This window comes from Rutidosis leptorrhynchoides, chromosome 9, assembly GCF_046630445.1.
Source record: "Rutidosis leptorrhynchoides isolate AG116_Rl617_1_P2 chromosome 9, CSIRO_AGI_Rlap_v1, whole genome shotgun sequence".
NCBI classification, from domain to species: Eukaryota; Viridiplantae; Streptophyta; class Magnoliopsida; order Asterales; family Asteraceae; genus Rutidosis; species Rutidosis leptorrhynchoides.
This window is the reverse complement of record NC_092341.1, coordinates 173,908,514-173,980,602: the sequence shown is the minus strand read 5'-3', so window position 1 is coordinate 173,980,602 and position 72,089 is coordinate 173,908,514. Positions and strand designations below refer to the sequence as shown.

At 33.1% G+C, this 72,089-nt stretch overlaps 2 non-coding genes across 2 annotated transcripts; both read right to left on the bottom strand.

Annotated features, from left to right (window-relative positions):
- Window positions 1-7,895: 7,895 nt before the first annotated feature.
- On the bottom strand, window positions 7,896-8,002 carry LOC139869878 (small nucleolar RNA R71). The gene has a single exon (XR_011766455.1). It is a non-coding gene; the product is annotated as a small nucleolar RNA R71 (small nucleolar RNA).
- A 26,980-nt stretch (window positions 8,003-34,982) lies between these two features.
- LOC139869523 (small nucleolar RNA R71) lies at window positions 34,983-35,089 on the bottom strand. Its single transcript, XR_011766131.1, has one exon. It is a non-coding gene; the product is annotated as a small nucleolar RNA R71 (small nucleolar RNA).
- Window positions 35,090-72,089: the final 37,000 nt, after the last annotated feature.

The window sequence follows — 72,089 nt, the reverse complement described above, 5'->3', positions numbered from 1 at the left end:
GAATATCTGAACTTGTGTAAAATGACGACCCAAGGGGTCTATTTATAGTGTCAGATCTACCAGATTTGTTTGGGGACACGTGTCAAATGATGATACGTTCTGTTACATGTGCTCCGAAATTTATGCTAAATGCGGCGCTCTCCGGCCAGGGCTTATGCGCTAGGCGGCCTTCAGGGCTTACGCATGACGGAGCAGCCTGTACAGCAGAGAACGCTGGACGGACAATCTCCACAAAACTGTTATTTCCAGCCTTTCTGATGCTATTTTTATGCAACTATTATGCCTTTTATGTGTGTATACGATAGAATACACCATTAACACTAATTGTAAACATTATTTCTGTACAAACACTCACATAGCCCCGCGAATTCGCGGGTCCTCCACTAGTTAAATAATATTACAACTTGGAAAAAGAAGCTAGCTACAATGTTTACATGATGCATAACATCGTTGATGCACACTTCTAAAAAATTAGCATACGTTCTTTTAAGCTTATTAGCAGTAACATTGAGACATGGAGGAACAAGCTAGTCTCGAAAAAAGTTGAGATGTTTATTTGCAGGGGACGAAAAAAAAAATTTCGGTTAGAGTTGAATTGGATGAGATGTCGGCATCGACTCATTACGATACCCAGTTTGTGATAATGAAATCGAGTCCAAAGACCATCACTGACGGAACTTGAACCCGACCATAGATGGGGCGAGTACAAAAATTATTTAATTTTTCATCGAAGCTGGGGCGAACACTAAAAAAACCTTATTTTTTAGTATAAAATTTTTTTTGGTGTAAATTTAAAAAGAAAAAAATCCCGCCCTATCTCCACAATGCTCCGCCCCTGAAGACCATGCAGATCTTCGTGTTCTATTCTGTTAAAATTTAGTGATGAGTACAAGTCCACTTATAGGACGGTGGTCAGTGGCGAATCTAGGATGAAAACCCAATGGGGTCGTAATTTTTTTTTATCGAAACTAATTATATTTTAAGGGTACTTTATTGGTTGTTTACCTTTGAAAAACATAAAATTTTAAAATATATGAGGTCCTATAGTTAAATTTAGTGGTGCCCCGTACAATTTGAAGAGTAGATAGTATAAAAAAATTTTATTTAATGAGATCATGGGACCCCACTTCTCAGAGAGTGGAGTCGCCACTGACGGTGGTACTTTATCTGCATATAGTGATATATAGACCATGCTAGCTCGTGAGATGGTTGGTTTCATATACAATCCATATGCACCAACCCATGTTGTATACTTGTACAACTATAGCAATAAATAAAAAATTTTTTTTTAGAAAAATTAAAAGGTTATTATTATAGAGAGAAAATAAAATCCTTTTTATGTTAATGAGATTTGGATTTGACCGATTCTAGCTTACAGAAACTAACTGAGAAAGGTTACTATAATTTTCCAACAGTACCCCTTATATCTTAAAACTCCTCTACCAAATTAGAAGGACACGTGTCAAAAAAATATGGCTACTTACCTTAATAAGGCTCAATGTAGATGAACCAATGCCACATGATCAATGGGAAAGTAACCAATTGGAGGAAGCGGGGGGAAGCAAATTTTTTTTTTTCATTTTTTGAAAAAACTTTGTTCACGAACATTATAGATTGGATGAAAATAAAAACATTTAGAAAAGACACTTCGTGATGAATGTTATTATTTTGGCGAGAAAATGATCGACAAAAATAACATTCAAGATAATATTGTTCGTGAAGAATCTTCACGTTTTTTTTTCAAGTTTTGTGAAGTAAAATTTAGCCCGATTTAGAGTTTAGGGTTTAGAGTTTAGGGTTTAGGGTTTGGTGTTTTGGGTTTATGCCTAAACCCTAAACCCTAAACTCTAAACCGTTCGTATTAAAAACTCAATTCAAATCCTAAATCTAAACCCTAATATCTAAACCCTATAAACCCTAATATCTAAACCCTAATATCTAAACCCTAATGTCTAAAACCTCAACATACGCTCGATAAACACGATAATTGTTATATATTACTTCTTCGAGCGTTTTCCCGCCAAAATAATAACATTCATCACGAAGTGTCTTTTCTAAATGTTCTTATTTTCATCCAATCTATAATGTTCGTGAACAAAGTTTTTTCAAAAAACGGAAAAAAAAAAATTTGCCTCCCCCCGCTTCCCCCCAATTGGTTACTTCTCTCTTAATCCTACCACTATATATATATATATATATATATATATATATATATATATATATATATATATATATATATATATATATATATATATATATATATATATATATATATATATATATAGCCCGTGCGTTGCACGGGTGTGTAAAAATTCGTGCAAAAAATGTAATTTCCAGTTCATATTGGTATGTAAATAGCGATGTTGAAAGGAAAAGTATAAAAATTATTTAAGATCCCGTGGTGTTGTCAAATTTTAAATTTTGTGCGTTGCATGGTGGGTAAAATAATCGTGCAAAATTAATTGATTATTTTCATACAATTATTCTTTTGAGTTTAAGAGCCCGTGGTGTTGACATATTTTAAAAGTTCTTTTGAGTGTAAGAGCTCGTGGTGTTGACATATTTTAATAGGTTATTTTGTGTGTAAGAGACCGTGGTGTTGACAAATTTTAAAAGTGGTAACGTTAGTAAAGTGTAAGTTATATTATTTTAGAATTATTATATACAATTATTTTTTGAATAAAAGTGTATATATATATTTTATTGGCTAAAGGCCAAAGACAAAACTACGCGAATTATAAGGCAAAACTATGAAATGTTCGCTGAAAATAAGTACAGCGGTTATGTTTTCGCATTAATGCAAGACCGCGGTTTAATCCGCTGAGTTTCGCGGATAGTTAAGTAATTCGCAAACCGCGGATATCTCGAATGCTATAAATAGGGAGCTAGGCCTCTCATTTATAGGTTGTTGATTCTCTGCCATTTTGCCCAAGCCTTTGTAATTTCCACTTGTGATCTTGCCCAAGAGATTTTTACACCGCGCAAAGGTGAAATATGCTAATTAACGATCAAGACCGGGTCGGGGTGGTTGATCACTTGATAGTTAAAGAGAAAGACGAACATCGGGGCCCTAAATAATCATCAAATATTTCATCCTCCATTATAATCTTATTGCACTCAATCCGTAATTAAATAACATCGCTAATTAAGGATTGAACAATTGGCGCCATCCGTGGGACACGTTTACAAATTAAACCGAAATTTTTTTGTTTCGTTCTATCAAACTATTAATTCTCTGGTTTAATTCCAATCTTGTTTTTGTTGTGATGATTTACAGGTGCTTTTGTAATACGCAATCAGTCGATCTGCTCGATAATCATGATGACAAATGCAAAGCAAACTGGCATTTCTGCGAATGCTGATGCACTGCCTGGTGATTCGCAGAACGTTGTGATATTTCCATTGCAAACAAATGCTAGTATAATCGCGGGAAAATCGGTTCAAGAACCGATCGCTGAAACATCTGCTGAAAATAATGCTAGTGACTCGCAGCCAGAAGTTGCTGCTGAAAAAATGATTGCGCGAAGAACTTTGCTGCAAAATCGCAATGAAACAATCGCTGATGGGAAGCGACCAAAAGCTTTATCTAGAAAATCTAGTCTGCGAACTGACAAAATTGTTGGTACTGCAATCGAGCAAGCTAAGATAGATGCTAAGCGTAATTGCGAATCTCGCATACCGCGCACTTACTTATGGCCATTGAATGATTCAGGATCACAAGTTGATCGTCTAGTTCTTGAGCATAATGATAGCGATAGTGATAATGCAGAAGATCGCATTCATTTGAACTCTGCGTACAAATCAAAAATGGCAAAAACACCAAGAGAAGAGAGCAAATTGATAATGCTAAAAACGAACATATATTTCATAGCATTATTCCCCAAGAAAGACAAGCTTTTAGTTGCAAATGTTCTATTTACAAGTGATATTCGTTTAAATATTAAAAGGTGAAGACAAAAGACAGATTCGACGAATTGAAGACGCAAACGACCAAAAAGCTCAAAAGTACAAAATACAATCAAAGAGGTTCCAATTATTGATAAGAAACGTCTCGAAATTACAAGAGTACAAGATTCAAAACGCAAAGTACAAGATATAAAATAGTACGCAAGGACGTTCGAAAATCAGGAACCGGGACCAGAGTCAACTCTCAACGCTCGATGCAACGGACTAAAAATTACAAGTTAACTATGTATATAAATATAATATAATATATAATTAATTATATTAATTATATATATATATTATATTTATAAAATAAATCGTCGGCAAACAAAGAGCCAAATGTGGGTGAGCTGTAAAAACGATCTCCGCGACTCGCGGAGTTTGAAGAAGAAAAGGGCCGCGAGTCGCGGAGCCCCAAATGTTGAAACTGCCTATAAAGCTCGTGCATTCTGATCGTAAAAAAATATCCAATATATCAATCTCTCTATATCTATACGTAATATTTATATTTATAATTTATATTTTAATTTTAATTTTAATTTTAATTTTAATCCTAATAATAAGGGTATGTTAGCGAATGTTGTAAGGGTGTAAGTCGAAATTCTGTCCGTGTAACGCTACGCTATTTTTAATCATTGTAAGTTATGTTCAACCTTTTTAATTTAATGTCTCGTAGCTAAGTTATTATTATACTTATTTAATCCGAAGTAATCATGATGTTGGGCTAATTACTAAAATTGGGTAATTGGGCTTTGTACCATAATTGGAGTTTGGACAAAAGAACGACACTTGTGGAAATTAGACTATGGGTTATTAATGGGCTTTATATTTGTTTAACTAAATGATAGTTTGTTAATGTTAATATAAAGATTTATAATTGGACGTACCCATAAATTACCATATACACTCAATCGGACACGATGGGAGGGGTATTTATATGTACGAATAATCGTTCATTTAACCGGACACGGGAATGGATTAATAGCCACTAGAATTATTAAAACAGGGGTGAAATTATGTACAAGGACACTTGGCATAATTGATAACAGAGTATTAAAACCTTGGGTTACACGCAGTCGACATCCTGGTGTAATTATTAAACAAAGTATTAAAATCTTGTTACAGTTTAAGTCCCCAATTAGTTGGAATATTTGACTTCGGGTATAAGGATAATTTGACGAGGATACTCGCATTTTATATTTATGACTGATGGACTGTTATGGACAAAAACCAGACGGACATATTAAATAATCCAGGACAAGGGACAATTAACCCATGGGCATAAAACTAAAATTAACACGTCAAACATCATGATTACAGAAGTTTAAATAAGCATAATTCTTTTATTTCATATTTAATTTTCTTTATTTTATATTTAATTGCACTTCTAATTATAGCACTTTTATTTATTATTATTGTATTTAATTGCACTTTTAATTATCGTACTTTTTAATTATTGCAAGTTTATTTTATCGCACTTTTATTATTCGTAATTTCATTATAGTTATTTACTTTACGCTTTAAATTAAGTCTTTTATTTAATATTTTACATTTGATTTTAACTGCAACTAAAGTTTTAAAATCGACAAACCGGTCATTAAACGGTAAAAACCCCCCTTTATAATAATAATATTACTTATATATATATATATATTTGTTTTTATAAAAGTAAACTAATATAGCGTTAAGCTTTGTTTAAAGATTTTTCCAGTGGAACGAACCGGACTTACTAAAAACTACACTACTGTACGATTAGGTACACTGCCTATAAGTGTTGTAGCAAGGTTTAAGTATATCCATTCTATAAATAAATAAATATCTTGTGTAAAATTGTATCGTATTTAATAGTATTTCCTTGTAAAATTTAATAGTATTTTATACCCCTTAGCTTTGACATCAAATTATTTTTGGCGCCGCTGCCGGGGACAATCTAGCTTAAAAGCCGGAAGCGCAACGCTAATAATTATAAAAAAAAAGATTTTTATTTTTAGTTTACTTTTATAAAAATACGTTTTTGTAAAAATACGTTTTAAATATTCGAAAACATAGAAAAGAAAAACAAAAATATAAATATTTTTAAGAATTTGTTAAATATTTAAGTTTTGTAAAGTTTCTTTATTTTTATTTTATAAAAATATAAGTTTTATTTAAAAATTTTGTTTTTATTAAAAAAAACGTCGAATTAAAAAAAGTACCTGAGTTGAAAATTGGAACCCCGCGACTCGCGGAGTTTGCAGCTTCAAGTACCGCAACTCGCGGAGCCACCCTGACACCGACAGAAATCCTAATCAGCATTTATTACGGATAATTATTATTATTATTAATAAACCCTAATTACTTAATTATTATTATAATTAGTTTAAGTTTTTAAATTAAATTGTATTTTAAATTTTAATTAGTTTTATTATATATAAAAATTAATAGTTTAATAAAATAAATAATATAAAAATAATATTTTTATAAAAATTGTAATTTTTACAACTTTTAGTATATTTTTATATTTTGCCCCTTTTTAATTGTTTTAGCGTAATATTTGTATTTTTTGCTCGTATTTAGTTTTAAACTTAGTTTTTGCCATAGTTATTTTTTTAGATTTTTAGGCTTTGCAGTAAAATCCCTTAAGTGCTTTTTCTTTAGACTAAGATTTAGGTACTTTAGAATTTTGCGACGCCTTTTTAAGTTTTAGTTTCTTTTTAAGTTATTGCCATTTGAGATATAGTTTTTCTTGTAAGCTTTAATATTTTTAGACACCTTTTACCTATGTATCAATTATCATTCCAATTAGTAATCTCAATTTGCGATTATAATTTTAAGTTAGTGATAGTAATAAGGTTGGGTTAGTTTAGTGTTTTTAAGTTCTATAAGTCATTTTTTTTTTCTTTCTTATTTTTATTTTTCGATCTTTTTCCGACACGCTCTTTTTATTTCTTATTTCTCGCTATTCTAGTTTTTAGGACATAGATTTTTATTCTACTTCTTATCTAAATTTCTTAAAATTATGAAAATTTATTTTAAGTGGTTAAATTGATAGACATCAAAATTTTCTGGTTCGTAGTAATAGTTGGATTTTTACGTGGACCGGGTTATTGGAGCCAAACAGTCCTCAATTATATTGAGACCAAACGAATCCTGCCCCTCTGCTGCATCTTTTGGCTATTCGAAACGTGGGCAAAATCAGAAAAGTCTATTGATTGGATAACTTATATAATTTTTCGTTCCTTTTAAAAAACTAATAGGATATTCAGTGAATGCACCGAGCAAGACGTTCACCACCTTTTGTACGTTCACCACCTGTAACTAGATCAAGACATTTAGCAAATATTACCGCCGTTGATTTTTCTTTAGAATCGTCATCCAGTCGACCAAGTACTCCAGTTCAAATTTCCGATAATCCATTTTTTGAACCCGACCTCACAATTGAGAATCCGGAGAATATTCAGGGACGATTCATAGATCCTGAACCATTAAATTTTCCTCCGGAACCACCAATCATTCAAACAGAGATTGTTGACGAACGAACCATTAAATCAGAATCCTCTAGTGATTTCGATTCAACAAATTCAATTATGGAGAATCTGGAACCTTTAAGTATGGAGGACCGAATGAGAGCTAAACGCACTGGCCAAGGTCACGCAATTACTCATCCAGACATTAATGCGCCAGATTATGAAATTAAAGGACAAATTCTACACATGGTGACTAATCAATGCCAATTTAGTGGTGCGCCAAAGGAAGATCCAAATGAACATCTTCGTACCTTTAATAGGATCTGCACACTATTTAAAATCCGAGAAGTGGAGGATGAACAGATATATCTCATGTTATTTCCCTAGACTTTAAAGGGAGAAGCCAAAGATTGGTTGGAATCGTTACCTGAAGGGGCGATTGATACATGAGACGTTTTAGTTGAAAAATTTCTTAAACAATTCTTTCCGGCATCTAAAGCCGTAAGACTTCAAGGAGAAATTGTTACGTTTACACAGAAACCGAATGAAACTCTATATGAGGCGTGGACAAGATTTGGAGAGTTATTAATAGGATGTCCGCAACATGGTTTAGATACCTGTCAAATAGTACAAATATTCTACCAAGGATGCGACATCACTACAAGGAAAGACATAGATATAGCAGCTGGTGGTTCTATTATGAAGAAAACCGAAACTGATGCTTACAAAATTATTGATAACACTGCTTCCCACTCACATGAGTGGCACCAAGAAAAAGATATCGTTAGATCATCTAAAGCAGCTAGAGCCGATTCTAGCCATGACTTAGATTCCATTTCCGCAAAGATAGATGCTGTCGAGAGACGAATGGAAAAGTTGACTAAGGATATTCACTCAATACAAATTAGTTGTGAGCAGTGTGGAGGACCACATTTAACAAAAGATTGTCTCAGTATTGAATTAACAATGGAACAAAGAGAGAATATTTCATACATAAACCAAAGGCCTGGAAATAATTATCAGAATAATTATCAACCGCCAAGACCGATTTACAATCAAAACCAGAACTATAACTGAAATATTCCATACAACAACCAACAAGGTCCTAGCAATCAACAAGTATCCAACAATACTTACAATCAGCAAAGACCTAATTTTCAAAACAAACCACCACAACCCGATGATAAAAAGCCGAATTTAGAAGATATGATGACGAAGCTAGTTGAAACTCAAACGCAGTTTTTCACATCTCAAAAACAAACTAATGAACAAAATGCTCAAGCATTTAGAAATCAACAAGCTTCTATTCAAAATCTGGAACAAGAAGTAAGTAACCTAGCAAGATTAATAGGTGAAAGAAAACCGGGAAGTCTGCCTAGTGATACAAATGCTAACCCCCGGAATGAAACAGCTAAAGCTATTACCACAAGAAGTGGTACAACACTTAAACCACCTGAAATACATGTAACTTCTGATGAAGCTATTCCTACTCCACAAGAACCACAACCTGAACAAGATAAGGAAAAAGAACCGGTAGTTGAAAAGGTTAATGAAGATAACACAGTTAAGGCTAAACCTTATGTTAAACCATACCAACCACCACTTCCTTACCCGAGTAAAATGAAGAAAGAGAAACTTGAAGCCGAGCAATCCAAATTCTTGGATATGTTTAAACAGATAAATGTAAATTTTCCTTTCATCGATGTGATTTCAGGAATGCCTAGATATGCTAAATTCTTATAAGATCTGATCACGAATAGAAAGAAAATGGAAGAACTCTCGGCCGTTACTATGAATGCTAATTGTTCAGCAGTGCTGTTGAATAAGATACCAGAAAAACTATCTGATCCAGGAAGTTTCACAATTCCATGTTTTCTGGGTAGTCTTAGTTCAATAGAAGCATTGGCAGACTTAGGTGCTAGTATAAATCTAATGCCGTATTCACTATACGCTAAACTAGACCTTGGAGAATTGAAACCAACAAGAATAAGCATACAACTAGCCGATCGATCAATAAAATATCCTAGAGGGATAATGGAGAACATACTAGTTAAAGTTGGTACTTTAGTATTTCTAGTAGATTTTGTTGTTCTTGACATGGAAGAAGATTCTCAAGTTCCTCTCATATTAGGAAGACCATTCTTAAACACGGCTAAAGCAATGATAGACGTGTTCGGTAAGAAACTGACCCTAAGTATAGAGGACGAGAGTGTTACCTTTTCAGTTGATAGAGCAATGCAACAACCGCAATCTGCAGATGATACATGTTATTATATTCAAACTATAGACTCACATGCAGAATTGTTAGAAGAATTTCCAGAATTACAAGGAACAGGAGAGTGTTCTTTAAGAGAAGGTAATGAACCAATTGATGAAGCTGAAATGTTAGCTACACTAATAGCTAATGGATATGAACCAACAACAGAAGAAATTCAAATGCTAAAAGAAGAAGACAGATATCGATATAAATCATCGATAGAAGAACCACCGAAATTAGAGTTAAAGCCACTTCCAAACCATTTGGAATACGCTTATTTACATGGTGAATCTGAATTACCTGTAATAATATCGTCTTCTCTTACTGAAAATGAGAAATCACAACTCATTTCTGTGTAGAAAGCTCATAAACCAGCCATTGCATGGAAGATTCATGATATTAAAGGAATAAGTCCTTCGTATTGCACACATAAAATCCTTATGGAAGAAGGTCATAAAACGTATGTGCAACGCTAACGAAGACTAAATCCTAATATGCAAGATGTAGTTAAGAAAGAGATTATTAAACTGCTAGATGCAGGTTTAATTTATCCAATCTCTGATAGTCCATGGGTAAGCCCAGTTCAATGCGTGCCTAAGAAGGGTGGCATGACTGTCATTACAAATGAGAAAAATGAGCATATTCCTACTAGGACTGTAACAGGATGGCGTTTATGTATTGATTATAGAAAATTAAATGACGCCACCAGAAAAGATCACTTTCCCTTACCTTTCATTGATCAAATGTTGGAAAGATTAGCCGGAAATAGTTACTATTGCTTTCTTGATGGATTTTCCGGATATTTTCAAATTCCAATAGCACATGAGGACCAAGAGAAAACCACATTCACGTGCCCTTATGGTACTTTTGCTTACAAACGCATGCCATTTGGACTTTGCAACGCCCCTGCAACCTTTCAAAGGTGTAAGATGGCGATTTTTCACGACATGATAGAAGAATGCATGGAAGTTTTCATGGATGAATTTTCAGTCCTCGGTGATACATTTGAATCATGTCTAGTTAATCTGGAACGAATGCTTATTAGATGTGAACAATCAAATCTAGTACTTAATTGGGAGAAATGCCATTTCATGGTTAAAGAAGGCATCGTTCTTTTACATAAAATTTCAAAAGAAGGAATTGAAGTGGATAGAGCTAAAGTAGATGTAATTACTAAACTTCCACATCCCACCAATGTTAGAGGAGTTAGGAGTTTTCTAGGGCATGCCGGTTTTTACCGACGTTTAATAAAAGATTTTTCGAAAATTGCCACTTCTATGAATAAACTCCTAGAAAAGGATGCTCCATTCATCTTTTCAGATGAATGTATCAAATCTTTTAATATTCTTAAAGAGAAACTCACTAATGCGCCGATCATTACAACACCGAATTGGAATCTACCGTTTGAATTAATGTGCGATGCAAGTGATTTTGCAATGGGAGCCGTTTTAGGACAAAGGATTGAAAAACGATTTCAACCTATATATTATGCTAGTAAGACATTACAAGGAGCACAAACAAATTATACAAGTACTGAAAAAGAACTCCTTGCTATTATCTTTGCTTTTGACAAATTTCGTTCATATCTCGTTCTAGCTAAACGGTGGTCTATACCGACCATTCTGCTCTCTTAGATACCTATTTTCAAAACAAGATGCCAAGCCATGATTAATCCGTTGGATCTTACTCTTACAAGAGTTCGATATTGAAATCCGAGATAAAAAGGGAGTAGAAAATCTCGCAGCTGATCATCTTTCTCGTCTTGAAAATCCCGAATTAGAAGTTCTAAATGAATCGGCCATACAAGACAACTTTTCTGATGAATATCTATTGAAGATAGATTATAATGAAATTTCATGGTTTGCAGACTATGCAAACTACTTAGTATGTGGATTCCTTGAAAAAGGATTATCGTACTAAAAACGAAAGAAATTCTTTAGTGATATAAAACACTATTTCTGGGAAGATCAACATTTGTTTAAAAGTTGTCCCGATGGAATAATACGCCGATGTGTATTCGGAGACGAAGCTAGTCAAATCTTAAACCATTGTCACACAGGACCAATAGGAGGGAATTATGGGCATCAACTTACAGCAAGAAAAGTTTACGATGCTGGATTCTATTGGCCTACAATTTTCAAAGACGCACACCTTCTTTGCAAATCCTGTGATGCTTGTCAAAGGGCCGGAAAAATAAGTCAACATGATGAAATGCCACAAAATGTCATTCAAGTATGTGAAGTATTTGACATTTGGGGTATTGACTTTATGGGTCCATTTCCAAAATCTCATAAAAATCTCTACATTCTCGTTACCATTGATTATGTATCTAAATGGGCGGAAGCACAAGCTCTCCCAACTAATGATGCACGAGTTGTAGTCAACTTTTTAAAACGTCTTTTTGCAAGGTTCGGAACACTGAAAGCTTTAATAAGTGATCGGGGTACTCATTTTTGTAATAATCAACTTGAGAAAGTTCTCAAAAGATATGGAGTAACTCATAAAATCTCCACCGCATATCATCCACAAACAAGTGGACAAGTTGAAAATACCAACCGAGCTTTAAAACGTATTTTAGAGAAAACCGTAGGATCAAATCCGAAGGAATGGTCCATTAAATTGGAGGATGCACTCTGGGCTTTTAGAACAGCCTACAAAACTCCAATTGGAACCACACCTTTTAGACTTGTTTATGGAAAAGCATGTCATCTTCCAGTAGAAATTGAACACAAAGCATTTTGGGCTTTGAAGACATGTAATCTTGATATACATGAAGCTGGACGTCTACGATTAAGTCAACTAAACGAATTAGAAGAATTAAGACATGAAGCATACGAAAATTCGTTAATCTATAAAGAAAGAACGAAGAAATGGCATGATAAAAGAATCAGAAGTTTAAAAGAATTTAAAGAAGGAGACAGAGTTCTTCTTTTCAATTCACGATTCAAGCTATTTCCTGAAAAATTGAAATCAAGATGGTCTGGACCATTCATAGTCAAAAGAGTTTTCCCATACGGAACGATAGAATTAATAAATTCAAATGGAATTAAATTTAAAGTTAATGGTCACAGAGTTAAACATTACATAGATAGTCCGATGGAAGTCGACAATGAAGTTAATCACAATTTCAATACCACAGCTAACTAAGTGTGGGGAGAATCAAGTCTTTAAAGGATAATATGTATTTCTGTTATAGTTAGATTGTCTGTTTTCGTGTAGTTCTCGAAAATGGAACCCGAATGGTCTTTCCCTAGCAGACCCTAAAGAACTAGTCTTCTCCCCCCATTTTGAATTTTTATTTTTTTTAGGAAATGAAGACTGCCTGTGAACTAAACCATGGTCTAATGCTACATGCTTTGATCACTAAACGTAATAATGACACACTTCCGAGTGAAATAGTATCAGTAATCAGAGAAAGATTGGACGGAGTAAGAAAAGAATCCAGATGCGAAGATAATAAGTCACAATTTGGTAAAGGAAAATTAAAATCCGCAGCGAAAAGAAGAGCACAACACCTTGAAAGATGTCACAAATGCGGAAAATGGTCACATGGACGTAAATGTTCAAATAATCAAACCTATTCAAATACCGAATTTGTTACTTTATGCAGAGACGGACCGTTCATATGTTTAGAAGAAAAAACACTGAATGCTCGAGGTTACGCCTATGTAGCCATGGAAAATCAATTAAACCGACTATCTTATGAATGGGATAGATCGTATAACTAAGAATACTATCTCACAGGTAAGTCTGTAAAGTTTTTTGTTTTTATTTTTATTTTTAACCTTTTGATAATAAACGCTAATTTGTTCGCTATAAAGTATTAAATTGGTATTGAATAAAATTAGGTTTGGCGACCGAAATTATTGATATCATTCAAAAATTTATTACATCACTGCGAAATTTAACGTTATTCTTAAGGTATAAATATCTTTAATCAATCAACCCAAAATATTTCAAAAATTTGTCATGAGTTAAATTAGGTCTTGGAACCGAAATTACTTTACCGAAAAGAGGGGCGCATATTTTTGATAATATTTGATTGATTAAAGTAGGATAAAAAGCCAAAAAGATTTTTAATTTTATCTTTACCATGTTTTTTTTAAAATTAATATATAAATCTTAAATTGTAAACTTTGTAAAATCAATATATTTAAAATTGTAAATATTTGAAAAATTAATATAAATTTGGTGTGAATTTATAATATGAATTTTTAAATTAAGTTTGGTGTGAATTTTTTAATTTTTAAAATATGAATTTTATTTTTATGCATTTTAAATTTTAAGTTTGGTGTGAATTTTTTATATTAATTTTGAATTTTATATTTAAGTTGTGTGAATTTAAAAACAAAAATTTACTTTATGTCGCTAAGTTAAAAATATGATTTTTAAAATTCGTCGTAAGTTGAAGACTAGGTCTTTGAACCGAAATTGCTTTACCCGAGGGAGGGACAAGAACTTTTATTATCATTATTTTTAATCTTATTGAATTAAAGTATGCCAAAAACATTTAAAAAAAAAAACCAAAAATCTTAGCTTTTAAAACAATCGCTACAAAAAGACAAATTTTAAAATTTTGTCGAAGGACGGACTAGGACATCGATCCGAAACGACCTCGTCCTAAATAACAAGGGAAACAAAATTTTAGAATTAATTACTTAATTGTTTTAATTAGTTAAGATATATATAAAAAAAAATACAAACTCCGCGACTCGCGGAGTTTGAAGGGTCAAACACCGCGACTCGCGGAGGGACCAAAACCCAGAAAAAAATAAAAACGTAATCAGATCAGTATCCTCACTCCCCACACCACAAAACTGCGAAATAACACCCGAAAAAACCCCGAGAAAACACTCCCAAATTCACAATTTTTCACCGTTAATCATCAAATCTTTTACTAAAATCATGTTAAGAAGGATGCTATCAAGGAATTACTCAAGAAAAACGGTAAATTTCTACACCTAAACACCATTTAATCCGAAAATTAGTGTTCTTGAGCAATTTTATACCCAATTTGATTTTGATGCTTTTTAGTGTAATTATGCTTAAATTGTTTATGTATTATGCTTGTATAACCTAGATTGATGCTATTTAACATGATTAGAAGCCTTAAACTTCAAATTTTGAGTAATCTAGGGTTTGTGTTCTTGAGCAATTTGGGGCTTTTTGATATAAACAGGTTATGGCCGATTTTTGTCATGAATTGTTGCTAAATTAAGTAGTGTAACATGTTTAGGTAGTTAAATGATCCAAACTTTGAGCCTAAGCATGATTTTGAGAATTAAAGTGGACTTTTTCAAGTCTAAAATTCATGAACTTGATTTTTGAGAGATAATGCCATTTGAAACTTGTTTAATTGCTAGTAATGATTATTTTGACATGTAATTTGAGTTGAATGCTTATGAACTTGGCGAACATTTTCGTATATGCTTATTTGAAAAAGTGTAGATTTGATGAAAATATGAAAATGAGCTTAAGTTTGATATAAATTGATCATGTCATTGTAATTATTTTGATTGATGATTTTGCTGACACTAATGCATATTTGGATGCACAAAAATTGTGTTTGATGTGTTTTGCAGACTGAAAGGGGTGAATCTTCATCCCAAGCTCGCAATGCTCCTGCTGAAAATGCGGAACAACAGGAGGTGGATAACTACTACAAACAAGATATACCTCATCCAGTCATGACATTTTCTGATATGCACTTGGAAGATTTGCACCCGAACCTGAGATTTGACAGACTTTGGATAGATTATCCAAAATACCAAAGGGGTTTGCATACTCTTCATTCTAAAGCTGTTGAAGTACCTAGGGTCATAGAATGGGGACCATTAGAAGCTGTAGAATTGGCCGGGCCAATTAGGGAATTACTTGCACAGAGGTATGGTAATTCTACTTTTAACGATTGGGTACTGTTATTCAACATGCGTAGACCTGTATATAAAGTATGGTGTGAAGAATTGTTGTGTAGTATAGAATTAAATGATCAGGTAGCTAGTTTAACCGATCGATCTTTTATTAGATTTTTGTTAGGAGGTTCGATGCGCCACATGTCTTTACTAGACATGGCTCAGGCTTTACGTATATATACGCCTGAGGAGTTAGCATCTGTCGATTGTAGAGGGTTGATATTGAACGGTAGGAAGATAGACGAAAATTTTGATACGCATGGTCTATGGAGTCAAATGACAAACCATCACCGATTCAAAGGGGGAAATTACTCTTATTTGGATATAGATAGAGCAGAGTTAAGAGTAATTCATAGGTTTTTAGCTAATTCGATTACACAAAGAGGTAAGAATAAGGAAAAGGTAAATGAACATGATTTGTTTTACCATATGTGTATTCGAGACCCACAAAGCGCTGTAAGTATACCTTATTGTGTGGGTTATTATTTATCAGCTATGGTTAGGGGGATGAGACCGCATAGCATAATAGGAGGTGGTATATTTATTACTTTGATTGCTGAATATCTCGGTGTGGATATAAGTCGGGGGGGATTACTAGTCGAAGAACCAGAACCCCGAGATACAATAGGTTTAAATGTATACCATGGTGCGAAAGTTTTGAAGAGGCGAAATAACGCCGCAGTACGATATAATGGTAGACATCCACAGGTTGAGAGAAACCAACAGCAAGGTAATGTAGGAGGGGGAAATGAAATGGCAGAAATGCAAAGGTTTATAGCTTCACAAGAGTATGAAAATGCTAGACATAGAGCATTTGAAGATTGGCAAGTTCATCAAAACCAAATCATAGCTTATTGCCAACATATAGGTAGAAACTATATTCCTACTCCATCGCCCATATTCCCTCCCTGGTCTATAGAGATCCAACCACCGTATCCTACGTATAATCCAGCCGAAGCATTTTATAGCACCTATGGTTATGCATGGAACCCCTATTGGTATCAGTATCATCCCTAGTCTACTTAGTTTTATTTATTTTATAATTTGTAATGTTGATACATTTAATACTTATGTTGGATTTGTAATAGTTTTATTATTTTCTAAATTTTATTATTAGATTTTAATAATTTTTGAATGTGGGGTAATATACCAAACTTCAAAAATATGTATATATGTTTGCAGTTTATCTTATGTACACAACAGGGTAAAACAACGCATTTTCAAAGACTGGCATTAAGTTCAGCAAAAGCAACTAATTTTGACGACAAGATGTAAAATATATGTGAAATAACAACAAGACAGAATGAACAAATGATATGCACCATTTATCATTCAGCAAGCAAACACAAATATGTTTGGAAACTTTGGTTAAATTTAATCATTTTCACACAAATCACCCTCAATAATTTAAATTGTTACTGATTTCTTGCAAATGAGGGCATTGCAAGATCTTAAGTGTGGGAAGGGATTAAATTCTTTCGGATTTTAAAATTTTTTACTTTATACACTTGGTTACCATTAGAAATACTAGTAAAGTAGTAGTTGTATTAGAATCTAGTGCTCTCTGATAATAAAGAACAGCCCTAGTCTTATATACTGACTAACCAATTCTAGTAAAATTTTTAAAAATTTTCAACTAAATGAACTCAAAATCATGTTTATACATATTTATGAATGATAAAACTAGGTTTTAACACCGAAATTATTGTTACCTCGGAAAGGACATAAATTGAGAAACAAACCAAAATATTAAAATTCATTTAAAATGGAATAGAGGACAATAAAAAGGAAAATAAAATCCAAGTGTGGGAAAATTTACCAAGATATTTTAAACATATGTTACATATTTTTGTACAAATAACTGAAAATACTTTTGTTTTGGACTAAACTAAAAAGTTTTACCTGATTTACTGAAAGAAAAGATGGAACTACATGATGAATCAATTCCATCATTAAAAGAAAGTAAAGTCTTCCGAAAAAGACACGCGCTTCTTGATTTAGTCAAGAAGTTGTCGTCCAGACCAGCTGTAGGTTGACGAAAAATCTAGAAAAGTCATCACTAAAATCAGCAGGAAATCCACGGACCTCAGCATAAAACAGGGTCGCCAGGTGGTCAGATTTATCCTAACCATGAGAAGGATTTATCTCGTACAATGGGGGGCACCGTGCAAATTAGCTTGATAAGACTAATGAATCAGATCCCCAGAAAGGATAATCTCCTTAAAGATTAAAAATCAGCTTTTAAGCCTGATATTACTCAATCCTTGAGATTGACCTTAAAGATTGAGAATTACAAACTCATGGAATTCAATGATCTCTAAACTCGAGCCTGAACGAGAAAATATTTTGATCAAAATTACAAACCGATTTGTTTTCTAAAAACCCATTTTCAATGCGTTCATTACCATTGAACGTAAAATCCTAGGAATTCACCTGGAATTCATTAGGTGTAAGAACGGTGGTTGCATAGCATGGTCAAAGACAGGACCTTGTGCCAGACCGAAAAATCATAAGGGTGAGCTTTACTATTGCTCCTACCAAGGATAGTAATTGCGTCCGACATGTTATAAACCATAATCAAAAGCATGTCAGAGGACATTGCCTTAACAGTTGCTTGTTCAACGCTTTCCTTTACAACCGGACGGTAGTTTACCGAAAGGTAATATACGGGACAAGTAAACTGGACGTGCTGCTTTCCTAATACAAGGTTAGCAAGTGGGTGACACAAAACCGCAAGTTTTGAGCTAAAATTTTCAAATCTGAAACCCACTAAACCCACAAAAATAATTTGCAAACACCAGTGAAGGGTTATTCCGGAAAACTTATCTAGGGTAAAATTAGATTTAATTTTCAAAAGATCAAATGTTTTCATAAAGATCCAATTTCCTTAATGGATCTAAATTTTTATAGTCATGTGGGACTGTAAACCATATCGTTACTACCATTGTTTATACCGCCGTAAAGAAATCACTGATGTACAAAGTGTGAAGAATAAAGAAGTGATTATAGTATTTCAAGACTATATTGCTTGAGGACAAGCAACGCTCAAGTGTGGAAATATTTGATAATGCTAAAAACGAACATATATTTCATAGCATTATTCCCCAAGAAAGACAAGCTTTTAGTTGCAAATGTTCTATTTACAAGTGATATTCGTTTAAATATTAAAAGGTGAAGACAAAAGACAGATTCGACGAATTGAAGACGCAAACGACCAAAAAGCTCAAAAGTACAAAATACAATCAAAGAGGTTCCAATTATTGATAAGAAACGTCTCGAAATTACAAGAGTACAAGATTCAAAACGCAAAGTACAAGATATAAAATAGTACGCAAGGACGTTCGAAAATCAGGAACCGGGACCAGAGTCAACTCTCAACGCTCGACGCAACGGACTAAAAATTACAAGTTAACTATGTATATAAATATAATATAATATATAATTAATTATATTAATTATATATATATTATATTTATAAAATAAATCGTCGGCAAACAAAGAGCCAAATGTGGGTGAGCTGTAAAAACGATCTCCGCGACTCGCGGAGTTTGAAGAAGAAAAGGGCCGCGAGTCGCGGAGCCCCAAATGTTGAAACTGCCTATAAAGCTCGCGCATTCTGATCGTAAAAAAATATCCAATATATCAATCTCTCTATATCTATACGTAATATTTATATTTATAATTTATATTTTAATTTTAATTTTAATTTTAATCCTAATAATAAGGGTATGTTAGCGAATGTTGTAAGGGTGTAAGTCGAAATTCTGTCCGTGTAACGCTACGCTATTTTTAATCATTGTAAGTTATGTTCAACCTTTTTAATTTAATGTCTCGTAGCTAAGTTATTATTATGCTTATTTAATCTGAAGTAATCATGATGTTGGGCTAATTACTAAAATTGGGTAATTGGGCTTTGTACCATAATTGGGGTTTGGACAAAAGAACGACACTTGTGGAAATTAGACTATGGGCTATTAATGGGCTTTATATTTGTTTAACTAAATGATAGTTTGTTAATGTTAATATAAAGATTTATAATTGGACGTACCCATAAATTACCATATACACTCAATCGAACACGATGGGCGGGGTATTTTTATGTACGAATAATCGTTCATTTAACCGGACACGGGAATGGATTAATAGCCACTAGAATTATTAAAACAGGGGTGAAATTATGTACAAGGACACTTGGCATAATTGATAACAGAGTATTAAAACCTTGGGTTACACGCAGTCGACATCCTGGTGTAATTATTAAACAAAGTATTAAAATCTTGTTACAGTTTAAGTCCCCAATTAGTTGGAATATTTGACTTCGGGTATAAGGATAATTTGACGAGGATACTCGCATTTTATATTTATGACTGATGGACTGTTATGAACAAAACCAGACGGACATATTAAATAATCCAGGACAAGGGACAATTAACCCATGGGCATAAAACTAAAATCAACACGTCAAACATTATGATTACGGAAGTTTAAATAAGCATAATTCTTTTATTTCATATTTAATTTCCTTTATTTTATATTTAATTGCACTTCTAACTATAGCACTTTTATTTATTGTTACTGTATTTAATTGCACTTTTAATTATCGTACTTTTTAATTATCGCAAGTTTATTTTATCGCACTTTTATTATTCGTAATTTCATTATCGTTATTTACTTTACGCTTTAAATTAAGTCTTTTATTTAATATTTTACATTTGATTTTAACTGCAACTAAAGTTTTAAAATCGACAAACCGGTCATTAAACGGTAAAAACCCCCATTTATAATAATAATATTACTTATATATATATATATATATATTTGTATTTTTATAAAAGTAAACTAATATAGCGTTAAGCTTTGTTTAAAGATTTTCCTCGTGGAACGAACCGGACTTACTAAAAACTACACTACTGTACGATTAGGTACACTCCCTATAAGTGTTGTAGCAAGGTTTAAGTATATCCATTCTATAAATAAATAAATATCTTGTGTAAAATTGTATCGTATTTAATAGTATTTCCTTGTAAAATTTAATAGTATTTTATACCCCCTAGCTTTGACATCACAAATTTTCTGATGATTCGGACAGCGTAGAATAGTTTGTTAAAAATCCACATGTTAAGCGAAAGCGACCACCAACACCTTTCCCTCGCTATGGGGAAGAAGGTGACACATCTGACGCTGCTCGCAGAGAAAATGCCCAGAATTTTTTGGCGGATGCTTTCAGAAGCATTGCGCCAAAGTCAATGCAACATAAGTTTGACCAACAAAATTTTTTGCAAGACATGCTTGCTAAATTTTGTGCGGATAATGCAGATGTTCGCACAAAAAAGGCAACATAAATCACTACTGCTGCGGATAAGTTTGTCCAGCACATTTCTGATTATCCAATTGTTTCTCCGCCGATCGTGCCGGCAACTCTGGGAGTCTATTCGGGTCTAACCGATCCCTTAGATTTTCTACAACGCTTTGAGGGAGTGGTGAGCACTTATAACTGGGATGAACCAGTCGCGTGTAGAGTGTTCCCCATGGCCTTGCAAGGGTCAGCAAGGGAATGGTTTCATAGTTTGCAATCTCGCAGTATCATTGGCTTTGTAGATTTGCGCGAAATTTTTTTTCTGCAGTTTCAAAATCTATTACCGCAGAAAAAGACACACATAGAATGTCACGATATTAAGCAAGGCAACAAGGAGACTCTAAGCGCACTACTTACGCGGTACATTTACGAGTGCCAAAAAATTCCACGATTGAATGAAGATCAGAAAATTTCTTGTTTTTTGCATGCTATTAACCCACAGCGACATCCTACTCTTGTGCGGAGGTTGCGAAGAGATGTCCCGCTGACTTTTGCGAAAGTTCAACAGGAAACGTATGATTATCTCCGCGGTGGAGAGGATAGCAGTATAACCCCCGCGTGTGGATGGGGTAGAGACAAAAGTTGGCGAGATGACAATGACTCTTTTCGCGATGGTAACAGTGATAATTACCGCGGATCAGGTCTTCCGCGGAGAAATGGTGGCGGTGGATACCTGCAAAATGACAGGTTTCAAGGCCAAAATGATAACCATGGATATGGCCGTCGTGATCGCTATTCTACGCGAAAGTGGAGCAATGAATCATTCAACATCATTCAGACGCTAACAAAAACGCCCAAGGAAATTTTGTTGCAAGAAAGAGTCGCTAAGTCTTTTCCTGATCTGCAGCCTTTGGGAGAAAATATCAGGCGCGATAGATCAAAATTTTGTGTTTTCCATGACGATTACGGTCATGACACCAATCGTTGCAGAGATTTGGCGGAATTCATTGCAGAAGCATACTAGCAAGGCAAGCTGGACCATTTAATCGCACAAAACACCGCGAATGCGATTATAATGCCTACAGAAGCTAACACCTCGAAAGCGTCAAACGCAGTTGAGCGAAAGGCTCCCGCAGTAAAAAAATCTGAGAGTAAAAATGGTGAGCAAAAAAGAAAATCAGCGCGGAATCCAGGTGATCAACGTGGTAGAAGTGTAGGGCGAAACGTCGATAATGCAAATTTCAGAACAAATTGTCAGTTGGAAATGTCCCTCTATTACATTTCCACCTGCAAGCTTGACTGCGGATGTTGATAAACCTGTAATGGTTTCATGTCGCGTTGCAAATACTGGAATAATGATATTGAAGGTACATGTGGACACTGGTAGCAGTGTCGACGTCGTGTACGAACAATGCTTTAGCAAGTTGCCCGCGAACATTCAAGCATTGATGAAACTGTGATGACCCGGAAATTTCTGACCAAATTTAAACTTAATCTTTGTATGATTAACATTTCCAACACGATAAGCAAAGTATGTAAAACTAAATCTCAAAATTTTTGAACTACTTTTATATATTTAAATACCCTTCGGTTGTTTTCGACGATTCGTGAACAATTATATGTAAATAGATACATATATACTATAACTTGAAAAGGTAATAATGTATTAATTATTTGATACCGTACATTAAACTTATTGGTTTAAATATCTATTTGAATATATATGATGTTGGGTTTTAACAAGTTCATAATACTTAAAACTTTTAAGAATCTTATCAAAGCGGAAGCATGTTAGTTACATTTTAACTTGTTAATCTTTAAACCCTTTTAAAGTTAAACCCCATGGATCAAGTTGTGAAATAATATGTTTACAAACTAAGTAGAAAGTTAAGATGTTTATACCTCCTTAAACAAGTTTAAGGGCTGCAAAATGCTTGGATAATGATGAAGGAAATGAAGAAGCAAAGCACCAAAACACCCTTGCCTTGTTATAAACCTTGTACACCTTGAAACCTAGCTTGAAACCTCACTTGCTTGGCTTCCAAAACCGACCAGCAGCAAGGTTGATTTGAGCAGAATGTTTAATGGAATTGATGACTAATTAGCTTCTAACTTGAAGCCTCAAGTGACTTATACCCACAAGCAATGATCCCAACACTTTTGCCTTTAGTTAGGATTTGTTTTACACTTGATGTAAGCTTGTATTAGTAAACTTAGAACCCCTTTTGAGTACACAACAGCCCACGGCCTGGAGACAGCAGGTGGAGCAGTTTTTGTGCAGTTTTTTACTTGTGGTTTGATGTGTATTGCATGTTATTTTTGAGTCAAGGCCTTGGTAAACTTATTAAGCATGCACCTAGGAGTTATGACCTCAAAAATGCCAAAAGGGAATAAGCATGGGATGACTTCTTGGGTCTCCAAAATCTGCCCATATTCATCCATTATTTTATACAAGATGTTAATTATATAAAACTTGTAAATGATTTTATAAACCTTGTATAAAATAAACATGTAATTCTCCTTGCAATAATTTTATAAACCATTTTATAAAATATAACACAACATAATTATTTAAACCTATAAATAATTAAATACAAATTATCCAAATAATTTATTTCAAGTAATAACATTTCAGAAAACCGATTTTCTAAAGTTCAAGTGTCGCGTATTTATTTAACGATCCAGTCGTTAAGATTAAATACATATAAAGTGTTGGTAAGCTTGTTATTGGGTATGACCCGACTTGGATCAAAGCACATTAGCCACATTAATTTAATATGTCCCTCGGGCATACGAAATACCTTCAATCTCCTACTTGCACGAGAAACATAAGAAATTAATGCAAGTGACAGATACCACCTAACGACCGTCCATCACCCCCAATATGCTATGACTTTGTGCCATTCAATAACATCATCCTTTTCGAGTTCCCATCTCGAATATGAATAGGTGAATCTTTCAATATATCCTTTCGTCGTAGATGTCATGTTAAATCCAAGAGATACAGAGTGATCACTCTCTTATAGATTTAACTTTTCAGGCCTTAGACATCTGACTCTCAACGAATAAGAGGGACAAATTCCATCTTGACTACATACGTCCTAGATATACACTTTGTAATATACCTGAGTTCTTCCTTATGTACTACCATGTTTCAGAATAGCGAAGGAAAGAATCAAGGCACAATACTTGGTGAATATCCGAACCCAATATGTATCTCAGGTTAGAGGATACAATGATATTCGCCTTTACTCAAGATTACATGTGATCAACCACAAAGGCTCTATACAGTAATTCTTGAGAGCGGGTCTTCCAATATTTGTTTCCCACAAATATCTATGAACCTTGGTTGCAACCTTGCCCCACATTCAACCTATGAAAGTATACCAATCCGAGTTCATAATAGTCTAAACCTCACACTTGTTCCCACAAATGTGATCGACTACGGAAATTTTGAATAATTGCTAATTCATGGATGAAATATGCAAAATAGGAACATAACTCAAATAAATTAACACCATAGTTATATTAATGAGTTTGAATAATTTCGTTCCGGTACAATACTTAAAACAGATCATAACCAATCACTAGAATATCGAAGCCCTAATGCACTAACATGCCCTTCATGTTTTGCTCCATGTAAGAGCTTCGTGAGTGGATCCGCTATATTAAGATCTGTGTGAATTTTGCGAATACATATCTTTCCTTTTTCAACTTCATCCCTTATGTAGTTGAATCTCCGCTCAATGTGACGAGTCTTTTGGTGAGCACGAGGTTCCTTGATTTGGGCAATCGCACCCTCGTTGTCACAAAAGATCTCAAGGGGGTCCTGAATGGAAGGGACCACTCCTAAGTCGTCGATGAATTTCTTCATCCATGCAGCTTCCTGTGCTGCCAATGAGGCGGCAATGTACTCCGACTCTGTAGTGGATAACGCAACAACATCCTGTTTTGAACTCTTCCAAGAGACCGCACCTCCATTTAATGTAAATACATAACCGGATTGTGATCGAGAATCATCTCGATCAGTTTGGAAGCTCGCGTCCACGTAACCTTTTACAGCCAGTTCCTCCTCACCAGACCCATATATTAGAAACATATCCTTAGTCCTTCTAAGATATTTCAATATACTTTTAACAGCAATCCAATGACTGTTTCCTGGGTTATTCTGGTATCTACTTGTCAATCTAAGAGCGCATGACACATCCGGTCTAGTGCATATCATTGCATACATGATTGACCCAATAGCAGACGCGTATGGGACATTCTTCATTCTCTCCTGTTCATCTTTTGTGGTAGGGCACTGAGATGAACTGAGAAGTGTTCCTTTTTGAATAGGTACCAAACCTTTCTTAGAGTTCTCCATCTTGAACCTTTTCAAGACCTTTTCAATGTATGCACTTTGATTCAAACCTATCAATTTCTTGGATCTATCCCTGTAGATCCCAATCCCCAAAACGTATTGTGCTTCTCCAAGATCCTTAATGGAGAAGCATTTACTTAACCAAGTTTTAACACCTTGCATTGCCGGAATATCGTTCCCAAATAACAATATATCATCCACATATAATACAAGGAACATGATAGTGCTCCCACTAGCTTTCTTATATACATAAGCTTCATCACCATTTTTAATGAAGCCAAATTTCTTAGCTTCCTCATTAAAACGATGATTCCACATTCTAGATGCTTGTTTCAATCCGTAGATTGACTTCTTTAACTTGCATACCTTTTTAGGATATTTCGGATCAACAAAACCTTCAGGCTGAACCATATAGACATCTTCCATAATATATCCATTTAGGAAAGCGGTCTTGACATCCATTTGCCATATTTCGTAATCATAATGAGCAGCAATGGCAAATAATATCCTAATAGACTTTAGCATTGCCACAGGCGAAAAAGTTTCATCATAGTCAATCCCTTGAGTTTGAGTGAAACCTTTTGCTACAAGTCTAGCTTTGTATGTATCCAAGTTTCCATGTATGTCGGTTTTCATTTTGAAAAGCCATTTACAATCAACTAGCCTAGAGCCAGGAGGTTGCGTAACAAGTTCCCAAACTTGGTTGTCATACATGGATTGCATCTCAGATTTCATGGCTTCCTGCCATTTATCTTTATCAATCCTAGATAAAGCATCTTGGTAGTTTGTTGGTTCATCCAAATCAACCGTATAGCAACCATCTATGAGAAACCCATATCTCTCAGGAGGATTGCTAATCCTACCAGATCTACGAATGTCTTGTGTATTTTGATCATCCATTTGATCATTCTCAACATTTTCATGTTGAGTGCTAGTGTCAACCAATTGTGTATTATCTACTTAATCTTGAACCTCTTCAAGATCTATCTTCCTTTCACTATTTCCTTCCATTAGGAACTTAGTTTCAAGGAATTCCGCCTTCCGAGCAACAAATACATTCTGCTCGGATGGATCATAGAAATAGTATCCCATATCATCCTTGGGATATCCTATGAAGATACACTTCGTGGATCGAGCATTCAACTTATTAGGGACGTAACGCTTAGGATAAGCTTCACATCCCCATACCTTTAAGTATGATAGAGATGGAGGTTTTCCAAACCACATCTCATGAGGAGTTCGTTCCACTTTCTTGGTTGGGGCTATATTTAAAATACGAGCCGCGGAGCTTAGACAATAAACCCAAAATGATAAAGGTAATGAGCTTCTTGCCATCATAGATCGAACCATATCCATTAGGGTTCGGTTCCTTCTTTCGGACACTCCATTAAGTTGTGGTGTTCCGGGTGGGGTAAGTTGTGAGATAATCCCACAACTCCTAAGATGATCTTGGAAAGCATCGCTTAGGTATTCACCTCCTCTATCGGTACGAAGTACCTTAATTGTCTTGTTGAGTTGATTTTGTACTTCGTTTTGATATTCTTTGAATGCTTCAAAAGTTTCATCCTTGTGTCTTAATAAGTAGACATATCCGAAACGACTGAAGTCATCAATGAAAGTGACGAAGTATCTTTCACCATTCCTAGTCATGGGCTTAAAGGGTCCACACACATCCGAATGTATTAATCCCAATAAGTCTTTAGCCCTTTCATAAGTCCCTTTGAAAGGTGCTTTAGTCATCTTGCCTTGTAAACAAGATTCACATACATCAAACGAATCCATTTCATTTGATTTCAAAAGTCCATTCTTTTGAAGTGTATGCATTCGGTTCTTGTTTATGTGGCCAAGGCGACAATGCCATAAATAGGAATCACTCAAATCCCTTTTGAGTTTCTTGGTGCTTGTATGGTACATTGAGCTACTAGATAATGTGTCATCGTGAACCAATTCATAAATTCCATTTGAAGGTGAAGCCTTGAAATAGAATACATTATCTAAATAAAAGTGGATATCATCATTAACAAAATTAGGATTAAAACCACATTGTTTCAAACGGGAAACGGAAATAATGTTTCGACATAAATCGGGTGCATACAAAACATCTTTCAAAATAAGTTCCAAACCACTTGGAAGCTTTAACACAAAGTCTCCTTGAGCCTTCACTTGCACTTTGGCTCCATTACCCATGTAGAGACTTGATGTTCCCGTTTGCTTGCTACTTCTTTTGAACCCCTGCAATGAATTGCAAATGTGAGTTCCACATCCAGTGTCTAATACCCATGTATTAGAAGAAGTAATACTAAGCTCTATATATACCATATATATATTACCTGAGGATTGCCCCGCATCCCTCTTTTCCTTCAACTCCTTAAGGTAGACCGGATAGTTTCGTTTCCAATGACCCATCTCACCGCAACCGAAACACGGGTCTTCCTTGGGGTTTGCCTTTTCCGCAACCTTTTGCTTTTTATTCTTGTTCTTGGTTGGGGTAACCATCTTCCCCTTTCCCTTGCCTTGACAGGCGGGTCCTTTCCTCTTAGCCACCTTTGGCTTAGAGGTCTTACCTTTGGACCCACCTTGATCGATTGCTAACACGGGTAAAGCCCTTTTACCCATGCTAGTTTCCGCCGTTCTAAGCATACCGTGAAGCTCACCTATGCTCTTATCCATCCCATTCATATTGTAATTAATTACAAATTGATCAAACCTTTTTGATAGGGAGTTAAGGATAAGATCGGTGGCTAACTCATTGGATATGTTTAGGTTAAGTCGGTTAGCACGATCGATAAGGCTTTTCATCTTGAGTACATAAGATGAAACCGATTGGGTATCGTCCATACGACAAGCATGTAGCGCCCGAACCGTTTCGAAGCGCTCGACACGCGCTTGTTGGAGGAACATCTCCTTCAATTACGTTATCATGTCGTATGCACTATGGTGCTCAAAATCCTTTTAGAGTTCGGGTATCATAGTCCCAAGCATTAAGCATGAGACTTGAAGGGAGTCGTGGCAATACTTATCGTAAGAGGCCATTGCCTCCACATCATTCTCATCCGGTTGATCGGGAATGAGGTCCTCAAGCACATACATTTTATCCTCTTGTTTGAGGATAATCCGAAGATTGCGGAACCAATCCATAAAGTTTGTATGGTTGAGTTTGTATTTCTCTAAGAGAGACCTTAATGATAGGTGGTTCAGGTTAAGTGGTGCGTTTGGAATGTTGTTGTTGTTATTGGCGGCCATCTACAAAATTAACAAAGTTCGTTTAAGTATCAATTTTAATTTAACATTCAATACCCTTTTAAAATTTTAATTGACTTATTAAATATTAGAATCCAACGGTAAATCAAATTTCGGTTAGGTGACCTTTATCCCGTTATTTGATTTAGCTAGGTAGTCATTATATGACAATTGCAATCCTTTTGCAACTTCTAAGTTATGGGATCATGCAATCCTTTTGCATGGCATATTTATCCCATCAACGCCTATTTGTTCATCATGCTTCGGTGACCCTAAGTTCATGATTCCCAAATCAAGTCGTCCTACTTGCATAGACGTGTAAATTTAACATACAAGTGGTTAGGTGACCTTTATCCCACAAGCATGCGAAATTTACCTTAATCATATTAGTTTGCTCATAATGGTTAGGTGACCTTTATCCCATCATGAGTTCCCTAATATTCCTAAGTGTCACACAATTAGGATGGCGTTAAACTTGTTTACCTTGTTAGTGAAAGGGATTTTGAGTTTTCGTTAATTCTAGTTTAGGAAAACATTTACACCATACACCAACATGCATTTAGTGTATGGTTTATTTGAAAATCCATTTTTCATATCTTGTAATTAAGCCAATTACTTAATATAAACCATTTTATATATATGATCCTTATCATGTCCTTAATAACCGTTTATTAATGTCCTTTTACCATTTCAATTTAACCATTTAAATTGTCGTTTTGCATGTACTTAGAACGTCTAATTTAACCGATTAAATAGTCGTTTTGCTTGTTGTTATCTAGTGATTAATTGTATCATCCAAATCACACAAACATAATAAACATACAAGCAACCACACATGCAAAATAAGTATGTTCACAATCTAGCCATTTTGGTGGACATTTGTTTAGCCGAAAACAAATGCCACCGGTTAAGGGGTTAAAGCACAAAGTAAGAGATTTTCAATCTCCCACTTAATCTTGCATCCAAATGCACCTTGTGTTCTTCAAGTCTTCACCATCTTGTATCTTCATTCATCATCTTGTATCTTCATTTTACAAAATATATATCCTAATACATTTTTATCTAGAAAATGAAAATACAACCTATTCTATTTTACATACCAAATATAAAATGAATTACATGACCTTATGAATGAATTATTACATGCCAAATGAATAAATATTACAACCATATGAATGATTAATAATTACATACCAAATGAATCATAAATCATTCAAACACACATGCAATCAACACAAGGTCTAGGCATAGATTGTGAACATTAACATGCAACCAAAATATTACCAAATGGAAGAGTCCAAACCCACTTTTGAACCTTCAACAATTCGGCATCCTCCTTAAACCCACCCAAATCCAACAATTTTTGCATTCTTCTTTCATGCATGTACTTAGAATGCAAAGTTGATGGGATTTAAAGCAACAATTCGAAGCATATTTCAACAACTTCGGCTCTAGATACCATTGTTGGGTTTTAACAAGTTCATAATACTTAAAACTTTTAAGAATCTTATCAAAGCGGAAGCATGTTAGTTACATTTTAACTTGTTAATCTTTAAACCATTTTAAAGTTAAACCCCATGGATCAAGTTGTGAAATAATATGTTTACAAACTAAGTAGAAAGTTAAGATGTTTATACCTCCTTAAACAAGTTTAAGGGATGCAAAATGCTTGGATAATGATGAAGGAAATGAAGAAGCAAAGCACCAAAACACCCTTGCCTTGTTATAAACCTTGTACACCTTGAAACCTAGCTTGAAACCTCACTTGCTTGGCTTCCAAAACCGACCAGCAGCAAGGTTGATTTGAGCAGAATGTTTAATGGAATTGATGACTAATTAGCTTCTAACTTGAAGCCTCAAGTGACTTATACCCACAAGCAATGATCCCAACACTTTTGCCTTTAGTTAGGATTTGTTTTACACTTGATGTAAGCTTGTATTAGTAAACTTAGAACCCCTTTTGAGTACACAACAGCCCACGGCCTGGAGACAGCAGGTGGAGCAGTTTTTGTGCAGTTTTTTTCTTGTGGTTTGATGTGTATTGCATGTTATTTTTGAGTCAAGGCCTTGGTAAACTTATTAAGCATGCACCTAGGAGTTATGACCTCAAAAATGCCAAAAGGGAATAAGCATGGGATGACTTATTGGGTCTCCAAAATCTGCCCATATTCATCCATTATTTTATACAAGATGTTAATTATATAAAACTTGTAAATGATTTTATAAACCTTGTATAAAATAAACATGTAATTCTCCTTGCAATAATTTTATAAACCATTTTATAAAATATAACACAACATAATTATTTAAACCTATAAATAATTAAATACAAATTATCCAAATAATTTATTTCAAGTAATAACATTTCAGAAAACCGATTTTCTAAAGTTCAAGTGTCGCGTATTTATTTAACGATCCAGTCGTTAAGATTAAATACATATAAAGTGTTGGTAAGCTTGTTATTGGGTATGACCCGACTTGGATCAAAGCACATTAGCCACATTAATTTAATATGTCCCTCGGGCATACGAAATACCTTCATATGATAAGTTGAAATATTTATTATTAAAATTTATTTATAAATAACTTCCAATGTGTATTTAAAAACTGATTTATGTATATTAAAAAGATATATACATATATATAATTTCAAGTTATTTAGTAAACGATAGTAACATTCGTTTATTGATTCGATTGATATTCAGATAAGTTAACTAAAGCGTTTAAGATGAACCAGTAAAACACTAATTTGCTACAGTATTTTCAAATTGCTACAGTACTCAAAATGCTACAGTGTTTTCGAAAATCACTTCTTGCTACAGTGAAATTGACTTTGCTACAGTGAATTGCTACAGTAAAAAATGATTTATAGAAGTAAATTGACTTTGCTACAGTAACTTGCTACAGTAAACACTATTTTAAAATGTATTTTAACAAATAGCGAGACGATGATTTATAGAAGTAAATGACTGATAAGGCTAAAAAGGAACATATATTTCATAGCAAAATCCCCCAAGAAAGACAAGATTTTAGTTGCAATTGTTCCATTTTCAAGTAATATTCGTTTATTTTAAATAAGTGCGAAGATAAAAGGCGAAAACGACGAATTGAAGACACAAAGGTCCAAAAAGCTCAAAAGTACAAGATACAATTCAAAAGGTTCAATTTATTGATGAAGAACGTCTAAAAATGACAAGAGTACAAGTTACAAAACGCAAAGTACACGATATAAAATTGTACGAAAGGACGTTCGAAAATCCGGAACCGGGACATGAGTCAACTCTCAACGCTCGACGCAACGGTGTAAAAATTATGAGTCAACTATGCACAAGAATAAAATATAATATTTAAATAATTCATAATAAGAATAATATTAAATAATAAAAAGTTGTTAATTGAGCATAGTTCAGGGGTCGTAAATGAAAATTCAATTTCTAATTTCGCCTATAAAAGGCTATGTAACGATCAATTGAACGATAACCTTTTTCTATCATTTTTTTTATCTATATATCGATCCCTTTTTCTATCCTAAAAATCTATTATCAATATCAATATCTAAAAATCTCTATCATAATGTTAATGTAATAAGATATAACAATAATCTTAATTTTAATTTTAAATTATGATAATAATAAGATTTATGATAGAGATCGTTTGAGTGTGTAAGTCGAAATTCTGTCCGTGTAACGCTACGCGATTAATAATCACTTTAAGTTATGTTCTTCCTTTTTAAATTAATGTCTCGTAACTAAGTTATTATTATGCTTATTTAAGCCGAAGTAATCGTGATGTTTGACTAAATATTAAGACGGGGTTATTGGATTTTGTACCATAATTAAGGTTTGGGCAAAAGACCGACACTTGTGGAAATTGGACTATTGACTATTAATAGATGGGGGGTATTGTCTAATTGAGTGATAACTCATTAGAGTCTGTCGAACCTATCTTCAAATTAATTATCCTAATAATTAATAATGATTATGGTTGTCCTATTTAGTGACGTTCATATGAAATCTATTATAATCATTTAATTAATTATTCGGGTTGGGTAATTGATTATTCAAACTGATCAAGTGGGTAAATTAATATTCATATCTAATCAAAACAGGGGTAGATTACATACAGTGATAACTGGTGTAATTGTTGACAGAAGTGATAACTGCGTCACAGTTTAAATCCTTAATTAGTTGGAATATTTGACTTCGGGTATAAGGGTAATTTGACGAGGACACTCGCACTTTATATTTATGACCGATGGACTATTATGGATAAAAACCAGATAGGTATCAAATAAACCATGACAAAGGACAATTAACCCGAGTAACAATTAATTAAAATCAAAACGTTAAACATCATGATTACGGAAGTTTAAATAAGCATAATTGTTTTATTGTATTTTTCATCGCACTTTTATTACTCGCAATTTTATTTACTGTCATTTTATTTATCGCAATTTATTTTACGCACTTTAATTTTTGTCATTTATTTTTACGCTTAAAATCGACAAACCGGTCATTAAACGGTAAAAACCCCCCTTTATAATAATAATATTACTTATATATATATATATATATATATATTTGTATTTTTACAATTATTGTGTGTAAAAAATATAGTGTTATACTTCACGAGCTCCCTGTGGAACGAACCGGACTTACTAAAAACTATACTATAATACGATTAGGTACACTGCCTATAAGTGTTGTAGCAAGGTTTAAGTATATCCACTCGATAAATAAATAAATAACTTGTGTAAAATTGTAGCATATTTAATAGTATTTCGCACTAAAAATAATATTATTTTGTATACACCCCCTACGACATCAAGTATTTTTGGCGCCGCTGCCGGGGAGCGCCGAAGCGAAACGCTATATAAAAAAAAAAAAAAAATTCTAGACAACTAGTTACCTTATTTTAAGATATATTCGAAAAAAAAAAAAAATTTAAAAAAGAAAAAAAATCTCGTTTTAAAAAAAAAAAAAAAAAAAAAACATTTAAAAAAAAAAACGTTTAAAAAAAACGTAAAAAAAAAAACGTAAAAAAAAAAAAACAAAAACGTAAAAAAAAAAAAAAACGTAAAAAAAAATACACGAGTTTTGAATCTGCATCAGTTTTGAGCCTGCATAGTTTTGAATCTGCATCAGTTTTGAGCCTGCATAATTTTGAATCTGCACTCCCATTTTGAGCCTGCATATAAAAAAAAAAAAAAATTATTAAAAAAAAATATATTTTTTTAAGATTTTGTCTATAAAAAAAATGTTTTTTTTTTGTTTTATTACCTTTAGATTTTTAGACTATAGTCGCAACTTTTAGTATTAAGTTTAGTTTTGCCATAGTTATTTTCTTATTTTTATTTTTCGACGCCTTTTACCTATGTATCAATTACAATTCCAATTAGTAATCTCTATTTGTAGTTTTAATTTTAAGATAGTGATAGTTATAAGGTTGAATTAATCGCGTGTTTTTAAAGTCTTATAAGCCACTCTTCGCCTTTTTCGTTTTTCGACACTTTTCGACGCGCAATCTATTTCTTCCTTATTTCTCGTCATAGGACATAGAATTTTATCTACATCTAATCTAATATTTCTTAAACGGAAAGAGAAATTATTTAAGCGGTTAAGTTAATAGACGTTGACATTTTTCTGGTTCGTAGTAATAGTTGGATTTGTACGTGGACCGGGTTGTTGGAGCCAAACAGTCCTCAATTATATTGAGACCAAACGAATCCTGCCCCTCTGCTGCATCTTTTGGCTATTCGAAACGTGGGCAAAAATCAGAAAAGTCTATTAATTGGACAACTTATATAAGTTTTTCTTATTATTTTTTTATAACTAATAGGATAATTCTGTGAATGCACCGAGCAAAACGTTCACCACCTTTCATACGTTCACCACCTGTAACTCGATCAAGACATCTAGCAAATATTGTCGCCGTTGATTTTTCTTTAGAATCGTCATCTAGTCGAACAAGAACTCCAACTCAAATTTCCGATAATCCATCTTTTGAACCCGACTTCACAATTAAGAACCCGGAGCATATTCAAGGACAATTTCAAGATCCTGAACCACTAATTATTCCTCCTGAGCCACAAACCATTAAATCAGAATCCTCTAGTGATTCGTATTCAACAAATTCAATTATGGAAGTAACAGAACCTCTAAGTATGGAAGATCGAATGAGAGCCACACGCACGGGCCAAGGTCACGCCATTATTAAGCTAGAAGTTAATGCGCCAGATTATGAAATCAAAGGACAAATTCTACACATGGTAACTAACCAATGCCAATTCAGTGGTGCACCGAATGAAGATCCTAACGAACACCTTCGTACGTTTAAAAGAATTTGTACACTATTCAAAATCCGAGAAGTGGAAGATGAGCAGATCTATCTCATGTTGTTTCCCTGGACTTTAAAGGGAGAAGCCAAAGATTGGTTAGAATCGTTACCTGAAGGGGCGATTGACACATGGGATGTTTTAGTTGAAAAATTTCTTAAACAATTCTTTCCGGCATCCAAAGCCGTAAGACTTCAAGGAGAAATTGTTACGTTCAAACAAAAGCCAAATGAAACATTATATGAGGCGTGGACAAGATTCGGAAGGATGTTGAGAGGATGTCCTCAACACGGTTTAGACACTTATCAAATAGTACAAATATTCTACCAAGGTGTCAACGTTGCTACAAGAAAAGACATCGACATAACAGTTGGTGGTTCCATTATGAAGAAAACCGCAACCGAAGCTTACAAAATTATTGATAACACTGCTTCCCACTCTCATGAGTGGCATCAAGAAAAAGATATCTTTCGATCATCTAAAGCGGCTAGAGCCGATTCTAGCCATGACTTTGATTCCGTTTCCGCAAAAAATAGATGCTTTCGAAAGACGAATGGAAAAGATGAATAAAGATATTCACGCAATACGAATCAGTTGTGAGCAATGTGGTGGACCACACTTATTGAAAGATTGTCACATTGAACCAACGATGGAACAACGAGAGAATGTTTCCTATATGAATCAAAGGCCGGGAAATAATTATCAAAATAATTATCAACCGCCAAGGCTAAACTTAAATCGAAATCAAAACATTCTTTACAATCCAAAAGGACCCAAAAATAACTGGTATAACCAACAAGGTCCGAATAACCAACCGACTCAAAACAACACTTTCAATCAACAAAGACCTAGCTTGTATAAACCACCATAACAACCCGAAGAGAAAAAGCCAAATCTAGAAGAAATAATGGCAAAGCTATTTGAATCTCAAACACAATTTATTACATCTCAAACCCAAACAAACGAGAGGTTTGATCAGTCATTAAGAACTCAACAAGCTTCCATTTTGAATCTTGAAAAACACGTAGGTACTCTTGCTAGCATGATGAGTGAGAGGGAACAAGGAAAGCTACCGAGTAATACTGAAGTAAATCCTCGGAATGAGAATGTTAACATGGTGTCAACAAATTCTGAAAAACCAGCTCCAGAAGTTGGGAAGGTTTTAGATGTGAGTAACAATGAAGAAGTTACACCACCACCACCCGAGTATGTAAAGCCAGTGGTGGCACCATACAAACCACCCATCCCATTTCCAAGAAAAGGAGTTGAGTATGAGCAAGTGATAGGTAATAAAGATTGTGATACCTCTGGAAAGAAGAAGAAGAATAAGAATAAGAAAGTGCAAGAAACAAAAGCCGTAAATATAAACCCGGTGAATACAGTTCCACCAAAACCTCCACCTAGGGTAGGTGATCCGGGTGAATTTATTGTTCCTTGTCTACTTAGTGATTGTGTCATGTATGATGCACTAGCAGATTTAGGTGCAAGTGTAAGTGTTATGCCTCTTTCCTTATATAAGAGATTAGGTGTAGGTAAGTTAAGTCCAACGGATATGAGTGTTCGACTCTTTGATCAAACCATTAAGCACCCAGTTGGAATTGCTGACAACCTACCCGTTCAAGTAGGCAATTTAACCTTTCTAGTCGAATTTATTGTCGTTGACATAGAAGAGGACCCAAACATTCCTCTAATTTTAGGTCGGCCATTCTTAGCGTCCACCAAGGCGTTATTTGATGTAGGAAATGGAAGAATGACACTTAGTAGTGGTAACAAATCGATCACCTTTATGATTCGAAAGTCTAAATCTCCACCAGCCAAAACCGTTGAACCAGCAAAAACGATTGGTAAGAACCATGTTGTTTTACCAACTCCAACGGTAATGCTTAACAATAATAGAACGCCTAAGTGTGGGGAAAATGAAGTAACACCTAATGATGACTTGATAATAAAGAACCCCATAGTTGATACGAAATTAAATGACCCCGTTATTAACAGTTCAATGAAGAAACTTTTTAAATGGGTTATTGATGCTAAAAGTAAGGGGAACTTTAAATTATATAACCGGTTAGTATCCAATCTGTCGCCTAAAGAAAAGGCGAAGCTAATTGAATTTGTGGATATTACGGAAAAAGCTGGTCACTGGCTTAAAGCAAAAGTCACAGATATGCAAGTTGATTATGGTCCAAGAGAAATTGACGATGAAGCTAATCACAATTTCGACACCACAGCTACCTAAGTGTGGGGAGATTCAAATGTTCTAAAAGGAAAATGTTGTCGAGAGTTAGTTGTTCTGTTCTCGTGTAGTTCCGAGAATGGAATCCGATTGGTCTTTTCCGCTAGCAGACACTAAAGAACTAGTTTTCTCCCTCCATTCTGAATCTTTTTATTTAGTAGGTTTTATATAAAATTAATATGCATTTTAATTTAAGTTTTTAAAAACAAAATTTACTTTAATTCATTAAGTTTAAAAAATGATTTCTAAAATTCGTCGTGAGTTAAAGACTAGGTCGTTGAGCCAAAATTGCTTTACCCGAGGGCGGGGCGACAAATTTTGTTATCATTTAATTTTATTGATCTATAGTATGCAAAAAAAAAATATATATATTATATTAATTTTTGAACGTAGGGGTTATATACCAAACTTCAAAAATATGTATATATGTTTGTATTTTATGTTATGTACACAACAGGGTAAAACAGCGCACTTTCAAAGACTGTCATTAAGTTCAACAAAAAGCTACTAATTTTGATGACAAGGCGCAAAATATCAAATGTGATGTAAAATAATATGCTTACAAACTGGGTATTTTTAATCACTTTTCTACACTAATCACTCTCATGAATTTATAATTATATTCTGATTTCATGCAAATGAGGGCATTGCATGATCTCAAGTGTGGGGAAGGGTTATAAATTCTCTCGGGTTTACACTTAGTTTATTTTCCAAATTTTGTGAAAATTTGAAAAATTTTCAATTAAATGAACTCAAAATCATGTTTATACATATTTATGAATGATGAAAACTAGGTGATAATACCGAAATTATCGTTACCTCGAAAAGGACATAAATTGAGAAACACCCTAAAACGCTTGAATTCATTTAAAATGAAATAGAAGAAAATAAAAAGGCAAAGAAAGAAACTAAGTGTGGGAAGAATGTACCAAGTTATTCAATTTAAAACATATATCACATATTTTTGTACAAGATTATTGCAGGTACTTTTGCTTTGGACGATACTAATCAGTTTTACCCGGTTTACTGTAATACATTTGAAAGAAAGATGGATCTACACGATGAATCAATTCCATCATTTGAAGGAAGTAAAGTCTTCCGAAAAAGACACGCGCTTCTTGATTTAGGTCATGAAGTTGTCGTCCAGACCAGCTGTAGGTTGACGAAAAATCTAGAAAAGTCATCACTAAAATTGGCAGGAAATCCACGGACCTCAGCATCAAACAGGGTCGCCATGTGGTCAGATTTATCCTAACCATGAGAAGGATTTATCTCGTACAATGGGGGGGGGGCACCGTGCAAATTAGCTTGATAAGACTAATGAATCAAATCCCCAGAAAGGATAATCTCCTTAAAGATCAAAAATCAGCTTTTAAGACTGATATTACTCAATCCTAGAGATTGACCTTAAAGATTGAGAATTACAAACTCATGGAATTCAATGATATCTAAACTCGAGCTTGAACGAGAAAATATTTTGATCAAAAATAAAACCGATTTGTTTTCTGAAAACCTATTTTCAATGCGTTCATTACCATTGAACGTAAAATCCTAGGAATTCACCTGGAATTCATTAGGTCACCTGAACCAAATCGGGTGTCAACCGTAAGAACGGTGGTTGCATAGCATGGTCGGAGACAGGACCTTGTGCCAGACCGAAAAATTATAGGATGATCTTTACTATCGCTCCTACCAAGGATAGTTCTAGCATCCGACACGTTAAAAGACCATAATCATCTGCATGTCACGGGACATTGCCTTAACAGTTTCTTGTTCATCGCTTTCCTTTACAACCGAACGGTAGTTTACCGAAAGGTAATATACGGAACAAGTAAACTGGATGTGTGCTATTCGATACCGGGATAGCAGTGAATTACACGAACCTAAAAGTTTTAGCCAAAATATTGATCCACAAATATATTTTGCAACACCGATGATGGATCAAATCAGAAAACTTGTCTAGGGTAAAATCTAGCTTGAATTTTCAAAAGATCAAATGTTTTCATAAAGATCCAATTTCCTTAAAGGATCTAAATTTTTATAGTCATGTGGGACTGTAAACCGCCTTTCAAATGTGCACTTTGCTTTGGAAACCGAAAGTAAATCGGCTATTTGATTGCAAGTGTCATTGTCCTAAACCCAAGGCAACTGTGGATGACACACCCACCTTTAACCATATCGTTACTATCATTGTTTATACCGCTCTATCAAAATCACTGATGTACAAAGTGTGAAGAATAAAGAAGTGATTCGTGTGATGTATTATATTATTTCAAGACTGTATTGCTTGAGGACAAGCAACGCTCAAGTGTGGGGATATTGATAAGGCTAAAAAGGAACATATATTTCATAGCAAAATCCCCCAAGAAAGACAAGATTTTAGTTGCAATTGTTCCATTTTCAAGTAATATTCGTTTATTTTAAATAAGTGCGAAGACAAAAGGCGAAAACGACGAATTGAAGACACAAAGGTCCAAAAAGCTCAAAAGTACAAGATACAATTCAAAAGGTTCAATTTATTGATGAAGAACGTCTAAAAATGACAAGAGTACAAGTTACAAAACGCAAAGTACACGATATAAAATTGTACGAAAGGACGTTCGAAAATCCGGAACCGGGACATGAGTCAACTCTCAACGCTCGACGCAACGGTGTAAAAATTATGAGTCAACTATGCACAAGAATAAAATATAATATTTAAATAATTCATAATAAGAATAATATTAAATAATAAAAAGTTGTTAATTGAGCATAGTTCAGGGGTCGTAAATGAAAATTCAATTTCTAATTTCGCCTATAAAAGGCTATGTAACGATCAATTGAACGATAACCTTTTTCTATCATTTTTTTTTATCTATATATCGATCCCTTTTTCTATCCTAAAAATCTATTATCAATATCAATATCTAAAAATCTCTATCATAATGTTAATGTAATAAGATATAACAATAATCTTAATTTTAATTTTAAATTATGATAATAATAAGATTTATGATAGAGATCGTTTGAGTGTGTAAGTCGAAATTCTGTCCGTGTAACGCTACGCGATTAATAATCACTGTAAGTTATGTTCTTCCTTTTTAAATTAATGTCTCGTAACTAAGTTATTATTATGCTTATTTAAGCCGAAGTAATCGTGATGTTTGACTAAATATTAAGACGGGGTTATTGGATTTTGTACCATAATTAAGGTTTGGGCAAAAGACCGACACTTGTGGAAATTGGACTATTGACTATTAATAGATGGGGGGGTATTGTCTAATTGAGTGACAACTCATTAGAGTCTGTCGAACCTATCTTCAAATTAATTATCCTAATAATTAATAATGATTATGGTTGTCCTATTTAGTGACGTTCATATGGAATCTATTATAATCATTTAATTAATTATTCGGGTTGGGTAATTGATTATTCAAACTGATCAAGTGGGTAAATTAATATTCATATCTAATCAAAACAGGGGTAGATTACATACAGTGATAACTGGTGTAATTATTGACAGAAGTGATAACTGCGTCACAGTTTAAATCCTTAATTAGTTGGAATATTTGACTTCGGGTATAAGGGTAATTTGACGAGGACACTCGCACTTTATATTTATGACCGATGGACTATTATGGATAAAAACCAGATAGGTATCAAATAAACCATGACAAAGGACAATTAACCCGAGTAACAATTAATTAAAATCAAAACGTTAAACATCATGATTACGGAAGTTTAAATAAGCATAATTGTTTTATTGTATTTTTCATCGCACTTTTATTACTCGCAATTTTATTTACTGTCATTTTATTTATCGCAATTTATTTTACGCACTTTAATTTTTGTCATTTATTTTTACGCTTAAAATCGACAAACCGGTCATTAAACGGTAAAAACCCCCCTTTATAATAATAATATTACTTATATATATATATATATATATATATATATATATATATATATATATATATATATATATATATATATATATATATATATTTGTATTTTTACAATTATTGTGTGTAAAAAAAATATAGTGTTATACTTCACGAGCTCCCTGTGGAACGAACCGGACTTACTAAAAACTATACTATAATACGATTAGGTACACTACCTATAAGTGTTGTAGCAAGGTTTAAGTATATCCACTCGATAAATAAATAAATAACTTGTGTAAAATTGTAGCATATTTAATAGTATTTCGCACTAAAAATAATACTATTTTGTATACACCCCCTACGACATCAATGACCAAAACACTCAAATGTATAAGTTATATTTTGAGTGATATAATTTAGGGATAATGTAAGGCTATATTTTGACTAAGGTACGTGTCCCAAAATGTAATGTACAAGTTTTCTCAGCGTACGAAGGTACATTCGAAAAACCGGAACCGGGACATAAGTCGAGTGACGACGTACGACTTATCGAAACAAAAATTACAAATCAACTATGCACGAGAATAAAATATAATATATAATTAATTAATTTAAATTATATATTATATATATTATAAAAATATGTCGACGAGCTAGTTGCCAAAACATTGTGAGCGGGAAAAGTTTCCCATGCGATCGCATGGGAATTACACTGCCCAGCCATGCGATCGCATGGTAGTGGAAATCAGGCCAGGTCTATAAAGCTCGCAGTTTTGTTCGAATTTATTTACTTTATTCTTCTCAAATCTATCTGTCTCTCAATTATATTTATATTTACTATTATTATTATTATTATTATTATTATTATTATTATTATTATTATTATTATTATTATTATTATTATTATTATTATTATTATTATTATTATTATTAATATTATTATTATTATTATTATTATTATTATTATTAAGATTAATATTATTATTAATCTTAATATTATTAGTAGTAATATTATTAATTAGTATTATACATAAAATACTACGACGAGGTCATGAGCATGTCACTTTCAAAATGGGTTTTCGAGCGGGATAGAGTTAAGAAAACTATGGGTTATAGCTATGGAGGTTATGGGTAATGTTCATGAGTATTGTTTGCAAATCAAACATAGTGTTTATCATCTCTGTTGCGTCTACGTACTTTCCTGCAATATTGAATCACAATATTGATACGTGAGTATTCATATCTTATCTTTTATATATTAATTGTGTATCCATGTCTAGTGCTCGAGTATATATATTTATACATACTTGTATGCTAAATTTCGTCGTTAAACAGTTTATAATGAATCACGAATTAAATACATATATTACTGGTAAAAGGTATATGATATACATGTTTTTGGAAAGTTGGCGAAAAATCAATAACTTTTCATTTAGATACCGAATAGTTTCGATGAACGTATTAAAAGATATGATCAACTGAATTATGATTGACGTTAATTGAAATTGCTTTTGAATCTGCAATATAGATTTAAACAACTTGTTTACAAGATTGATAAAATGGATTTTTGAATATTACCAACCGAGTAAATGAATCCTTATATAAGGTACATCTCGTTTTGTTAAACTATTGTCAAAATTGACTTTTTGAAACAACATTGGATAACTTTTGTATGTCGATATCGAGCATTAGAATTGTGATACACTATGACCTGACCTAGCTTGATAGACATTTATTGACCAACATATGTTCTCTAGGTTGAGATCTACGGTTATTTGGTAATCCGTTTTTCGATCACATTTTGGTGAACGACTTTATATGCTGCTAAGGTGAGTTTCATTGATCCCTTTTTAATTTCTTTTGCAATATATATTTTTGGACTGAGAATACACACTTTATTTTAAATACAATGGATACAAGTACATAATAAATTCTACACTGAGTTTGAACCAAAAATCCCTTAGCTTTGGTAACTGTTAACAGCCAGTTATAAGAACTGGTGGGCGCGAGTAGTAGTATATGGATCCATAGGGCTTGATATCCTCGTCCGAGCTAGAGCACTAGCCTTTTAACGGACGTATGCTATTTGAGAAGCGTACACGTTGGTTTGCGTGTATTATTAAGATGATTATACAAAGGGTACAAATTATATATACGTTAAGTTTAGTTACCAGGGTGCTCAATTTTGTAGAATATTTTGATAAACGTTTTTGGATGAAATAACTGAAATCTTGTGATCCACTTTTATATACAGATTATGCGAAACACTAAAACTATGAACTCACCAACCTTTGTGTTGACACTTGTTAGCATGTTTATTCTCAGGTTCCTAGAAGTCTTTTGCTGTTTGCTTATATGTTAGACAAGCTATGTGCATGGAGTCTTGCACGGCATATTTATCAAGGAAACATTGCATTCACCAAATCATCACCATGTATCTTATTTTGACTGCATTGTCAATGGAAGTACTATTGTAAACTTATTTACGGTGATTGTCTATATGTAAAAATTATCAGATGTCGAAAATCTTTGATTTAAATATTCATTTATGGTGTGCCTTTTCAAAAGAATGCAATGTTTACAAAACGTATCATATAGAGGTCAAATACCTCGCAATGAAATCGATGAATGATGTGTTCGTCCATATGGATTTGGAGCGATCGTCACAGAAACCTACTGCGGTTTCACTTGCCAGGTTCTCAGGAGAGTCATCCTGGCCCGTTGGCCAGTTGGAATTACAAATGGAGTTAGTTGATGACAGCGATGAGTCGCTAAGGCGCCAAGCTTTATTGAATCTATACATAATGCGAAATCAATCGTGATTCAATATGATACTTGGGCGCACAGCTTTCCGCATGTTTGGCGCTATACCATCTACCATACATGGTATGCTAAAATTTTCTGCCAACAAGGGCATTGGCACCCTGATTTCTGCGGAAGTGGAGCCATTCGGCGCCATGATTATTCAAATACGAATTTGGGTATTGAAGGACATTTAGTTAATCCTGAGTAGTGCGAAAATTTAAAAGTTGTAATAAGATGCTAAGGCAAAATTCATCAATGAATGATATAATGATGTTGATGTGTCAAGACGTAACCTTTAAAATAAAGACAATATGCTTAATAATTAACACATAATATAGGTAACTAAAACTTGATCATGCAGTAACTAGCAAGTAAATTGACCAGTTCGATCCACCGGGAGAAGTTTGTTTTTAAGATTTTACCACGATTAATAATTCTAAAAGGGATGTTTTGTGTTTGAAGTTGTATTTTCGTTTAACGAAACAGTAAATAAATATAGTAATTAACAAGAATGAGAATACGGTGTTTACTGCTATGCTTGATAAATGACAGGGATTGTTCTTTTATAATTAAAACTGTTATGTAATAGTTACAATAGAGCAGTTTATATCAATTTCACAATTTCTATAAACTTAAGAGCTATGTTTAATCAACAAGATTCTTTCGTGGTTGAATTCACATAAAACCTAGTTTACTAAAATCACTCTAAGTAAACTACATGATTGTATATCCTAAATATCGTTCAATTAACATCCTATACTCACATATAGGTGGCTAGATTGTTGGGATTTAACAAGTTCATAATATACTTAAACCATTTTAAGAATTAAGAAAGCGGAAGCATGTTAATTATCAATTTTAGACTTGTTAAACTTTAACCAATTAAAGTTAAATCCCAATTAGGATCAAGTTGTGATATATACTTACAAACTACAAGCAAGTAAAGAGATTATACCTACTCCAAGCTTGCTAGTAAATGATGAAGATGATGATGATGAATGGAGCTCCAAAAGTGTGAAACCTCAAGTTGTTATACCCCAAACTTGTGCACCAACACCCTAGCTTTGGTTAGGATTTATTGACACTTGAATTTAGCTTCCAAAAACCAAATTAAGAACCCTTTGAATCCCCTTAAACCCCACGGTTTTGGCAGCAGAAATGGGAGGAGAAAATGCAGTTTTTTTTGATTACTTTTGATGTGTAAATGCATGTGTGTTTGGTCTCCAAGAGAGCCTTGGTTAATATGCATTTAGAATGGAAGTAACATGGTAAAAGACAAGTCAAAAGAGCATGCTTACTCCATACTCCCATGCCACTTCCAATTCTTTTAAATAAAATGGTTTGTTTTATAAAATTAGATTTTATAAAACACATTTTATAAAACTTCCATTTATTATATACATTTTATTATATAAAACCAATTTATATATAAAAATGTAACATAAATAAATTAATTATTTAACCAATAAATAATTAAATCCATAATATATAAATTATTCCATAATTTATATAATACACATCAAATAATATTTAAGAAAACCATTTTTCTTAAAGTTCAAGTGTCGCGTATTTGATCAATGAACCAATCGTTAAAATCAAATACAAATAAGGTGTCGGTAAGTTTGTTATTGGGTATGACCCGACTTGGATCATAACACGTCAGCCACATTAATTTAATATGTCTCTCGGGCATACGAAATACCTTCAATCTCCCACTTGCACGAGAAACATAAGAAATTAATGCAAGTGATGGATACAGCCTAACACACCGTCCATCACCCCTAATATGTTATGACTTTGTGCCATTCAATAACATCATCCCTTTCGAGTTCCCATCTCGAATATGATTAGGTGAATCTTTCATTATTTCCTTTCGTCCTAGATGTCATGTTAAATCCAAGAGATACAGAGTGATCACTCTCTTATAGATTTAACTTTTCAGGCCTTAGACATCTGACTCTCAATGAATAAGAGGGACAAATTCCATCTTGACTACATACGTCCTAGATATACACTTTGTAATATACCTGAGTTCTTCCTTATGTACTACCATGTTTCAGAATAGCGAAGGAAAGAATCAAGGCACAGTACTTGGTGAATATCCGAACCCAATATGTATCTCAGGTCAGAGGATACAATGATATTCGCCTTTACTCAAGATTACATGTGATCAACCACAAAGGCTCTATACAGTAATTCTTGAGAGCGGGTCTTCCAATATTTGTTTCCCACAAATATCTATGAACCTTGGTTGCAACCTTGCCCCACATTCAACCTATGAATGTATACCAATCCGAGTTCATAATAGTCTAAACCTCACACTTGTTCCCACAAATGTGATCGACTACGGAATTTAGAATAATAGTTTATTCATGGATAAAATATGCAAAATTGGAACATGACTCATAATTAAATTAATACCATAATTATATTAATGAGTTTGAACTAATTCATTCCATTACAATACATAAAGTAGATCAATTCCAATCACTAGAATATCGAAGCCCTAACGCACAAACATGTCCCTCATGTTTTGGCCCATGTAAAAGCTTCGTGAGTGGATCCGCAACATTATGATCTGTGTGAACTTTGTGAATACATATCTTTCCCTTTTCAACCTCATCCCTGATGTAGTTGAATCTCCGCTCAATGTGACGAGTCTTTTGATGAGCACGAGGTTCCTTGATTTGAGCAATCGCACCCTCGTTGTCACAAAAGATCTCAAGAGGGTCCTGAATGGAAGGGACCACTCCTAAGTCGTCGATGAATTTCTTCATCCATGCAGCTTCCTGAGCTGCCAGTGAGGCGGCAATGTACTCCGACTCTGTAGTGGATAACGCAACAACCTCCTGTTTCGAACTCTTCCAAGAGACCGCACCACCATTTAACATGAAGACATAACTGGATTGTGATCGAGAGTCATCTCGATCAGTTTGGAAACTCGCGTCCACGTAACCTTTTACGGCAAGTTCCTCCTCACCAGACCCATATATTAGAAACATATCCTTAGTTCTCCTAAGGTATTTCAATATACTTTTAACAGCAATCCAATGACTGTTTCCTGGGTTATTCTGGTATCTACTTGTCAAGCTTAGAGCGCATGACACATCCGGTCTAGTACATATCATCGCATACATGATAGACCCAATAGCAGATGCGTATGGGACTTTCTTCATTCTCTCTTATTCATCTTTCGTGGTAGGACACTGAGATGAATTGAGAATGGTTCCTCTTTGAATAGGTACCAAACCTTTCTTAGAGTTTTCCATCTTGAACCTTTTCAAGATTTTATCAATGTATGTACTTTGACTTAAACCTATCAATCTCTTGGATCTATTCCTATAGATCCCTATCCCCAATATGTATTGTGCGTCTCCAAGATCCTTAATGGAGAAGCAACTCTTTAGCCAAGTTTTGACTCCTTGCATTGTGGTAATATCATTCCCAAATAATAATATATCATCCACATATAGCACAAGGAACATTATAGAGCTCCCACTAGCCTTCTTGTACACACAAGCTTCATCACCATTTTTAATGAAGCCAAATTTCTTTGCCTCTTCATTAAAGCGATGATTCCACATTCTAGATGCTTGTTTCAATCCGCAGATTGATTTCTTCAACTTGCATACCTTTTTAGGATTTTTCGGATCAACAAAACCTTCGGGCTGTACCATATAGACATCTTCCTCAAGATATCCATTTAGGAAAGCGGTTTTGACATCCATTTGCCATATTTCATAGTCATAGTGAGCAGCAATGGCAAATAATATCCTAATAGACTTTAGCATTGCCACTGGCGAGAAAGTTTCATCATAATCAACCCCTTGAGTTTGAGTGAAACCTTTTGCTACAAGTCTAGCTTTGTATGTATCCAAGTTTCCATGTATGTCGGTTTTCTTCTTGAAAAGCCATTTGCAATCAACTAGCTTGGAGCTAGGAGGTTGCACAACAAGTTCCCAAACTTGGTTTTCATACATGGATTGCATCTCGGAGTTCATGGCTTCCTGCCATTTATCTTTATCAATTCTTGATAAAGCATCTTTGTAGTTTGTTGGTTCATCCAAATCAACCGTATAGCAACCTTCCACGAGAAACCCATATCTCTCGGGAGGATTACTAATCCTACTAGATCTTCGAACGTCTTGTGTACCTTGATCATCCACTTGATCATTTTCAACATCCTCATGTTGAGTACTAGTGTTAACCAATTGTGTATCATCGGCTTGATCTTGTACCTCTACAAGATCTATCTTCCTTTCACCATCACCTTCCATAAGGAACTTGGTTTCAAGGAATTCCGCTTTCCGAGCAACAAATACGGTTTGCTCGGATGGATCATAGAAGTAATATCCCATGTCATCTTTGGGATATCCTATGAAGATACACTTTGTGGATCGAGCATGTAGCTTATTTGCTACATAACGCTTAGGATAAGCTTCACATCCCCATACTTTCAAGTATGAAAGAGAAGGAGGTTTTCCAAACCACATCTCATGAGGAGTTCGTTCCACCTTCTTGGTTGGGGCCATATTTAAAATACGAGCCGCGGAGCTTAGACAATAACCCCAAAATGATAGAGGCAACGAGCTTCTTGCCATCATAGATCGAACCATATCCATTAGGGTTCGGTTCCTCCTTTCGGAAACTCCATTAAGTTGGGGTGTTCCGGGTGGAGTAAGTTGTGAGATAATCCCACAACTCCTAAGATGATCTTGGAAGGCATCGCTTAGGTATTCACCTCCTCTATCGGTACGTAGTACCTTAATTGTCTTATTGAGTTGATTTTGTACTTCGTTTTGATATTCTTTGAATGCTTCAAACGTTTCGTCCTTGTGTCTTAATAAGTAGACATATCCGAAACGACTAAAGTCATCAATGAAAGTAACAAAGTATCTTTCACCTTTCCTAGTCATGGGTTTAAAGGGTCCACATACATCCGAATGTATTAATCCCAATAAATCTTTAGCCCTTTCATAGGTCCCTTTGAAAGGTGCTTTAGTCATCTTGCCTTGTAAACAAGATTCACATACATCAAACGAATCCATTTCATTTGATTTCAAAAGTCCATTCTTTTGAAGTGTATGCATTCGGTTCTTGTTTATGTGACCAAGGCGACAATGCCATAAATAGGAATCACTCAAATCTCTTTTGAGTTTCTTGGTGCTTGTATGGTACATTGAGCTACTAGATGATGTGTCATCATGAACCAATTCATAAATTCCATTTGAAGGCGAAGCCTTGAAATAGAATACATTATCTTTAGAAACATGAATATCATCATCAATAAAATTAACAACGTAACCACATTGTTTTAAGCGAGAAATAGAAATAATGTTTCTACACAAATCCGGAGCATACAAAACATTTTCTAAAATAAGTTCCAATCCGCTTGGAAGCTTCAAAATAAAATCTCCTTGAGCTTTAACATGCACCTTTGCACCATTGCCCATATAGAGACTTGATGTTCCCGCCTTATGATCACTTCTTTTGAACCCCTGCAAAGAATTGCAAATATGAGTTCCACATCCAGTGTCTAATACCCATGTATTAGAAGAAGTAATACTAAGCTCTATATATACCATATATATATTACCTGAGGTTTGCCCTGCATCCCTCTTGTCCTTCAACTCCTTAAGATAGACCGGACAGTTTCGTTTCCAATGACCCATCTCACTGCAACCGAAACATGGGTCTTCCTTGGGGTTTGCCTTCTCGGCTACCTTTTGCTTCTTAGCCTTGTTGATGGTTGGGGTAACCATCTTCCCCTTCCCTTTGCCTTGATAGGCGGGTCCTTTTCTCTTAGCCACCTTTGGCTTAGAGGTCTTACCTTTGGACCCACCTTGATCGATTGCTAACACGGGTAAAGCCCTTTTACCCATGCTAGTTTCCGCCGTTCTAAGCATACCGTGAAGCTCACCTATGCTCTTATCCATCCCATTCATATTGTAATTAATTACAAATTGATCAAACCTTTTTGATAGGGAATTAAGGATAAGATCGGTGGCTAACTCATTTCATATGTTTAGGTTAAGACGGTTAGCAAGATCAATAAGGCTCTTCATTTTGAGGACATAAGAGGAGACGGATTGGGTGTCATCCATACGACATGCATGTAGTGTGAAGACCCGTCCTAATCCATCCGGACGAAGTCCATATCGATTATAAACGATTCACAACAGTTGATTACATCACGAGGTACTTGACCTCTATATGATACATTTTACAAACATTGCATTCGTTTTTGAAAAGACAAACTTTCATTACATCGAAAGTTGACAGGCATGCATACCATTTCATAATATATCCAACTATAATTGACTTGATAATAATCTTGATGAACTCGACGACTCGAATGCAACGTCTTTTGAAATATGCCATGAATGACTCCAAGTAATATCTATAAAATGAGCAAATACACAGCGGAAGATTTCTTTCGTACCTGAGAATAAACATGCTTTAAAGTGTCAACCAAAAGGTTGGTGAGTTCATTAGTTTAACTTAAACAATCGTTTCCATCATTTTAATAGACCACAAGATTTCAGATTTCCATTTCTCATAAACATACGTCCCATGTATAGAGACAAAAATATCATTCATATGGATTGAACACCTGGTAACCGACATTAACAATATGCATATATAAGAATATCCCCATCATTCCGGGATCCTCCTTCGGACATGATATAAATTTCGAAGTACTAAAACATCCGGTACTTTGGATGGGGCTTGTTGGGCCCGATAGATCTATCTTTAGGATTCGCGTCAATTAGGGTGTCTGTTCCCTAATTCTTAGATTACCAGACTTAATAAAAAGGGGCATATTCGACTTTGATAATCCAACCATAGAATGTAGTTTCACGTACTTGTGTCAATTTCGTAAAACAGTTATAAAAGTTGCGCATGTATTCTCAGCCCAAAAATATAAAGGGTAAAAAGGCAAATGAAACTCACGATACTGTATTTTGTAGTAAAAATACATATGACGTCATTGAACAATGCAGGGTTGGCCTCGAATTCACGAACCTATATCAATTGTGTATATATTAATACGTATAATGTAAGTTACAAAATTTCATTTATTTATATGTATTATTTATATATTATAGTTTTGTAGAATTTATTCTAACCTTTATTTTAAAACGTATACTTATATTATATTTTAAGTTATATTTTATATATATATCTATTTTATGTATATATATCTATAATGATTTACGTTTATATAAATAGTGACATTAATATATTTATATACATATATTTGTGGTTAGTATTGTATTTATGAAATTTTATTAGTTTGTTATGTGAATTATTAATACAATCCTAGTATATACCATAAGTATATATATAGTGTACAAAAGATTTATTTGTTAAAATAATAATTTAGATAATAATGATTTACTAATAATAATAATAATTTTATTAATAATGATAATACTAATAGCAAAAAAAATGAAAATGATAACTGTTAATGATACTAATAATAATAACTCTAAAATAATATTAATACTAATACCATACTTATGTTAATAATAAGGGTTCTAATATTTATAAAATGATAAATGATAATCATAATAATACTAGTAAATATTAATGATGATACTGATAAATATGATATTATTAATTGTAAATGTACTGATGATACTATTATTTATAAACTGGTACAAATTCTAATATTGATAATAATAATATATTTTTATTTCCTTCATAATAATAATAATGATAATCATAATCATAATCCTAATGATGATAAAATACTAAAATGATAAGTTTATTACTAATAATAATATTATTAATACCTATCATAATAATAATAGTAATGTCTATAATACTTTCAAATATGATAACAAGTATGATACTAATAATAACAATAACAATAACAATCAAAACAATCACAATAATAATAATAATACTAATAATAATTAATATATAATAACAATAATAAAATTAGAAAAGAAAACTACCTCACATGAAAAGAGTTTCAAAAAAAAAAAAAAAGAAACTACCGTCCTCTGGACTCGATCTCGTGACCACATGCTCACACGCAAACACTCTCGACCATCCCACCAATTCTGATTCTCTGTACTAATATCGAATTTAAATTTTATATATAAACTGTTTTTCTTCTATTCCTCTTCTTCTCCACAAGTCTCATGGATTCAACAAAACATCAATAACAAAAAAAAAAAAAAAAAAAAAATCGGGGTTCCCTTTAAAGCTTCAAAACATTACAGAAAAAAAAATAATTTGGGTTCTAAAATAAAAAAAAAAAAAATACTAAAGGCCTACTGCAGCGTCGGTTCTTGGAACAAAACAAAAAAAAATTGATTTCGTAATAGATAACATTATAGATAATGTTTATAACACGAAATAGTTTTTCTAAACATGTATAAAAACTACTGGAATCGTCAATTTGATCAGAAACATATACACGAACGCGAATTTGTCTCAAGAACAATTGTTGACTTTTTTTAAACTAAACTTTGACTTCAAAATTCAAGATCGATATAAAGATTTGAGAGTTGAGATTTTGCAGATAGATTCAAAGAAAGATTTCTAACCTTTCTGCATTTTTAGATTTTGAAACTTTATTCGAAATTGAATTAAGAGAAAAAAAAATTGGAGCGTGCAGAGAAGAAGAAAAAAAAAATATCGCTGTGCTCTTTAATCCCATTGGATTTCCTTTTTATTTGATTTGCAATTATACATAATCATGTTGTAATAATAGAGATCGGTTGATAAAAAATGGAGAAAATGTCAACACAGGTTCACGAGTTGGGAGCAGGAAAGAAACAAAAAAAATAATAATAATAGAGATAAAGGATACAGAGGTCACGCGTATAATATAGATCCCTACTGTGTTTTTTTAATTAATAATAATAATATATAATAACAATACTATTAATATCTAATAATATTAATAAAATTAATAATAATGATAAATATAATATTAATGATAATAATAGTTGTAAAAATGATAATAATAATAATAATAATAATAATACCATACTAATTATGATAATATTAATATTTTATCGATAATAATAATATTAGTAATAATAATCTAATTTATACATCCAATTTCATCTTTATATGATATAAAGTGATATTATGAATACAAATATTGATATTTGACGATACAAATAACATTACTACAACAACTATATTTGTATTTAAATTTAATTTATTAATATCATCTATTATTATGTAATATTTAATAATTATGTAATATGTATTGTAACATATACTGAATATTATATATTTATGCATTTTAATATAAATATATTATAATATTTATTTACATACTAATTATATTATACTTATGTATGTAATTATGAAAAATATAAATGTTTTATATATGTAAGTATTATATATATTTATTAAAATAGTACATTATTTCATCATAGATATATTATAAATTTCTACATATACATAATATAATAATTATGTATAAAATCATATATATATATAGTTATATTTATGTATATATGTATACTACCATATATATAAAATCATGTTTTAAATGTTGAGTAGATGATTAATTATGTATATTAAACAATTAACTACAAAGTATAACATTGTACATTTAATATTTTGATAACGTTGGTAAAATATGTTTGAATCATTTATATACAATATACTATATATATTCAAAATGAAAATCTTTAGTTATTAAATGTTATCTTTTATAATAACAAAATTACTTAATAGTTCATTAATACTAATATAATTAGTTTTATATATAATTATTTATATTTACATTCTTAGTTACAATTAAAGGTTCGTGAATCGTCGGAAATAGTTAAAGGTCAAATGTTATCATGAAATAGTTCAAACATAATGAGACTCGGTTTAATAGACTTTGCTTATCGAGTCGAATCATATAAGATTATGTTTAAATTTGGTCGGAAATTCCCGGGTCATCACAGTACCTACCCGTTAAAGAAATTTCGTCCCGAAATTTGAGTGAGGTCGTCATAGCTAACAATAAATATGTTTTCCTGACGAATATGAGTTGATAACTTGAGTTTTATCATCATTGAGTAATATGGATAAAAATAATTCGATTATTCGAAGAGTGCGAATGAAGCTATTCACAAAAGGATGAAATGAGAAACAAAGATTTGTTTTTAACTTTTGACGTAGTCAGGTTTGAATTTAGAAAATAAGGCGCGTCTTAACTTTTGACATTGCCTTGGTTAAATTCCGGAATTTAAGGGATTTAAAGAAAATCTTGAAGATCTATAAAATCTGATTCTTCGGGATTTATGAAAATTAAGATCTCTTTAATTAAATACGGTGATCTGCCCCGATTACTACGTCTGATATTTCCAGTATAAATTAAGCTCTTCCTTTCCATTATTCTCACAATTCTTATACTTTCTTTCTTAGTTCATACATCCAAAAGATTCTGAAAATGATTAATCCAGTTCTGATCCTTGTCCTCATCCTTACTATCGCAACAATCATTCTCCTTTTCCAACTTCCACCAGAGGAATCTGCTTTCTTCTACTTCGCCCTCGGGATTATAATGTTTTTAATTCTCCCGTGTCTTTATGTTGCGATAAACATTGATATACACGGTTTGTAATTTATGTGTTGTTATCGGACTTTATATTCTCCCTTATATTTCAAAGCTCTATGCTTTTGTTTTCTCTTCCCGACTTCAAGTCAAGCGAATAATGGTCCAGAATTTATAGATATAGAGTTTCGAATGATTATAATGTTCTAAGCATGAAGGAACGTGATAGCACGATTTGATTTTCAAATTTATCAACATCACGGAAGATAGAACCATCAAGAATACATTTTCTTGATTTGTTACGGAGTTAAGTAGGATGAAAGAGTTATGTAACATGGCACATGATGACGTTATGATCTGTGAATCATCACGTTTCATTTAGAAACTCAGCATGACTTACTGTAATATAATCACGTTGATCAAGTGTCATTATATTATACTAACTCATGCATCAGTTCCCATCATTACTACAATAACATTCATATTTTAAGCTTGAAAATTTACAGAATATAGAAACTAACAGTTTCTATATGATGTAATACTGATAGCACGAAAAGATTAATGATTTCAGATAAGAATAGTTATAAAAATATCTCCAGAAATATGGAGGATATTTATAATGAAAGGTACGATAATATCTCAGAATATCTAAGATCAGAGGATGATAGAAACTATTGTCTGCAAGGGTTTAGAGTAAGGAGCAAGTTATTCACTATAGACTTTAGCAGACATTGAATTATTTGGATTCTTTGAAGTCAAACTTATTCTTTGTGATTTATCCACGGCTTTCTTCATAGTTTCGCATAATCTGCTTTTCGGTACTATATTTTCTATTGAATGTTTCCAATATATTGATACACAGGAAGCACGAAGAGGTATATAATTTCGGACGAGAGTATTTATGAAAATATCCTCAGAAATATCAAAGATATTGATGATGATATTTTGGAATTTCTAAGTTCGACGGTTGATGGAGAAAGATTTTCCTCAAGATTTTAACATGACTTCGGAGCAAGATATTCTCTAAAGATTTCAACGGATCCAGAATTACCTGAATCCTTTGAATATAGGATTTGGTCCTTGTATTTGTCCTTGTTCTCCTTCATGGGTAACTCAATCTGTTTTTCAATACCCAATTTTCTATCGAGCGTTCCTAACACTCCTTTCTTTATCATCAAACTTTTGTCCGTTTAGACCATCTACCATTTTTCTGTTTCCTCTGCATTTAATGCTATGATATCTGAATCATCGGTTATTAATCCGAGGTGGTTTCAGGAGAATTGTGTTTTTAGATGATTAAACGCTGATGGTAATATGATGGAATATGAAAGGTTACCTGGTAACAATAAAAGAGCACGCGTATATATAAACGTTATAATAAGGTTGTTTCGTACGAAAAGTCGAAGTTGACTTGTTGGAGCTGTGACAAAATTGGCTAATTTTGAAAAGGGATCGCAAAGTTGTTTTTGTTAATAAATGCCAAAGGATCTGACGCGGCTACGTGTTGAACTTTTACTCAATTGCCGAGAGTTTCTCAGGTGCATAACTATATGCATAAATCTTTCCTTCCGTAGATGAAGTGCGGTTGATTCATCCTATCGATTGAGGTGTTTTCAAGAATCATGAAAGGTTTGAACGCAGAATGTAATCGTGAAGATACAAATGAGGTTTAAGACGAAATCAAGTGGCAAACTTGAAGAATTGTTTAGTTTCATATGTTATACTCAATATTTTAATTCATTTTAATTGTCCAATGTTATTAGTCCACAGTCGATAGTCCACAGTTGACAGTGCAATCATTCATATATAGTTTAATATATAATATTTGAATTAATTAATACGTATCGTGACCCGTGTACATGTCTCAGACTCGATCACAACTCAAAGTATATATATTATTATAGAATCAACCTCAACCCTGTATAGAGAACTCGATCATTACTGCATATAGAGTGTCTATGGTGATTCCAAATAATATATATAGATGTGTCGATATGATATGTCAAAACCTTGTATACGTGTCCCGATATTTAAAGTGCGTAAAATAAATAACAGAAATTAAATGACGATAAATAAAGTGCGTAAAGTAAATAACAGAAATTAAATGACGATAAATAAAATTGCGAGAATATAAATTGCGATAAATAAATTGCGATAAATAAAATGTAATACGGAATTAACAGTTAGCTAGGAACAGTTAGCTAGGATTTTGTTAGCGTGGTTTCTTAATAAAATTTAATATTGTTAATTAGTCTGTTTCTAATCAATTTTTATTGTGTCCATTATTTCTTCATTATGCCACTTGTTGGATTCTGATAGGTCAAAATTCAAATATGAAATTGAATTTGAATGAAAATAGTTATTCTTTGGTGAATGGATAAGTATCCCGGTGGTTGTAAATAGGATAGTGAATAACTGTTGAATCAGATTCGAAGAATATACAGTGTAACTTATTAATGTGAAATTTAAATATTCCTCGGGTATTACCTACCCGTTAAAATATTTTTATTATTAACAGTTTGTACAAAAGAATTTTTAATTACAATCTTTATGAAAACATATATACATATATATTTTCTTCAAATGTAATCATGAATTTAATGAGTTAACATGATATTAAACTCATTTAGTTTTCAGTTGGAACTAGAATAAATAATCTCTAAAACATTAGAGATTACATAATCACCATGTCGAACGAAGATAACTGATGTAGAATGTCATGTAGAATGATGATTATACTCGAGGTATAGATTGAGATGTTGAGGCATGTGATATTGAAATTTGGGTTGTTGGTGGTACTGTTGGTGCCGGTGATTTGGATGAAGCTGGTACGTTTTGCACCATATTTTCCAAGACTACAACTTATGCGCGAAGTTCGTTAACTTCTTCTATTACACCGGGATGATTGTCGATTCGGACGAGCGGATGAATGAGGTTTAGAATCTGAGATAGTATATGATCGTGATGAGATACTTTGGAAATGAGAGAGAAAATGGTGTCTCGAACAGGTTCGCCGGTAAACGTTTTAGGTTCATTGTCAAGAGGTGAATTTGGTTAGTGGAAATGATCGCCTTCTTCGCGTTTCCATTGATTAAGTCGACTACGAACCCATCTCCAATTCATTCAGAATAGATGATGGCTAATTGATCGATTCATTCCGGTTACTCTGCTTTCGGAGCTCGAGTGGAAATCCATATCGAAATAGCTGTCGGAATAACTATCGAAATAACTATCGAAATCTGATGGACTCGAACTGGTTGAGGGATTCATCTCGTACGATCAGATGAAGGATTTTCGATAAGAAATAGATTATAGGATGTAGATTAGTACCCTGCAATACATAATTTACATATGCATATATAATACTAAAATCCCATAAGCTACGGAGGAATCTACGGAAGCTGTCAGGCAAAGGTAACAATAACAGATACGCTAAGATATGAATTTAACTATACACTGTCTATGCAATAAAGGCAGTAAGACGTGTCTTAGACTTTAAGGATGATAAGCAAATAATTTTTCGATACTAAATGATAAGCAAAACTTTTGACATGCAAACACGGTCGAAGTCCAGACTCATTAATGCATTCTAACGACTATCAGTTAGACTCACTAATGCAAGACCTGGTTCGCTAAGACCACCGCTCTGATACCAACTGTGAAGACCCGTCCTAATCCATCCGGACGAAGTCCATATCGATTATAAACGATTCACAACAGTTGATTACATCACGAGGTACTTGACCTCTATATGATACATTTTACAAACATTGCATTCGTTTTTGAAAAGACAAACTTTCATTACATCGAAAGTTGACAGGCATGCATACCATTTCATAATATATCCAACTATAATTGACTTGATAATAATCTTGATGAACTCGACGACTCGAATGCAACGTCTTTTGAAATATGCCATGAATGACTCCAAGTAATATCTATAAAATGAGCAAATACACAGCGGAAGATTTCTTTCGTACCTGAGAATAAACATGCTTTAAAGTGTCAACCAAAAGGTTGGTGAGTTCATTAGTTTAACTTAAACAATCGTTTCCATCATTTTAATAGACCACAAGATTTCAGATTTCCATTTCTCATAAACATACGTCCCATGTATAGAGACAAAAATATCATTCATATGGATTGAACACCTGGTAACCGACATTAACAATATGCATATATAAGAATATCCCCATCATTCCGGGATCCTCCTTCGGACATGATATAAATTTCGAAGTACTAAAACATCCGGTACTTTGGATGGGGCTTGTTGGGCCCGATAGATCTATCTTTAGGATTCGCGTCAATTAGGGTGTCTGTTCCCTAATTCTTAGATTACCAGACTTAATAAAAAGGGGCATATTCGACTTTGATAATCCAACCATAGAATGTAGTTTCACGTACTTGTGTCAATTTCGTAAAACAGTTATAAAAGTTGCGCATGTATTCTCAGCCCAAAAATATAAAGGGTAAAAAGGCAAATGAAACTCACGATACTGTATTTTGTAGTAAAAATACATATGACGTCATTGAACAATGCAGGGTTGGCCTCGAATTCACGAACCTATATCAATTGTGTATATATTAATACGTATAATGTAAGTTACAAAATTTCATTTATTTATATGTATTATTTATATATTATAGTTTTGTAGAATTTATTCTAACCTTTATTTTAAAACGTATACTTATATTATATTTTAAGTTATATTTTATATATATATCTATTTTATGTATATATATCTATAATGATTTACGTTTATATAAATAGTGACATTAATATATTTATATACATATATTTGTGGTTAGTATTGTATTTATGAAATTTTATTAGTTTGTTATGTGAATTATTAATACAATCCTAGTATATACCATAAGTATATATATAGTGTACAAAAGATTTATTTGTTAAAATAATAATTTAGATAATAATGATTTACTAATAATAATAATAATTTTATTAATAATGATAATACTAATAGCAAAAAAAATGAAAATGATAACTGTTAATGATACTAATAATAATAACTCTAAAATAATATTAATACTAATACCATACTTATGTTAATAATAAGGGTTCTAATATTTATAAAATGATAAATGATAATCATAATAATACTAGTAAATATTAATGATGATACTGATAAATATGATATTATTAATTGTAAATGTACTGATGATACTATTATTTATAAACTGGTACAAATTCTAATATTGATAATAATAATATATTTTTATTTCCTTCATAATAATAATAATGATAATCATAATCATAATCCTAATGATGATAAAATACTAAAATGATAAGTTTATTACTAATAATAATATTATTAATACCTATCATAATAATAATAGTAATGTCTATAATACTTTCAAATATGATAACAAGTATGATACTAATAATAACAATAACAATAACAATCAAAACAATCACAATAATAATAATAATACTAATAATAATTAATATATAATAACAATAATAAAATTAGAAAAGAAAACTACCTCACATGAAAAGAGTTTCAAAAAAAAAAAAAAAAGAAACTACCGTCCTCTGGACTCGATCTCGTGACCACATGCTCACACGCAAACACTCTCAACCATCCCACCAATTCTGATTCTCTGTACTAATATCGAATTTAAATTTTATATATAAACTGTTTTTCTTCTATTCCTCTTCTTCTCCACAAGTCTCATGGATTCAACAAAACATCAATAACAAAAAAAAAAAAAAAAAAAAAAATCGGGGTTCCCTTTAAAGCTTCAAAACATTACAGAAAAAAAAATAATTTGGGTTCTAAAATAAAAAAAAAAAAATACTAAAGGCCTACTGCAGCGTCGGTTCTTGGAACAAAACAAAAAAAATTGATTTCGTAATAGATAACATTATAGATAATGTTTATAACACGAAATAGTTTTTCTAAACATGTATAAAAACTACTGGAATCGTCAATTTGATCAGAAACATATACACGAACGCGAATTTGTCTCAAGAACAATTGTTGACTTTTTTTAAACTAAACTTTGACTTCAAAATTCAAGATCGATATAAAGATTTGAGAGTTGAGATTTTGCAGATAGATTCAAAGAAAGATTTCTAACCTTTCTGCATTTTTAGATTTTGAAACTTTATTCGAAATTGAATTAAGAGAAAAAAAAATTGGAGCGTGCAGAGAAGAAGAAAAAAAAATATCGCTGTGCTCTTTAATCCCATTGGATTTCCTTTTTATTTGATTTGCAATTATACATAATCATGTTGTAATAATAGAGATCGGTTGATAAAAAATGGAGAAAATGTCAACACAGGTTCACGAGTTGGGAGCAGGAAAGAAACAAAAAAAATAATAATAATAGAGATAAAGGATACAGAGGTCACGCGTATAATATAGATCCCTACTGTGTTTTTTTAATTAATAATAATAATATATAATAACAATACTATTAATATCTAATAATATTAATAAAATTAATAATAATGATAAATATAATATTAATGATAATAATAGTTGTAAAAATGATAATAATAATAATAATAATAATAATACCATACTAATTATGATAATATTAATATTTTATCGATAATAATAATATTAGTAATAATAATCTAATTTATACATCCAATTTCATCTTTATATGATATAAAGTGATATTATGAATACAAATATTGATATTTGACGATACAAATAACATTACTACAACAACTATATTTGTATTTAAATTTAATTTATTAATATCATCTATTATTATGTAATATTTAATAATTATGTAATATGTATTGTAACATATACTGAATATTATATATTTATGCATTTTAATATAAATATATTATAATATTTATTTACATACTAATTATATTATACTTATGTATGTAATTATGAAAAATATAAATGTTTTATATATGTAAGTATTATATATATTTATTAAAATAGTACATTATTTCATCATAGATATATTATAAATTTCTACATATACATAATATAATAATTATGTATAAAATCATATATATATATATATAGTTATATTTATGTATATATGTATACTACCATATATATAAAATCATGTTTTAAATGTTGAGTAGATGATTAATTATGTATATTAAACAATTAACTACAAAGTATAACATTGTACATTTAATATTTTGATAACGTTGGTAAAATATGTTTGAATCATTTATATACAATATACTATATATATTCAAAATGAAAATCTTTAGTTATTAAATGTTATCTTTTATAATAACAAAATTACTTAATAGTTCATTAATACTAATATAATTAGTTTTATATATAATTATTTATATTTACATTCTTAGTTACAATTAAAGGTTCGTGAATCGTCGGAAATAGTTAAAGGTCAAATGTTATCATGAAATAGTTCAAACATAATGAGACTCGGTTTAATAGACTTTGCTTATCGAGTCGAATCATATAAGATTATGTTTAAATTTGGTCGGAAATTCCCGGGTCATCACATGTAGCGCTCGAACCGTTTCGAAGCGCTCGACACGTGCTTGTTGAAGGAACATCTCCTTCAATTGCGTAATCATGTCATATGCACTATGATGTTCGAAATCCTTTTGGAGTTCGGGTATCATAGTCCCAAGCATTAGACAAGCGACTTGCACCGAATCGGCGCAATACTTGTCATAATAAGTCATGCCCTCTATATCTTCCTCATCCGGTTGGTCGGGAATAGGGTCCTCCAACACATACGCTTTGTCCTCAAGTTTGAGGACAATCCTAAGATTACGGAACCAATCCATAAAGTTCGTATGGTTGAGTTTGTCTTTCTCGAGGAGAGACCTTAATGATAGGTTGTTTAGGTTAAGTGGTGCATTTTGCATGTTGTTGTTATTTGCGGCCATCTACAAAATTAACAAAGTTCGTTTAAGTATCGATTTTTAATTTAACATTCAATACCCTTTTAAATTTTAATTGACTTATTAAATATTAGAATCCAACGGTAAATCAAATTTCGGTTAGGTGACCTTTATCCCGTTATTTGATTTAGCTAGGTAGTCATTATATGACAATTGCAATCCTTTTGCAACTTCTAAGTTATGGGATCATGCAATCCTTTTGCATGGCATATTTATCCCATCAACGCCTATTTGTTCATCATGCTTCGGTGACCCTAAGTTCATGATTCCCAAATCAAGTCGTCCTACTTGTGTAAACATGTAGACTTAACATACAAGTGGTTAGGTGACCTTTATCCCACATGTATGCGAAGTGTACCTTATTCATATTAGTTCACTCATGACGGTTAGGTGACCTTTATCCCATCAAGAGATTCCTAATATGTCTAAGTGTTTCCATAAAAGGATGGCGTTTAACTTGTTTACCTTGTTTTAGTTAAGGGATTTTAAGTTTTCATAAATTCTAGTTTAAGAAAACATTTATACCATACACCAACATGCATTTGGTGTATAGTTCATTATGAAAAGCCAATTTCATGTCTATAAACCATTTTATATGTATGATCCTAATCATGATCTTAATAACCGTTTATTAATGTCCTTTTAGCCATTTTTAATTCAACCAATTAAATTGTCATTTTGCATGTCGTTAATTAATGTATAATTTAACCAATTAAATTTCCATTTTGTTTGTTGTTAACTTGTGTGATTAACTTGTAGCATACAAACATACAATCCACAATCATACAATAAACAACCATGCATGCAAAACAAATATGTTCACAATCAAGCCATTTTGGTAGACATTTGTTTAGCCGAAAACAAATGCCACCGGATAAGGGGTAATTACACAAAGTAGGAGATTTCAAATCTCCCACTTAACCTTGCATCCAAATGCTTCTTCATATGTTCTTCAAGTCTTCATCATTCTTCATCATTTTACAAAATATATCCTAATACATTTTGTCTAAAAAATGAAATTACAACCTAATCTATTTTACATACCAAATATAAAATAAATTACATAACCAAATGAATTATTACATGCCAAATGAATAAATATTATTACAAACCAATTGAATAAATATCAATCAACCATGCATGCAACCAAACACAAGGTCAAGGCTTAGATTGTGAACATCATCAACATAAGTGATAGGTAATACAGAATCACAAGTGATTGGAAACACAGAATCACAAGTGATCTGCAACACAGAATCACAAGTGATTGGCAATACAGAATCACAAGTGATCGGCAACACAGAATCACAAGTGATTGGCAGTACAGAATCACAAGTGATTGGCAGTACAGAATCACAAGTGATTGGCAGTACAGAATGCAGAATCACAAGTGATTTTGGCCAAAATGACAACCACCCAAAACCGAAAATTTTACATTCTACTTCATGCATGTTCATAGAATGCAAAATTATAGTGGGTTTAATAACCATCTCGAAGCATATTTCAACAACTTCGGCTCTAGATACCATTGTTGGGATTTAACAAGTTCATAATATACTTAAACCATTTTAAGAATTAAGAAAGCGGAAGCATGTTAATTATCAATTTTAGACTTGTTAAACTTTAACCAATTAAAGTTAAATCCCAATTAGGATCAAGTTGTGATATATACTTACAAACTACAAGCAAGTAAAGAGATTATACCTACTCCAAGCTTGCTAGTAAATGATGAAGATGATGATGATGAATGGAGCTCCAAAAGTGTGAAACCTCAAGTTGTTATACCCCAAACTTGTGCACCAACACCCTAGCTTTGGTTAGGATTTATTGACACTTGAATTTAGCTTCCAAAAACCAAATTAAGAACCCTTTGAATCCCCTTAAACCCCACGGTTTTGGCAGCAAAAATGGGAGGAGAAAATGCAGTTTTTTTGATTACTTTTGATGTGTAAATGCATGTGTGTTTGGTCTCCAAGAGAGCCTTGGTTAATATGCATTTAGAATGGAAGTAACATGGTAAAAGACAAGTCAAAAGAGCATGCTTACTCCATACTCCCATGCCACTTCCAATTCTTTTAAATAAAATGGTTTGTTTTATAAAATTAGATTTTATAAAACACATTTTATAAAACTTCCATTTATTATATACATTTTATTATATAAAACCAATTTATATATAAAAATGTAACATAAATAAATTAATTATTTAACCAATAAATAATTAAATCCATAATATATAAATTATTCCATAATTTATATAATACACATCAAATAATATTTAAGAAAACCATTTTTCTTAAAGTTCAAGTGTCGCGTATTTGATCAATGAACCAATCGTTAAAATCAAATACAAATAAGGTGTCGGTAAGTTTGTTATTGGGTATGACCCGACTTGGATCATAACACGTCAGCCACATTAATTTAATATGTCTCTCGGGCATACGAAATACCTTCATAGATTACTAGGTGTTGAAGTATAAGCTATGGTCTTTGATAAATTCACATAAACCAAGTCATAACTTACATAATTGAACTAGGATACAAGGATGATTACAACTATGGATCTTTTGAAAGAACATGGTGATTTAGATTGATTAACTAACTAGATTCAATCCGGTTAAACTCACGTGAAACCTAAATTACAACAATCACTTGAGGTAATTTCATAACTATGTTGCTTTGGAACTTATTCAATTACCGAATTAAACATATAACAAAATCACTTAAGTTTATGCATCTAATCGTCTAGATTACTAGGTGTATTGAAGTATAGATTGTTTTCCTAGTTAACTCACATTAATAGGTTTGCAATCTATATAATTGAAGTAATGAACTAAACAAGCATAACAATGGTTCTTACGGTTGAACTAGATAATTTAATCAATCAAACATATGTGTAACTAGCATAACATCAAAGTATAGAACAATCCCAAGCCACAAATCTTACATTGAAGCAAACACACAAGGCTTTTAGCCTAACATAATCATAGTAGAACTAATGAAACAGTAAATACAATTCGAATTCATGTTTAAAAGATATAGAACAAAAGTACCAATAGTGATGAATGATCCTAGCTTAATCTTGATGTTGAAAGAGTGGAGATTGACTTACAGCCTTCCTTGAACCTTGAAAATCGTATTAGAACTGAGGGAGAACGTAGTAGTAAAGGTATATGAAGTATGTAACCAAAGGCTCTCTTAAATAGGCTAAAAAGTTAGGTAAAATGGCCAGAAATTGACCAGATGTGCCGCATCTCTTTGGGATGCACCGCATCTCTTTACGTTCAGTAGATTCCAGCTCCATTCTGCACTCAGGACTATCAGCAGGGAAGCAGATGCGCCGCATCTGGGACAAATGCACCGCATCTGGCTTGGATGCGCCGCATCCATCTCAGATGTGCCGCATCTGAGGTTGTTTTGGTCCAGAAGTCTTCATGCTACGCATCTGAAACTGTCGAGAGTTATTTGGTGCATAGATGCACCGCATCTAAGAGATATGCGCCACATTTGGACCTGTCTCAGTGGTTTCGGGCTGTTTTACGCGTTCAATCTTCGTTTTAACTCTGTTTTTGCTGTTGGTCTTCATTTATTCATTCACAATGGACTTTTACAAACATATATGAGTTACAATACATACGTACAATAATTACATACAAATGGAACAAATTTGGATCGAAATAACGGCAATAAACATGTATAATTTTTTCGTTACCAAAATCCCCACACTTAAACCTTGCTTGTCCTCAAGCAAGACTTACAAGAAATCGAAATTTACTACAGTAAACACACTTATTTAATTGAGAACATAAAAATGGGAATCACACTCACTCGATATAGTACACAAGATACACAAGTTATTTAGTAACACAATAACTCACGCTATATGGAAATCATACTAGGGTCACAATATATACACACTCACACTTTTATTTCACACACGAATCAAACTCACGCGTTTTGAGTTCACACACACCTTTGGAGTACACACGCTACACACGCTTTTATTTATTTCACAATGTAATACACATACCTTGAGTACACACACGAAATGAAATCACACCAAAGTCGAAAGGTGGGTTTTAAAGTTCACATTTCTTAAAAATTTGGATCCTTAGGGAAATTGGGACCTTTGCGAAAAACCTTTTATATTTTGAAAATTAGACATGTTAGTTTTTACACTAACAAGTTTTCCAGTTTTAACCTCAAAGTCCGGTTGAGGGTAACTGAAAACCGAAGCCTCAGTTGGCGCTTAGCAAGCTACTCGACCCCATGATTGAAGTAGCATGGAACTTGAAACCGGATGTCCTAAAAATGGTTTTACACAATATAGTTCATAAAATAGCATAAGTTTTAGAAGAAACTATATCATGTCCAAATATTATCGGTGAACCATGAGTTTGCACACCTCAATTTGTTATGGCATATGTATGTTGGCCGCAGTCAACATAGATGCGGTTGATCTTTCTGGAGATCATCCATCTGGGGATTAGATTCATTAGTCTTAAAAGCTAATTTGCAATGTGCCCCCCCATTGTACGAGACAGATCCATCTCATGGTTAGGATAAGTCTGACCACCAAAAACCTTGTTTGATGCTGAGGTGAGGTGGATTTCCAGCCGATGATAGAGATGACTTTTCAAGATTTTTCGTCAACCTACAGCTGTTCTGGACTACATCTTCTAACATAAGTTAGCAAGTATGTCATATTGGAAGACTTGACTTCCTTCACAATCTTTACATAGATGAGCATTGGATTAGATTGTTAGAACAACAAATTACTTGATGATTCTTTTTCATTCAGAATGTGGTATAGCATGATGATTATATCTTTTATATGACTACTAGTTTTATGATTTTTAACAAAATAAACTCAATCATTTGGTTGTTTCTTAATTTGTTTTGTGATAATAATTTCGGTGTATACACCTAGTTTTAAAATCTACAAATTTTAAACAAAATTTGAATTTATGAAGATAAAAGTTTAAAAAATTTCACCATTTTAAGCCTTTTTAACCAAAATCAAAAACCCGAAAGAATTTATAACTTCCTCCCCACACTTGAGTTCATGTATCGCCCTCGTTACATGAAATCAGAAAAATTTAAATTCAATAGGGTTAAAGATTTCCCAATTTAGGACCAAGTTTGCTTTTTCACATCGGATAAGCATACGTTCAAGGTTAAAAAGACACGATTCAAAGGAGTCTCCAAACACGGAAAAGTCATCCATGAAGACTTCCATACAATCCTCTACCATATCATCAAAAATTGCCATCATACACCTTGGAAAGGTTCCGGGTGCATTGCATAAACCAAATGGCATGCGGCGATAGGCAAAGGTCCGGAAAGGACAAGTGAATGTGGTCTTTTCTTGGTCGTTGGGATCAATTGGAATTTGGAAGTAACCGGATAAACCATCTAGAAAGCAATAGTATTCTTTCCCCGCTAATCGTTCAATCATTTGATCAATAAAAGGCAACGGGAAATGATCCTTTCTTGTGGCATCATTTAGACGTCTGTAATCAATACAAACTCTCCATTTGGTAACCGTTCTAGTTGGAACGAGTTCGTCTTTTTCATTTACAATAACGGTTGTACCCCCCTTTTTGGGTACTACTTGTACTGGACTAACCCAAGGACTATCGGAGGTGGGGTAGATTAACCTGGCGTCAAGAAGTTTGACTACCTCCTTTTTAACAACCTCTTTCATGTTGGGATTTAGCTTATGTTGTCTTTGTACGACTGGTTTGAAGTCATTCTCAAGGAGAATTTTATGTGTACAATAAGACGGGTTTATCCCTGGAATGTCGGTTGTTTTCCAGGCTATAGCCTTTTTATGGGTTTTCAAAACAGAGATTATCCTTCTCGTTACCGGAAAGATGTGAAGCAATAATTACCGATAATTGAGATGTACCTTCGAGATAAGCATACTCTAAGTGTTTGGGTAGCTCCTTAAGCTCTAGTACGGGTGGTTCTTCCAAGGAATTCTTTATTCGGAATCTATCTTTATTTCCGATATCTTCAAATGATTCCTCTTCCTTGGCAATTTCCTCTTCCATGGTCTCATCATCTGTGACCACTTTCATCAACGCATCAAAAGCTTCATCAATATTGAAATACTCACTTTCACTTACCGGGGCAAACCCCGATGTATCAATTTCAAGTAGCTCCTGCAATTCATCCTCAACACAAAGATTTATAACATCAATTTGAAAAAAAGAGTCATCGGTGGAAGTGGGTCTTTTCATGGCCTTGTCAATATGAAAAATTATTCTCTCGTTTCCCACACCTAGACTTAATTGTTCTTTTTGGACATTAATGATAGCATCTGCGGTGTTAAGGAAAGGACGTCCTAAAATGATAGGAACTTTTGTGTCCTCTTGCATTTCTAGAATAAAAAAGTCGACGGGAAAGATAAGTGATCCAACTTTTACAAGAATATCCTCGGCTATACCTATGGGAGTATCAAATGATTGATTTGCTAATCGAATACCTATCCGGGTTGGTCTCAAGTCTCCTAAGTCAAGTTTCAAATATAATGAGTAAGGCATTAGGTTAACACTTGCACCTAGGTCGGCTAGTGCATCGTACACTACCGAATCACCCATCATACATGGGATGATAAAACTACCCGGATCTCCCAATTTTGGAGGTACATTTTGCTTTTTCAAGATGGCCGAACACTCCTCATGGAGGAATGTGGCAGAAACATCATGGTATTTACCCTTCAAGGATATGAGATCTTTCAAAAACTTCCCGTAATGGGGCATACCCTTAAGAACCTCCGCGAGTGGCATGTTAATGCTGATTTGCTTGATCATATCCGCAAATTTCTGATATTGGCTCGCGAGTCTGTCTTTCTTCAATGCTTTTGGGTATGGAATAGGTGCCTTGTACACCTTCACTGGTGGTTCTTCATTTTTCTTCGATATGACCTCTGGTGGATCATTTTTCTCTTGTTCTTTTTCAACATGCTCATCTACATCAACAGGTACCTACAAAACAGAAGGAGACAAAGGAACTTCTGGGGACTTTGGAATCTCCGAGTTAGTGGTTAAACCACTTCTAGTAGTTATAGCATTTACATGCTCATTCCTTGTTTGATTGTTACTGGGATTCACTTGAGTATTTGAGGGGAGAGCACCAGGTGGTCTCTCTGCTAGTAACTGTGAGATCCTTCCAATATCCATTTCTAAATTCTGAATCGTAGCTTGTTGATTTCGAATTTTCTGAGTTTGAAGTTCCGCATTTTGCTCGTGTTTAACCATAAAATCTCTCAAAAGATCTTCTAAACCGGATTTCTTCTCGGGTTGTGGTTGTACATGTGCTTGTGGTTGATTGAGTTGGAAATTATTTTGGTAATTTCGTGGATGTTGATTACGATTGTTTATATGATTGTAACCCGGTGGTGCATTTCTTTGATTTTGATTTGGAAAATTTCGGTTATTTTGGTAACCTGAATTTCCTCCGTGGTAATTGTTGTTTGAACTTGAAGGTCCCCCTATTTGATAACTGTTGACAGGAGGGTACTTCCGGTTCATTGCATCAACCGCCGGAAAGTCATCAAAATTCATTTCACCTTTACGCAAGTAACCTAAGAAATTTGCTTGCTCTTCCATTTTCGTTTGGTCGCAATCTCGAGTGAGATGGGGACCTTGGCACAATTCACACCCTATCCTGATAGTGTGCATTTCTTTGGTTACCTTCTCAATTTACCTTGCTTGATTTGCCAATTGAACTTTTAATGCAGCGATTTCATCGTTGCTTTCGACATTAGCAACTGTTGATGATCTAGAGAACTCCATCTCTTGATGCCAATTGTGAGAATGGGCTGCTATATCGACAATTATTGTGTGAGCGTCTTCGGGCATTTTTTCATGATTGATCCTCCTGCTGCAACATCTATATCCTTTCGGGTAGCCACATTGACTCCTTTATAGAATATTTGGACCTTTTGGAATGTATTCAACCCGTGTTGAGGACATACCCTAAGCATTTTATTAAATCGGGTCCAAGCTTCATAAAGAGTCTCGTTAGACTTTTGCTTGAAGTGATTTATATCACTTTGCAGCTTTGCTGCTTTTGAAGCAGGGAAGAATTCTGACAAAAATTTGTCCATCATGTCATTCCAATCTTCAATATAACCTTCCGGTAATGAGTCTAGCCAATCTCTTGCATCATCCTTTAGGGACCATGAAAAATTTTTTAAACATGCAACTTCATCGGAGACATCTTTGATTTTGAAAAGCTTGCAAATGCTTACAAACTTATGAAGATGCTCGTTAGCATCCTCATTTGGGGCTCCACCGAATTGGCATGTATTAGTCACCATGTGGAGAAATTGCCCCTTTATTTCAAAACCATCAGTCATCGTAGGTTGAATAATTGTGTGGCCTTGTCCTGTCCTTGTTGCCTTCATCAAAGCATCCATCGTTTGATTTGTAGCAGTCATCTCTTCCTCTTCTTTAATGACTGGCTCGATGATTGGTTGAACAATTGGTTCAGAGTTAAAATCTAATGAAAGTGATTCTAAACCCTGAGCAAGAGATTCTACTTCTTGAGCTCTTAAGCGTTCGTGAAGTTGTCTTTCAGGTTCAGGATATGAAGGAATTAAATTAGAGTTGGAAGAACGTAGATTCATGCACTAATACCTATCCTGCAATCACAACAACACAAACAAACCAATTGCAAAAATACAAGCTTACAATAAAAAGTAACTTTTCTAGGAATTGAATTCCTACAAAAGGATCGAATAATTCAAAGTTTATTAAAATCTTTTAACAAAACCGCATCCCCGGCAGCGGCGCCAAAAAGTTGATGTGTCAAGACGTAACCTTTAAAATGAAGACAATATGCTTAATAATTAACACATAATACAGGCAACTAAAACTCGATCATGCAGTAACTAGCAAGTAAATTGACCAGTTCGATCCACAGGAAGAAGTTTGTTTTTAAGATTTTACCACGATTAATTATTCTAAAAGGGATGTTTTGTGTTTGAAGTTGTATTTTCGTTTAACGAAACAGTAAATAAATATAGTAATTAACAAGAATAAGAATACGGTGTTTACTGCTATGCTTGATAAATGACAGGGATTGTTCTTTTATAATTAAAACTGTTATGTAATAGTTACAATAGAGCAGTTTATATCAATTTCACAATTTCTATAAACTTAAGAGCTATGTTTAATCAACAAGATTCTTTCGTGGTTGAATTCACATAAAACCTAGTTTACTAAAATCACTCTAAGTAAACTACATGATTGTATATCCTAAATATCGTTCAATTAACATCCTATACTCACATATAGGTGGCTAGATTACTAGGTGTTGAAGTATAAGCTATGGTCTTTGATAAATTCACATAAACCAAGTCATAACTTACATAATTGAACTAGGATATAAGGATGATTACAACTATGGATCTTTTGAAAGAACATGGTGATTTAGATTGATTAACTAACTAGATTTAACCCGGTTAAACTCACGTGAAACCTAAATTACAACAATCACTTGAGGTAATTTCATAACTATGTTGCTTTGGAACTTATTCAATTACCGAATTAAACACATAACAAAATCACTTAAGTTTATGCATCTAATCATCTAGATTACTAGGTGTATTGAAGTATAGATTATTTTCCTAGTTAACTCACATTAATAGGTTTGCAATCTATATAATTGAAGTAATGAACTAAACAAGCATAACAATGGTTCTTACAGTTGAACTAGATAATTTAATCAATCAAACATATGTGTAACTAGCATAACATCAAAGTATAGAACAATTCCAAGCCATAAATCTTACATTGAAGCAAACACACAAGGCTTTTAGCCTAACATAATCATAGTAGAACTAATTAAACAGTAAATACAATTCGAATTCATGTTTAAAAGATATAGAACAAAAGTACCAATAGTGATGAATGATCCTAGCTTAATCTTGATGCTAAAAGAGTGGAGAATGACTTGCAGCCTTCCTTGAACCTTGAAAATCGTA